The following is a 72089-nucleotide window of genomic DNA, read 5'->3' as shown; positions in this document are numbered from 1 at the left end:
GCCTGTTGTAAGGCAGGTCCTCACCAGACATCACCGGCAACAACGTCACCTATGGGCACAAACCCACCGTCGCTGGACCAGACAGGACTGGGAGAAACTGCTCTTCACTGACTTCACTGAGCGGGATCGATTTGGAGGTGGAGGGTCCTTCATGGTCTGTGGCGGTGTGTCACAGCATCATCGAACTGAGCTTGTTATCATTGCAGGCAATCTCAACGCTGTGCGTTACAGGGAAGACATCCTCCTCCCTCATGTGGTACCCGTCCTGCAGGCTCATCCTGACATGTCCCTCCAGCATGACAATACCACCAGCCATACTGCTCATTCTGTGTGTGATTTACTCGAAGACAGGCATGTCAGTGGTATGCCATGGCTAGCAAAGAGCCTGGATCTCAATCCCATTGTGCACGTCTGGGACCTGTTGGATTGGAGGGTGAGGGCTAGGGCCATTCCCGCCAGAAATGTCCGGGAACTTGCAGGTACCTTGGTGGAAGAGTGGGGTAACATCTCACAGCAAGAACTGGCAAATCTGGTTCAGTCCATGAGGAGGAGATGCACTGCAGTACTTAATGGCTCTGTTGGCCACACCAGATCCTGACTCTTACTTTTGATTTTGACCCCCCCTTTTGTTCAGGGACACACTATTCCATTTTTGTTAGTCACATGTCTGTGGAACTTGTTCAGTTTATGTCTCATTTGTTGAATCTTGTTATGTTCATACAAATATTTACACATGTTAAGTTTGCTGAAAATAAACGCAGTTGACAGTGAGAGGACGTTTCTTTTTTTGCTAGGTTTATATGGCTATAGTAACATTAAGCAAAGGCTGATACAAGCTTGATATAGGCTATGCATGTATGATTAAATGCTTAATTTCTTTCCAATGATTTTGTTTCCAAAACCCTAATGACACAAATCCCTCCACCAGCCAACATTGTTACCTTCCTCATCTTCTGGCGGAGAAACTGCCTGCTGTCCAAGTCCAGCACCTTCTACCTGATGGCCATCTCTGTAGCTGACACTCTGGTCCTCGTCTTCATCGTGGTGCTGGAGATCACGGTCAAATTTTGCCAAGAGGTACTTATTTAGTCAGAAATGTCACTGTTCTTTTCATTTCTAGTTCTGTCAGTAAAAGTTTACATTGGATTTCTATAAAAACGCTGTAATTACTACAGTAACAGCATTGTATTAACCCAGTAGCCTATTTCAGGGTTTCCCAAACTTTGTTCTGGGCCCCCCCTAGTGCATGCTTTAGTTTTTGCCAAAGTAGTACACAGCTGAAACAAATAATCAAAGCTTGATGATGAGTTGGTTATTGAATCAGCTGTGTTCTTCTAGGGCAGGGGTGTCAAACTCATTTCGCATCGTGGGCCACATACGGCCTAGGGAGATGTCAATTGGGCCGGACCATTAAAATTATACCATACTCTGCTATAAATAACCAAAATATCATGTCTTTCCTTTGTTTTGGTGTAAAGAAGCACAAGAACATTAGGAAAATATTGAAATTTAATGAACTATCCTTTTACAAAACATTTCATGAAACACCTCATATTTCCTTAGACAAATGTGCAATTTACTTTTATCATTCACAAATATGCATTGCAACTGATCCCACTGATTGTACAAAGGCACAAAACTTTAATTGGTACTGAAAAATATAGTAATGCACTTTAAGATTAAATGAGACTTTTAAAGAAAGGAATTTTTAAACCACTTACACATACGCATATAAAATCTAAATGTAATCCCTGCGTACACCTTACAAACTAAGGAGAGTGATTTTAAATGTGTAATGAAGAAAGTGTTCGCCTGTCCTGTAAATCTGTAAACTTCATACATGAAACATACATACACATACAATACATACTGAAAATTTATGGAGTTGTATGAACAGTAGAATTCCATCACACAACTTTTGTTTTGAAGCTGCTGACTAACATTAAAGTGCACATTTTTTAAATCACCACAGTAAGGATTCATCTTCACAGAGCTGTATTCTTTCAATGCAAACAGTATCTAAGGCAGCATTTTAAAGGTGTTAGTCTAGTCTGGACTTGTATTTGTTCCTGAAACTTGGCATCTTTTGGCCTGTACAAGTGCATCAACACCAGGTGTCATGTCCTGACTAGCTGTCACTTTCAGAATGTCATTTAAGTGCTTGTTTGTGAGCCTTGAACGCATTTTTGTTTTATTGATATTCATCACTGAGAAAATTTGTTCACAAAGGTAGGTTGTCCCAAACATGCACAAAATTTTAGCAGCCAGTGCTGTTAATTTGGGGTACCCTGGTAGTAGATACTGATAAAATCTGTCCAGACCTACAGAGGCAAATTTGCCCTTCAAATCTGCATCACACTGCAAATCAATTATCTCTAGCTGAATTTCGACCGGCAGATCAGAAGCTTTAACTGTGAAAGGTGAGCGAAAAACTGAAAATTCTGTCTCAAGTTCACCAAATACCTGAAAACGTTTCTCAAACTCCCGCAGTAGTCCTGCAATTTTGTCTTTGTACCGTTTCATGTCCGCATCAGGTCTGGTCACACACACATCTCTCAGACAGGGGAAATGAGCAGGGTTGCCATTTGCCAGTTGCATCTCCCACAAAGTCAGCTTCAACTTAAATGCATGTATGTTGTCAGAAAACTGTGTGACAACTTTTTTGCGGCCTTGCAACATTTTGTTCAGATTGTTCAAGTGTTCAGTAATATCAACCAAGAATGCAATCCTGAGATTGTAATTCCAACACCGGTTTTCCTTTTTTCTCCATGAACTGTCCGATTTCCTCTCGTAGATCAAAGAAATGCCTCAGCACAGCGCCTCGGCTTAACCATCTCACTTCAGTGTGGTATGGCAGGCTGTGGGTAATGTTGCTGTCGCTGAGAAGTTTGTCAAACTGACGATGGTTCAGACCTCTGGACCGGATGAAATTTACAGTGCGAACAACCACCTCCATGACGTGGTCCATTTTCAGCGACTTGCAACACAATGCCTCCTGGTGCAAAATACAGTGAAATGTCCAGAAACGATCTCCTCCATTAAGGGCTTGTACTTTGTCTTTGAACTTTGTCGCGGCACCTGCTTTCTTTCCGACCATGGATGGCGCGCCGTCTGTAGCCAGGCTGACAGCGCGGGACCAGTCCACTCCAACTCTGTCCAATGCAGCAACGACAGAGCCGAAAATGTCCTCGGCTGTTGTGGTGTCCATCATTGGCACCAACTCAAGAAACTCTTCAGTAACAGTCAATGTCTCATCAACTCCTCGAATAAATATGGCCAGTTGGGCCACGTCTGTGATGTCAGTGCTCTCGTCAATTGCCACGGAAAATGCAATAAATGACTTGACTCCCTGTTTCAATTGAATGTCTAAATCTGCCGATAGTTCCGAAATCCTCTCTGCTATAGTAATCCTCGTCAGGCTAATATTGGCAAAAGCTTGTCGCTTCTCGGGACATACAAGTTCAGCCGCCTTCATCATGCATCGTTTAACAAAGTCACCGTCGGAATACGGCTTCGATGCTAATGCTATTTCGCTAGCAATTAGGTAGCTGGCTTTTACCGCTGCTTCACTGACTTCTCGGCTCTGGATGAAAGTTGACTGCTGTTTCCTCAGACCCGCCAGCAATTCGTTAATCTTATCTCTTCTCAGTTGTCCTTGCAAGCCGTCATATTTTTCGCTGTGATGAGTCTCGTAGTGGCGTCGAATATTATATTCCTTCAATACCGAAACTTGTTGCAAACACACCAAGCACGAAGGTTTTCCGTGCATCTCTGTAAATAAATAGGACGTGGTCCATTTTTCTTTGAAAATTCTACACTCCTTATCTACTTTTCTCCGTTTGGATAACAACATTTTGGCTAATGAGGGTGTAGCGGAGAGGTAGAGACCAAGGTATTAACAACGTCGTAACAAGCAGCAGATGGCGCATTGATACCGTCTGCTGTTTTCAGTCTGTCTCAGTGATGCGGCTTGTCTTCTACTCTGATGGAAAGAGTGCGCCCCTTAGCGGATAATCCATGAATTGCAGCGAATTAAAAATATTAATTCCATGTCTTTTATGCATTTTTTCCACTTTCAAATTATCCTGCGGGCCTGATCGAACCTCCTTGGGGGCCGGTTCCGGCCCGCGGGCCGTATGTTTGACACCCCTGTTCTAGGGCAAAAAACAAAATGTACAACCACGGGCATCCCAGTACCGAGTTTGGGAAACCCTGGCCTACTTTACTAATTGTTTTGTCATTTCTTTGTAATGGATTTGAGTGTTTGTTGTTATTACACGGATGGCATTAGGAACTGTTCCCTCCATTGTATATGCACTTTAAATGAGGCTTGATTTGATTTGAGGAGCCATTTTGGAGCCGTGAGCCCTGGTGCCGCCTGAGAGACATTTTCAGCTATGGGGCCTACAACACCTCAACCTGGCTGGTGGTGGTTTTCACCGCAGAGCGCTTCATTGCCATCCACACCTGGACCATCAAGACCAAACTCCGCACCCCGCGCAGTGCCTTAGCAGCCATCACCATCATCTTACTCCTCAGCCACCTCCTGGCAATACCCTACTACTGGTCCAATGTCTCAGTTTACGACCACAACCAGACCAGATGGGCCTGTATATACGAACCTGAGGCCCCGCATGGTTATGTGCATGCCCTGTTGGGGGCCCAGACCTTAGTGGCCTACATCCTACCTTTCCTCATCATCCTCACCCTCAACGGGCTGACTCTGCGACAGATCTCCCTTAGCAACAGGGTCCACGTGGTGACGGCTGCCGACCTACCCATGTCCATGAGTGTCCATGAGCTTTGTGCTGCTATCCGTCGCCCGCGCAATCACCCAGATCATCATACGCACCACCTTCGTCTACGGCCAGGATCGCAACGACTACCCCCTGCAGATCAACGTGGCGGCTGACATTGGTAGCATGCTGAGCCTCAGTAATGCAGCCATCGACACGTACCTTTATGCCTGCACTCAGGCCAAGTTCCGTCAGGTATTCATAACCTGTGTCAGACAGGTTTTGTCCCATTGCAAGACTAACAAAACCCTGCCCAGCAGTAGACCTTTTATTAACCATTTATAACACTTTAGCCTTGTCCAGGTCTGGACCAAGCTGAAGGTACTTGGGGTTAGTGAGACTGTTTAAACCCTAGTTTCTCAGGACAATGGAAAACGGATTAGTTCTCATAACACAAATTCATAAATGGTTACCGTTTCTCCAGAAATCTACAGTTAACTAGGAACTCCATAAAACTCAGTTTAATATTGTCACCCGGGTAGTATGTGTGGGGTGGCAGGTAGCCTAGTGGTTAGAGCGTTGGGTCAGTAACCAAAAGGTTGCTAGATCGAATCCCCGATCTGACAAGGTAAAAATCTGTCGTTCTGCCCCTGAACAAGGCAGTTAAACCACTGTTCCTAGGCCGTCATTGTAAATAAGAATGTTCTTCTTCATTGACTTGCCTAGTTAAATAAAGGTCAAATTAAATGTGTACTTCACACCTTTTTGTTGCTCTGTAAAAGTAGGATGACATCACCCTGTCAATGCTCACAGCAGAATTACACATATGCAATGTTTGCCCCTGCAGTCAGAATTAATTTCCTTGAATAGGTTCCCAGTTACAATGCAAACAAAAGGAGAGATATACAAGAAAGGGAGAGCTCTGTTCCTGGCTGTAGCATTTTTAATTTCCTAAACAGGTGCCTGGGATTAAGAAATGCTATCTTGATTGTTTTGTCAACAAATATTTTGGAGTGGTAGCATTGTCTGCTGTTTGCTTAAGCCTGCTTGAAAGAGTTGTTTTTATATTTAATAACGGCAGCTGTGTTCACACTACCATATTGATCTGAGCCTTGCTGATGGAAAGCCACGACAGTGTCCGACTTTCGCCTATCGCAGATGCACCTCCCCTGACGACTTTGGTCAATAGTCGCCTTCAGTAGCCTTACAACTCGAACATACCCAATGAGTTCGACCTCCCCTGTTCAGACGTTGCATGCCTCAACCAATGGCTGCGTGCCACATCAACGACTGTGCTGTCGGGCAAAATCAATAGGTTGAGCCAGAGCCGGCCTACCTTAAACACACCATTTTGAAGTCAGCACAAACTACTTATAGGATGGTAGGTTCAGGTCGTGTTCCCCCAGAATGTCAGATCCTCACAAGGTAAAGTTCTTATTATTGAGAAGTGATTTTCTAAGAGGAAGGTATTTTTGTGTGCTAATTCCCAGGTTTGAGTAAAACGATGGAAAATATGCTTTTCTGTGTATTGGGCACAAAATGGTTGAATCAAGGGTATTTGTCAACGCATTGTGATGTGGAAAGTACATGGAAAATACATTGACTTTGGAAAAAAAGTAATCAATGTTAACTGTTGTTTAGAGGATGAAATTTCAACCACAGGATTTTCATAACTAACCACATTTCCATTCAGCAGCAATTTAGCATGTTTGCACACCACCCCGTAATTGTTTGATCTAGCATGGATGACAACCTGTAAAAAACAACCTTGAAAACTTTTTCCAGGTTGTCTGGTCTAGTACTGCTCAGCTTTCACATTTTGCTGCATTAAAATGCAAATCTAGAAAGTGACTACATTTTTTTTCTACCAACGTATACAATCTACTCCACATTTAAGTCAAATAAATTATAGAAAAATGTTCTAATAAAAAATGCAATGACTTGTTTTCACACCCCAGAGTTAATTGGTGGAAGCAGTGTTGGCAGCTATTGCAGCTGTGAATAATTTTGAATAAGATTCTCACAACTCTTTTGGAGCATACAGTGCATTTGGAAAGTATCCAGACCCCTTAACTTTTTTCACATTTTGTTACATTAGAGCCTTATTCTAAAATGTATTAAATACATATTTTCCTGATCAATCTACACACAATACCCCATAATGACAAGGCAAAAACAGGTTTAGACATTTTTGCACATTTATATATTTTTTGTTACAGAAATACTTTATTTACATAAGTATTCAGACCCTTTGCTAGAGACTCAAAATCCAGTTCAGGAGCATCCTGTTTCCATTGATCATCCTTGAATTGTTTCTACAACTTCGAGTCCACCTGTGGTAAATTCAATTGATTGGACATGATTTGGAAAGGCACACACCTGTCTATACAAGGTCCCACAGTTGACAGTGCATGTCAGAGCTAAAACCAAGCCATGAGGTTCAAGGAAATTGTCCATAGAGCTCCGAGACAGGATTGTGTTGAGACAGATCAGTGGAAAGGTACCAAACATTTCTGCAGCATTGAAGGTCCCGAAGAACACAGTGGCCTCCACCAGACACATCCTAGAGCTTGCCGCCCGGCCAAACTGAGCACTCAGGGGAGAAGGGCCTTGGTCAGGGAGAAGACCAAGAACCCGATGGTCACTCAGAGAGCTCCAGAGTTCCTCTGTGGAGATGGGAGAACCTTCCAGAAGGACAACTATCGCTGCAGCACTCCACCAATCAGGCCGCTATGGTAGAGTGGCCAGACAGAAGCTACTCCTCAATAAAAGGCACGACAGCTCGCTTGGAATTTGCCAAAAGGCACCTAAAAGGACTGAAAAACAAGATTCTCTTTTCTGATGAAACCAAAATCGAACTTCTTGGCCTGAATGCCAAGAGTCACGTCTGGAGGGAACCTGGCACCATCCCTACAGTGAAGCACGGTGGTGGCAGCATCATGGTGTGGGGATGTTTCTCAGCGGCAGGGACTGGGAGACGAGTCAGGATGGAAGGAAAGATGAGCGGAGCAAAGTACAGAGATCCTTGATGAAAAGTGCTCTGGAGCAGATTAAGACCTCAGACTGGGGCAAAGGTTCACCTTCCAACAGGACAACGACCCTAAGCACACAGCCAAGACAACACAGGAGTGGCTTCGGGACAAGTCTCTGGATGTTCTTGAGTGGCCCAGCCAGAGCCCGGACTTGAACGCGATCAAATAGCTGTGCAGCGACGGTACCCATCCAACCTGAAAGAGCTTGTGAGGATATGCAGAGAAGAATGGGAGAAACTCCCCAAATACAGGTGTGCCAAGCTTGTAGCCAAGAAGAGTAAAGGCTGTAATCGCTGCCAAAGGTGCTTCAACAAAGTACTGAGCAAAGGGTCTGAATTCTTATGTAAATGTGATATTTCAGTTGTATTTTTTATAAATTTGCTAAAATGTCTAAACCTGTTTTGCTCTATTATGGGCTATTATGTGTAGATTGATAATAAAAAAAAAAAAAAGAATTATCAATTTTAGAATAAGGCTGTAAAGTAATAAAATGTGGTAAAAGTCAAGGGGTCTGAAAACTTTCCAAGTGTACTATATATCAATTGTTTGTCAAAATTGCTCAAGCTCAGTATATTTTCTTGGGAATCATTGATGGAAGGCAGTTTTCAAACCTTCCCTGATTTTCAAGCATATTTTCATGTCAGGACCATTCAGGAACCCTCAACACCTCTTGGAAAGTCATACTGGTCTGTCTTCAGCATTAAAATGTGTAATTGTCCTGCTGAAAAATACAACTTTATCACAGGGTTAGGTATTTGAGAAGACTACGACACCTTTCCTTTAACTTTTTACCTTTGCATCTATTATATTTATTTTGATCCTGACAGCGAGCTGGCCATTACTCTGACACTTAAAAAGGCACAACACAACTTGCTCTATAAATACTTTGAAAAAACAGAGTCTAGACAAGTTGAGCCACACGGCTATCTCTCTGACCACCACAGGGCTCATGGCACTAGCCTAGCTAGTTAGCATATTGCTAGCCGGAGAGAAGCGTGGGCTTCCCTTGTCTCTCAACAAACAAAATGTGTCTCTCGACAGTCGAGCTGTGAAGCTAGGGTGATCAGTCTAGTCAACACGATACGGTGAACGTAGGGCTGGGCGATATGGCCCAAATATCATATTACAGTATTTCTCACTTGACATTTCTGAATAATAAAACGTTCTAAGTATGCTTTTAGGGACGTGCATGACCCTAGGATGGCAACTTAATTCTAATTGGTTTTAATGTGGGCTTTATCCATCCTGATTCCTTTATACTGTTCAACCAAACTTCAACCAAAAATAAGTAGGACAATACTTCACTGTCAGTTGTCTTATTTGTAGAACATTGCATAGGAATCAAAATCCTCTTTTGTAGACCAACTATGGTACTCGACCAATGGTTTTCCATTTGCATAGTTATATTTTTACAATGTGTTATCATTTACACAATTTTTTTTGTGTTAGTATGCCTATAATTTTTTGGGGGCCGTGCATTTATCTTCAAATACAGTTCTTACTTTCACCACTAGAGGTAGTAAGACAACTGAGAACTATCTATTTGGCATGGTTGCCCTCCCGAAGGTGACTTGTGCTAGCAAGTACAACAGTTCTCAGTTTTTAGCAGTTTCTTGCTGGCTATAAAAACAGATTTAAATAATTATGGAAACAAATCAAACATGAAAATCCAAACCAGCCCATGAATGAATACAGGTATATATTTTTTTTTTCTTCAATAACCACAAACTCCAAAGCAAATCAGGGGGAGGTAAATAGGTATACTATATTTAGTACTCTAGTTTAAAGTCCTATCATCCTCTGTTGTGTATTTATCTTAAAAATATTCTTATTCCGCCCAGCCCTAGCCTAAATGCGAGTTAGCAAGTTTTCACTTGCGGGTGAAAAAGCTAGTTTGGGGTAGCTAGCCTTCCGGCGAGTTACCCGCGTTAGGTAAGCCTTACGGCAAGAGCTAATCTTTTTAGTGTCATTTCTAGCTAGCTAGGCGAGAGTTAGGAGCTAGCAACACTACCGTTGCTGTGTAGTACTAGTACGGTTAGCTTGCCTTGCGGCGAATGCTAGTCCTTTGTTAGCTAGCCTTGCAGCTGGTTGGCTAAAGCCTTGCGGCGGAGATGACTAAACTAATACCAATAGCAAGCCGTGTGATGCTAGCTAAACGGAGACTGACGAGTAGAAAATTAATTCTATTCTAAGCAAAACCTTTCAAGTTGAAGTCCTACATTTGGCAGTGTTAACCTCACGGTTCTCCTGAGAACGGTTCAGTAAGAAAAACAGAAATCCAGTCGAGTTGAAAAGCGCTTTAGTGTACGCAGTCAACTTCCGCAAGGAAGACAGGCGAGAATGACCAGTTGGGCGGGCGAGTGACTCCCTTTATGGAGGAGAGGGGCTCACCTCACTCACCACTCGACCTGTTTGTCTCCATCAGATGCTGTGTGATTGCTTACTTCGAGCTGGGGAGTTTGTCAGGATCAAAATAAATAACAGAGCAGAGCCCAGGTAAAAACTTAGAGGAAAACCATACTCAGTCTTCTGAAAATCTCTCCCAGGATTAGGTTTTCTGCAGGACAATTACACACATTTGTATGCCAGAGACACACCAGAATGCATTTCCAAGAGGTGTTGAGTGTTCCTGAACGGTCCAGTCTCAGTCTTGACTTTAAGCTACTTAAACAAATCTGAGACAATGTTTGAATATTGCTGTCCAATGATTCCCAACCAAATTTACTGAACTACAGCAATTGACAAAAACTTCAACACAGGTGTGGTTCCTGAATTAAGTAATCAAATAAAATCTCATCATGCTTAGGGCCTGAGAGCATTTTGTGGAAGTATGGCGTCGCATCCCTACAATAGAGATCCAGAGGCGCATTGAAGCTGTTCTGGCAGTTCATGGTGGGCCAACACCCTATTAACATAATTTATGTTGGTATTTATTTTATTTTGGCAATTACCTGTATGTTACCCTAAGAGTTGTGCAAGGTTTGTGGAATCTTATTCAAAATGATTGACAGCTGTTCCATTTAAATATTTTTTGGGAACATTTTCACATTTTCCTTCACTTTGAGAATGTAACGTAGATCGGTAGGAAAAATATAAAATGTAATCCGTTTTAGATTTAATTTTAAAGGCCGCAAAATGTGAACTGTGCAAGGGGTGTAGAACTTCACTACGCACTGTAAATATGAAATATACTGTATAGAATTGGGCCAAAGGCATTTAAAACATGTTAGTTAGTATTGTATTAAATGCGCTTATATTGTGACTCAAATTTTAATACAATTCTTCAATATGAAAATATTTTTCTTTTTCAAATGGGCTATACATGTTTTGCTTTAAACTACCACATTTGGACGGACATTACCAATACATTTTAATGACAAATGTTTTTTTTTTTTTTAAGGAAATCAAAGCCATCTATTTAATCTGATCATGTATAATAATAAGATATCTATTTAATCTGATAACTTTTCACCTCTGTGTAAAGCCTCTGATGGAAATTCACCAGTGACTCAATTACAGAACTATGTGATGGCAGGTTTTGGTGCAACGCTCCATCTCGACCACAGTATTTTACCATGATTAAAATCTTCCAAAAGTGTAAATATGACATTTACTGCTTAGCTACTGATTTTGCAGACATCTGCTTAGACTACATTTTCTACTGAATGACTCGGTGTGGGATGCTACATGTAAGTGTCCACACACACAATTCAATAGTGACAGACAGAATGCAATAACTTCTCTGACAAAGTGTAGGTTGTTAGAAGTACTGGTTCTGTAACTGTTATCACATCAGATACATGTAGGGCAAAATCTCTGCTTCATATCAGCATAATTTCTTTTTTTTTTATGAATAAAGATCCTAAAATAATATCAACCCATTCCTTACCAATTTGTTATATGTACAATAATAAGGCCTATTCAATGAAACGGGTGTCCTCATTTTAAGGCTACAGAGAGCACAATGTTAGCCTGGATGCAAGTCAGAGACTTGCTTCACTTTCTCAGCCTGGTAATTCTGTCAAAGAAATTCGGGGCATTGTGTCGTTAATGAGCGCCGTTTCTACGGAACACAGGGCGGTCATATTTTAATTACTTGGTCATTTTGTCATAAGCAACCATGGTCACAGAAGGCCCAATGTCAGGTATTGTTAACCCCACCCATAGACCCAGAAGGTGATGCTTGGCCAGGTCATATTCTAACTGTGTAGTGTATTCTTACTGAACAGACATCACGTAACATTAATAACACCCAATTTAGCCAAATCCTGGAGTAGCCTTTATTTCATGAATGATAAACAATTTGTTATTGGGCTTTTTTGCACATCTATACATACTTGTCGATGAAATATTGAAGTTCTATTATTTCTTCCTCCCAGGCTTCGGAACTTTGTTGTCTAGTCCCTGGATGTACTTGCCGGGAATTTGATACTTATCTGCAAAATAAAGTGTGAAAAAGCCTTAGAAATTATGTACATAAACACCTGTAAAATCAAGAGCCGGAATCAAGACATTACAAGACTGAGGTTCCCAATAGGACATATTTGCGAACCTAGTAGAAGTTTGCAGACTTGCTGGACCTGGTTTCCCTGTATTTGGACCAGGACTCGGTCCTTGGAGCCGGGGACCGGGTTCAGGGCTGAGCTGGCTTGGACTCTGTGCTGCAGGGCGACTGACACAGCCATGGGGTCCAGACCATACACCTCCAGGTTCTTTATCATTGTCACCTAAAGAGAAGGGAGAAAGGGACGGACGGAAGGATATTTGATTAAAATCACAAAGATTGAGGAGTGTTGCTTTAAAACATGAGTTCGTAAACATGTTGTCATGGGTGTACCTTCTTGTTGGAGCCCCTGGAGGCCACAGAGATGTCTATGGGCTCAATGTGGCCCTTCTTTACTATGGGTGGCTGGCCAGGGAACACCAGCTGGTGGCAGTGCTGCATTTTGTATAGCGTCCTGTGGACACAAGATGGTGGTGTTGAGTCATAATCCAAGGCCAGTGATGCAGCATGACTTCAGGCCAATGTTTCACTACCCACAGCCGTTTACCTGCTGAAGAGGTCATCCCACTTGAGTGCCTCCACCTCCTGGTACTCTGACTTCTCCAGTAGGCAGTCACATAGGATCGGGTTAATGATGACATAACTGGTGGAGAGTTCACACAGACTGTGTTAATATAGGATTGTGGATAGCTATCACCTTGAACAAGATACTCTCTTGGGGCATATTTGCGCTGGCAGTGCATCTCCCAAACAACTGGATATTGAACGTCTCAGATCATAAAATCATGTCTCAAATAACGAATGAAAGTGAACGCTTTGAATCCACGCAATCTCACTTTTTATTATTTTCATCCACCAGCTCATTCCTCTTCACATAATCTGTGATGATTGCTCTCACTTCCGATGGTTGGAGAACTGTTCCTTTCCTTTGAGAGAGAGCACATACATGTCAGTATAACACAAAAAAAAAAATATTTTTTATTTTTTAAAGACTACAAACACACTAACGCTTGCAGGCATGTACCCAGACTCACCTCTTCTTGGCATCTTGAAACAGAGGCTCCAGACGAGAGGACACACTGTAGAGGGTAGTGATCTCAGGGGGATGGTAGGGCTTCTCCCCCTCTGCTCCTCCCACCTCCACTGAGGCCTCCTCTATCCCAGGATCCTTTGGGGTGCGGAAGGAGCGCAGTCTAGATGCAGCAGAAAAGACTCTAGTAAAACACTTCACTATTGCTAATCTCAAGCCCCTTCATAAATGTCGTAGGTGGAAGAGGCTATACTCACTCTGGGTTCTTCCAGTCAACCTCTACAATGCTCTCCACCCCTTTACTCAGCTCCTTCACCCTCACCAGGCTGTGCTGCTGCTGCATGCACTGAAGGAACTTGGATAACTGGGGACAAAACATTTAGGATTTAAAAGGATAATTCAGTGATCATTGATGGATAGTCAAATTAAAAATGTCTGGGTTTTGCCATCCTGTCTCCAAAATTCAAGTTTATTAGAAACATCATAGCATTATGAAATGAGATGTATTTTATAAGTTTAGTCAAGGTCCACTCTTATTCTAAGACAGGGGTTACCTTTTTATAGCTTGATTTCTTGATGTCAAGTTGCTTTCCACTTGGACTGTAAAAACAACAATTCATATGAGTGTTCAATTCAAAGCTACTTCTTTTAAGCAGAATCCTAACTTGAGATAGGCCAGATGCACAGAACTCTTTTGCACTTATGCACTGATGTTAGTGGGAAACTCAATGTCCCCGAGTAGTGTTTACCAGCAGGAGAACATGTGGATGCGCAGGAAGCTACTGGTCAGCAGGGGGAGCTCTGACTTCTTCACTTTGCTCTTGAGCGCCTGGAGGAAACACTGCAGTAGCAGGGCATCCATCTGCTCTGTAAGGAGAGGACTATGTTTGAGATGCAAGTTTGTGATATATACTGTAATTGTCTCTTTTTGTTTGTCAATTCATGACTCATGCAATAAGATAACTGCTTTCAAAGAAAGACACTTAAAATCAAATATGTTTGCCATCAATCTCTGTTTTAAGGATTTTGATTTATGAAGGACAATGTAATTGTGATGGAATTACATATTGACAGAATACTAGAGCAAAGAAAACCAGAACTCTTCTCAATTCCCTTAGACCCAAACACATGGACACATTAAATAAATGCCAAACTCTCCTCTCCCTGGATCTCCAGTTGAGCAGTAATAGCTACCTTGTGGGCTTCTCGGGTCTTCTCCTTCCTCTTTCCCATGCTCCCCCTCCTCCCTGTCAGCCAGGCTGAGCTCCTGGATACCAGGACAGGGGGCATCTGTGGCCTTGTCACCATCAGAGTTGGGACACGGTTCCTCTTCACCCCCCTCTGTTGCCTCATCATCCTCCTCTTCTTCTCCATACATTGCCTCGACACCCTCAGTGTCCACATCAGGAATGGAGGGAGGACCAGACTTGTCTCCAAATGCCCTAAAAAAGAAAGAAAGTGTAACACTAACCAGGTTTCCATCCACAGTTTTTATGCGAGTAAAGTCATACCGTATAAAAATTAAAATCACGGCAGCTGTGATGGAAACAGGAAGTTTCGTTACAATTTTGTAAATGTCGACAGATAATCTGTTCGTTCGACATGGTGAGATCTTTTTGTGTCTAAAATTAATTATGCAATAAATGGTGGTGGAAACGACTTTATGCACAAATATTGATATCATATCGAAGTAGACTTTGGAGTCACGTGATTATATGGTGGTGGTCCTCCGACTATGACTCGGGGAAACCATACAGTTTACTAGGCCACAGACTTCACAGGGTGGTGAAAGTGCACTGTGATCTTGATGACCCTTTCCCAATAAATATCAATGGTCGTATCCTGGTGACCTGCTGAATGATGCTGGAGTACCATTTCACACATAAAAACATTCTTCTCGCCCTTATCCATAATAATATCATCATGTAGACCAGCCTACCCGCACTGTATCTGCTAGAGCACACATGCCAAGGCCAGAGGAGGCTATTCAATGCAACAGTTTGTGACAAAACTATCGGTAGAGTTGAAAATGCGATGGAACTTTAGGTTTTTATTTGTTACATGAAAACTTAAGCAAGAAAGACAGTTTTGTTTGCACTATGTCATCACGTATATATATATATTTTTTTTTGGTTTGCACTACGTCATCACCCAACACGTTCGTTGGGTGGAAACGCACCAAATACACATTTTCTTTATGTGGATTTTAGAATATTCACATGAAAATCTGTCCCCAACTGGATGAAAAACTAGCTATTGACAAACAAATATGTCAGGGTTATAGCAATTGACCGTCTGACCATGCTTTAGTGTGTGTGTTGAGGTTGACCAGGCACTCACCACAGGCTGTCCATGTAGGTGTGGAGGACTGTCACCCCTCTGCCCTTCATGCCCGAGCTCCTCATCTCAGCACTGGACATGGTGGCAGTGCCCACTGCCATGGGAGCCCTGGAAACAAACAAACAACCAGGACGTTGTGAGAAAGAATATGAAGCCTGCCATTGTCAACGTGTTCATTATAGACAGCGGTAACAGCCAATTAGTGACCACAAAAACGGCTTTAGTCGATCAACTTCCTGCTGGATGTATGGCTTAGCCCTACCTGTTGCTAACAACTTTAACAGCACAGCAGTCCCCCTTCTTCACCTCTGGGAGACCACTTAGAGGCACCACCACTCCAGGCAGCATGAGATCTGTGGAGGAGCAGGGAGGATAGAGTTTCAGAATACATGTTAATGACTGATACATTGATTAATATTAGTCCAGGTTTTACATAAGACCTCACCTGCCCCTCCAGCCAGCTTCTGTAGCACTGGAGGCCAAGTTGTGAATGTTGGCAAGACATGGGGATAATGCCAAAGCGTATACACTGAAAAACAACAAGACACACTGTACAGTCAAGAATTCACTTTTTTTCCCGGAATTATATGGTCAGTGCCTCTACCACTTGACTGTAACCCTACCTGTGGGATAGAGGCATTTCTCCAGCTCAAAGAACACTGGGTTCTTATGAAGCACGTAGAGGGTCACTGCATCTCCCTTGTGGGCATAAATCTTCACCACATTCAGCTCCTCCTTGTTTGGGACCAACTCGGATAGTTCCTCCACAGACAGAGAGGGAAAGGCTGTGGATAAGTCAGCTTTCAGCTTCCTCCTAAAGGTGAGAGGTGATATGAAATATTATCTGAAATAGTTTTCAGGAAATGTTATGCTTTCATTTCCACAAGCCTATAATAACTGAATTACAACCACCACCTGCATCTTAGTTGTGGAGTAGGAAATGGAACAGGTCATATATCCAAAACCTAGATGTATGCAATAATCTTCTGTAGCCCAAAGGCTGGCAGATGGTGATATTTTGTCGCTTTGTCGCAATCTGCCGGCCTTCGGGCTACCGGCACAGTAAGTTGGAATTTGATTTAACTTCAGGCTTCCCACCGATAGTTTTTGTGCAACCCAATACAATAGCGAGCAACGCTGCAGTGTAAATACTCCAGCGTTGCTAATAATAGCAGATGGGTACCCATCTACACTAATCGTAGACGCTAACTATCATTAGCGTCTATTGATGAAGGGGGCTCAATACGCATTTCATGGGGGACTTTTGTTAAGAGCCCCGACGCTTTCTCTAAATGTGAACAGGCATCCCTTCCAGTACTGTTTTGGAAACATTAAAGATTGTGTTCCTTATATCAGTGAGAATTTTTTTTATACAAAATGTTTAATTACTACACACCTTCATAGGGTTACCACACGACCATATGTCCACGTTACAGCACTTGTTCACAGAAAAGAGATGGAAGACAGGCATACCAGCGCTAATTAGATTTCTGCATCTCCAAACACCTGTGTGTAAACGGAAGACTGACGCCACAAACGTGTGGTCACTGAAAAACACTGTCGGCTGCAATTGTGTTAAAAACAGTTAAAAAGTGTCCAGTAAGTGTATATTTTGATGTGATATAAAAGTAGAGGTCTTTAGGTTTCAAGAACCGTACGTACTGCAATTGAGAATCAATTTGTCCATTGACTATACATTGCATCCGTGAAGTATTCAGACCCCTTGTCTTTTTCCACATTTAATTACATTACAGCCTTATTCTAAAATGGATGAAATAAGTGTCCTCAATCTACACACAATACCCCATAATGACATTTCATAGACATTTCTGCAAATGCATTGAAAATAAACTGAAAATATCACATTTACATAAGTATTCAGACCTTTTACAAAGTACTTTGTTGAAGCAACGTTGGCAGCGATTACAGCCACGAGTCTTCTTGGGTATGACGCTACAAGCTTGGCATACCTGTATTTGGGGAGTCTCTCTCATGCTTCTCTGCAGATCCTCTGAAGATCTGTCAAGTTGGATGGGGAGCATCGATGCAGAGATATTCGATCGGGTTCAAGTCCGGGCTCTGGCTGGGCCACTCAAGGATATTCGGAAACTTGTCCGAAGCCACTCCTGCGTTGTCTTGGCTGTGTGCTTAGGGTTGTTGTCCTGTTGTAAGGTGAAACTTCCCCCCAGTCTGAGGTTCCGAGCACTCTGGATCACGTTTTCATCAAGGCTCTCTGTACTTTGCTCTATTTATCTTTCCCTTGACCCCGACTAGTCTCCCAGTCCCATGCCCACTGCATGATGCTGCCACCACCATGCTTCACTGTAGGGATGATGCGTGGTTTCCTCCAGGCGTGACGTTAGGCATTCAGGCCAAAGAGTTCAATCACAGTTGTCGGACCAGAGAATCTTGTTTCTTATGGTCTGAGAGTCCTTTAGGTACCTTTTGGCAAACTCCAAGTGGGATGTCGTGTGCCTTTTACTGAGGAGTGGCTTCCATCTGGCCACTCTACCATAAAGGCCTGATTGGTGGAGTGCTGCAGAGATGGTTGTCCTTCGGGAAAGTTCTTCCATCTCCACAGAGGAACTCTGGAGCTCTGTCAGGGTGACCATCGGGTTCGTGGTCACCTCCCTGACCCAAGACCCTTCTCCCCCGATTGTTCAGTTTAGCCCAGCGGCCAGCTCTAGGAAGAGTCTTGGTGGTTCCAAACTTCTTCAATTTAAGAATGATGGAGGTCACTGTGTTCTTGGGGAACTTCAATGTAGCAGAAATGTTTTGGTACCCTTCCCCAGATCTGTGCCTCGACACAATCCTGTCTCGGAGCTCTACAGACAATTCCTTTGACCTCATGTCGTGGTTTTTGCTCTGACATGCACTGTCAACTGTGGGACCTTATATATAGACAGGTGTGCCTTTCCAAGTCATGGCTAAGCAATGGAATTTGCCACAGGTGGACTCCAAGTTGTAGAAACATCTCAAGGATGATCAATGTTAACAGGATGCACCTGAGCTCAATTTCAAGTCTCATCGCAAAGGGTCTGAATACTTACGTAAATAAGGTATGTTTATTTTTAATACATTTGCTGAAATGTCTCAACTGGTTTTCTCTGTCATTGTGGGGGTATTGTGTGTAGATTGAGGAAAATATGTAATTTAATCAATTTTGAAATAAGGCTGTAATGTAACATGTGGAAAAAGTCAAGGGGTCTGAATCAATCTCTGAATGCACTGTAAATACCAGTGAATTCTCGCCTCTGAGAATAGTATTGACGTATACACTGAATGGGTGACTGTTCATCGGGAAGTGAATAGAGGATGTTGTTCCTATTGACAACTGGAACGTATTAAAACCAAAACCAGTAGACAGTTTTGGTGTGTGTGTGTGTGCAGTTAATAAATACAAGTAATACGGTTACTATTTATTCCCATGTATGTGTAGATGGTACATTTTAAGTCTTCAATATCACGAACTGTTTCTGCATATTGGATATTGATTTGGACACGTTACCTGTGCTATTGGGCTATTTATCTGAATGTTGTCTCAACTGGAAGCAGCAAAACAATTTTCAACTTCAGTTTTAGGAATCTGTCAACATTAATTTCCAATGGTATTGTACTTAACTAGGTAGAAACCGCTGACCGAGTACAAATACCTGCTGTGATATACAGAAATAAACCTAAAAAGGTTTTACCCTGCCAGTCTATAACTGGCAAATGGAACAAGGGACTCTCCTCACCTGTCGGATCCTTTGATCACTGTGTTGGACTTGACACGGAACGATTTCGAAAACATCGTATACGTTACCGTTGTTAGTTCAAGCTCTTACTCCTGAGATGTATTCAAATATTTAGTAAGTTCAAACCCACATTTCGCAAGTTCATTCGTAAAAAAATAAAAATACAGCACTAGAAATGGAAAACAGCGTGTCCATTTTGGTGCATCATAAAATACGTCCGACAAGACTCTGCCATTGCTGCTAGTTTGTTCCTAGGATGGGGTTTAACAGCGGTTGGCATCAATGCATTACCGCCACCAGCTGGACGGAGTTTTTAATAAGAAACTAAAAAAAACGACATACAAAATTAAACACTAAAATTAACTAAATCCATTCCACTTCAATCAGTCCACTTAACAAATTGTCACGAGGGGGTGTGGTATATGGCCAATATTCAACGGTTAACGTTTTTTCTTATGTACGACGCAACGCAGAGTGCCTGGATACAGCCCTTAGCCGTGGTATATTGGCCATATACCACAAACCCCCGAGTTGCCGAATTGCTATTATAAACTGGTTACCAACGTAATTAGAGCAATAAAAATAAATGCTTTATCATACCCGTGGTATACGACTGTCAGCCAATCAGCATTCAGGGCTTGAACCACACAGTTAACTATCCAAAATAAATCCCTACACAGCCTCAGGGTCCTGTGAAGGAGTAACATCCACCGACAGGATTACTTGCACAGCCTCGGCTGTGAAATTTGTTGGTACCCTTCCCCAGATCAGTGCCTCGGCACAATCCTGTCTCAGAGCTCTATGGACAAATCCTTCGACCTCGTGGCTTGGTTTTTGCTCTAACATGCTCTGTCAACTGTGGAACCTTACATAGACAGGTGTGTGCCTTTTCAAATCATGTCCAATCTATTGAATTTACCACAGGTGGACTCCAATCAAGTAGTAGAAACATCTCAAGGATGATGAATGGAAACAGGATGCATCTGAGCTCTATTTCGAGTCTCATAGAAAAGGGTCTGAATACTTATGTAAATAAGGAATTTGTTTTTAATTTTTTATAAATTTGCTAAAGAAACTAGAAACATGTTTTTGCTTTGTCATTGTGGGGTATTGTGTGTAGATTGATGAGGAAATCATTAAATTTGATCAATTTTAGAATAAGGCTGGAACGTAACAAAATGGGGTTAAAGGGAAGGGGTCTGAATTCTTTCCGAATGCACTATATATAAAAAAATACAATAAATTAAATTCTTGACGGTAGCCTCTGTGCAGGAATACAAGCACAGCCTGCACAGCCAGCACAGGCCCATATTTATGGATTAAGGAATTAAAATAATTGTTTCTTAATGTGATAGATAAACCAAATCATGCAAAAACCCATTGTGTTTCTCATATAGTTTTAAACAAAAATTCTATGTTTTATGTGAATACATCTGTAGAAGGTGTTCTGGGCAAACAGAGTAAAATCCATGTATTGTCGAATAAAATGGTCACAACCAATACCAGTTTATGGTTCCTGACAAAATGAGAAAAGTTTTTCTGTTGAAATTGTAAATATATTCACAATTCCTGACATTTAATCCAAGTAAACATTTACCTGTCTTAAGTCAGTTAGGATCACCACTTTATTTTAAGAATGTGAAATGTCAGAATAATAGTAGAGAGAGTGATTTATATCAGCTTTTATTTTTTTCATCACATTCCCAGTGGGTCAGAAGTTTACATACACTAAATTAGTATTTGGTAGCATTGCCATTCAATTGTTTAACTTGGGTCAAACATTTTGGGTAGCCTTCCACAACCTTCCCACAATAAATTGGGGGAATTTTGGCCCATTCCTCCTGACAGAGCTGGTGTAACTGAGTCAAGTTTGTAGGCCTCCTTGCTCGCACACGCTTTTTCAGTTCTGCCCACACATTTTCTATAGGATTGAGGTCAGGGATTTGTGATGGCCACTCCAATAACTTGACTTTGTTGTCCTTAAGCTATTTTGCCACAACTTTGAAATATGCTTGGGGTTATTGTTCATTTGGAAGACCCATTTGTGACCAAGCTTTAACTTCCTGACTGATGTCTTGAGATGTTGCTTCAATATATCCACATAATTTTCTTCCCTCATGATGCCATCTATTTTGTGAAGTGTACCTGTCCCTCCTGCAGAAAAGCACCCCCACAACATGATGCTGCCGCCCCCGTGCTTCATGGTTGGGATGGTGTTCTTCGGCTTGCAAGTCTCCCCATTTTTCCTCCAAACATAACGATGGTCATTATGGCCAAACAGTTCTATTTTCGTTTCATCAGACCAGAGGACATTTCTCGAAAGAGTACGATCTTTGTCCTCATGTGCAGTTGCAAACAGTAGTCTGGATTTTTTATGGCAATTTTGGAGCAGTGGCTTCTTCCTTGCTGAGCGGCCTTTCAGGTTATTTCAATATAGGACTCGTTTTGCTGTGGATATAGATACTTTTGTACTTGTTTCCTCCAGCATCTTCACAAAGTCCTTTGCTGTTCTTCTGGGATTGATTTGCACTTTTCGCACCAAAGTACGTTCATCTCTAGGAGACAGAGCGTGTCTCCTTTCTGAGCGGTATTACGGCTGCGTGGTCCCATGGTGTTTATACTTGCGTACTATTGTTTAGCCTACCAGAAGCTTCTGAAGCCATGACTTCATTTTCTGGAATTTTCAAAGCTGTTTAAAGGCACAGTCAACTTAGTGTATGTAAACTTCTCACCCACTGGAATTGTGATACAGTGAATTATCAGTTAAATAATCTGTCTGTAAACAATTGTTTGAAAAATTACTTGTGTCATGCACAAAGTAGATGTGCTCACCGACTTGCCAAAACTATAGTTTGTTAACAAGACATCTGTGTCGTGGTTGATAAACGAGTTTTAATGACTTCAACCTAAGTGTATGTAAACTTCCGACTTCAACTGTGTGTATGTGTACATATATATGAAATTCTTAAAGTGCATCAAATTGTATTTGTCACATGCGCCTAATACAACAGGTGTAGATCTTACAGTGAAATGCTTACTTACAAGCCCTTAACCAACAATTATTTAAGAAAAAATATATGTTAAACTATTTACAAAATAAACTGAAATAAACAATAAATAAGTAAAAAATAAAATAGAAAAATAACAAATAATTCAAAAGCAACAATAAAATAAGAGCAATGAGGCTATACACAAGGGGCACCCACACACAGAGTAAATGCGCGGGGGCACTGGTCAGTCGAGATAATATCTACATGTAGGTAGAGATAAGGTGACCATGTATTGACAATAAACAGAGAGCAGCAGCAGGGGGACCTAGACTTGGCGATCTGATACCGCTTGCAGTGCGGTAGTAGAGAACAGTGAATGACTAGGGTGGCTGGAGTCTTTGGCAATTTTTATGGCCTTCCTCTGACACTGCCTGGTATAGAGGTCCTGGATGGCAGGAAGCTTGGCCCCAGGGATGTACTGGGCCGTACACACTACCCTCTGTAGTACCTTGCAGTCGGAGGTTAGCAGTAGCCATACTAGGCGGTGATGAAACCAGTCAGGATGCTCTCGATGGTGCAGCTGTAGAACGTTTTGAGCGTCTGAGGACCCATGCCAAATCTTTTCAGTCTCCTGAGGGGGAATAGACACCGTCGTGCCCTCTTCACGACTCTCTTGGTGTGTTTGGACCATGACAGTTCATTGGTGATGTGGACACCAAGGAACTTGAAGCTCTCAATATCACCCTTATATGATAATTGACACCAAACGTAAGTTTCCAAGTGTGTTTGGGGAAAACTTTGACACGGTTAGGGAATTGTATTGTGATATTTAAATCAGGAAACCTGGGTCCATTGGGATGTTAGCTGACCAACGAGGATGATAAGGACTTTATTGACTTGCATTAGGGCAATTCCATAGTAACGGAATTACACGGCGACTCCGTTTTTTTCACTTTAAAATGTATTGTTTTCAAAATGTTAAATTTGTCCAAAAACATTTACTGGAAGAACTGTGCAGATGCAAAGTTTGGTAATAGAATTACCGAAAAATCTCCCTCAATTTGTTTTGCGACAAATCTCGGCTCCGAATTTAGTTTAAAATATATCTGCAGAAAGACGGGTGTCAGCTATGACATAACACCTTGACATGACATCTCTTGGTTTTTCAACTACAGTAAGTGAAGTGGATTTACACCTCGTAACATAATTATGGTAACGGGATTACATCATGGGTCCCTGATCTGAATGAACACTAGAATGCTACTTGGCCCTAAACAGAGAGTACACAGTGGCCACTGTGACTGACCCCAAATGAAAAACAATCTGTGACTATGTACAGACTCAGTGAGCATAGTCTTGCTATTGAGAGAGGCCACCGTAGGAAGACTTGGCTCTCAAGAGAAGACAGGCTATGTGCACACTGCCCACAAAATGAGGTTGAAACTGAGCTGCACTTCCTAACCTCCTGCCAAATGTATGACAATAGTAAAGACACATTCCCTGAGATTACACAGATCCACAAAGCATATGAAAACACATCCAAGTTGAGAAACTCTGGGTGAAATACCACAGTGATAAACTCCCATATCTACTGGGTGAAATACCCCAGTGTGCCATCACAGCAGCAAAATGTGTGACCTGTTGCCACAAGAAAAGGGAAACCAGTGAAGAGCAAACACCATTGTAAATACAACCCATATTTATGTTTATTTATTTTCCCTTTTGTACTTTCACTGTTTGCAACACTGTATGTATACATAATATGACATTTGAAATGTCTTTATTCTTTTGGAACTTCTGTGAGTGTAATGTTTACTGCAAATTTGTATTGTTTATTTTCTACTCACTTGCTTTGGCAATGTTAACATATGTTTCCCATGCCAATAAATCCATTGAATTGAGAGAGAGAGAGAGAGAGAGAGAGAGAGAGAGAGAGAGAGAGAGAGAGAGAGAGAGAGAGAGAGAGAGAGAGAGAGTATAAAAAAAGGCCTCTGAGGGACATACTGTACATTGATTGCACTGTACAATCAAGTCAGGTCAAAATGTAATGTCAAACTTTATTCTCCCACTGGGAAATTTACTGTGCAGACAGGAACGGGATTAAACCTATATTGTTTTTTTTTAACAATAAAGATACACTCAACTGTGTGGGTCAGTGGTGATAATACCTCATGTGTTGATCATGCACCATTGATCACTACCATTAGATCTGTTGTCTGGTCTTTGCTCAGCCAAGATCAATCTTCCCATGTTTAAAATATTGGAAGAAGTATTACTTTTATCTCTACCAACATGTGTTTTTGTTATTGGGGAAATTAGATAATTTGCCCACCATGTCCAGAGACCGCACTCTGATTACTGCCAATCCATGATTCGAGCCTCGAGCTACAAGTGTGAGGTCATGGGAAGCGAGGGTCGGGGGAAAATCAACAACTGCGAAGTCGTGACGTCTGGCCCATTCGATACTGAAGTCAGAGGATTTTTTTTGCAGGGGGAGCTACCCTGTAAAGACAGAGAAGCGACAAAGACATGATAAGACATGATAAGACACGATAACATCTTGTCAATGAAAGGAAAGCGTCTGCAAAGATTTCTTATAACTAAAACAAGAGACCACGTTTCCAACTGGAACAGATGAGTCATAGTGGGCAGAACAAACGAGGTGGGCAGAGCCAAGCACGAGCTAGCGAGATCCTATTGGCCTATGCACTACGCGTGTGAAATAACTAAATTCGCCTTTGCACACCTAGACAACGTGATTTTGTAAAACTTTGTCAAAGGGTAAAGTTGACAACACTTAGTCCACTCTGTTCATAACATATTCTAGTTTTGGGAAAATAATATTGGATTGAGATCAAGTGTTTAAACGATGAGAAGATTTGCAGAATCTAGGCCAAACTCCAAACTCCTTTCAAGTTCTCCCACTGCCGGCCGCTGAGCTTCCTCTCACTACCATTCCTCTCACTACCATATGTGGTAGAGAGTGGAAACGCCAAGCGGATGCTTCATATTGATACATCCAGTGAAATGTCTCTCATTGTTCTATCTGTGGTGTCCGCTTCACGAAAAAATAACCCCTCCTCCTTTCTCTGGTGGTGACTTTAATGCAGGTGGCAGTGAACGAGTCAACTTAGCCAGCTAGCTTCGCCGCCAGATAAGTTGATATAACTTTGCTAGATATGAATATCACGCGACGGTTCATAAGCAAGTAGGTTAGCTAGCTAGCTCGTTGGCTATCTATCTAAAGTTATTTTAAGGCTACTGTTGACTGTAGCACTGTGAGATATTGCTAGATCGTTAGCATGCTAGTGCAACCACACATCAGCAGGTAGGTAGCTAGCATTAGCGAACCATTAAGGAAGCCACTGTTTCCATCTTAACTGAGGATTTCACGGCGGAGAAATTAGAATTGTTATCCGTGAACCCGCGCTCTCAAACCAAATCAGAAAAATGTTGTCGAATCCTCAAAACCAGAACCAACCGGCGTTTCCGAACCAGCAACAACAGCAAGTGCCAAATCTGAACTCTGCTCCGTTTTTCGTCAAACCCCACAACCCTCTTCAGATAAAAAAGAATGCCATAACTGACGACTACAAAGTTACAAATCAAGTCCTTGGTATGGGAATCAATGGGAAAGTATTGGAAATATTCCAAAAAGGAAGTGGAGATAAATGCGCTCTGAAGGTAAATGTGTTTTGTGTATCACTCGACTTGAAACAATGTTTTTATTCTTTTTATTTGAGACTACCAAGTGAAACTGTCTAAAGTGGTCAAGAAAGGGGAACCATTTTACATTTTGAGGAATGGTGCTTCTATAGCCTTGCATATTTGTAAACAGAATCGAGTATGAGTATTTTTACCATCCCACTGATGAATGATCAATTATGGTAGTGCACTTCCATGTGCAGTGGGCGAAATTTTATTTTGACAGCAAAAACGCGAATTAATTCCTTAAGACATACCCACACTTTTCAAAGCACATTCCATTTCCAGACTGGAAGTTGAATAAGTTAATAAATCTCACTTGCAACTCTGTTACCATATAATGCTTTCAATGTGATTTGTACTTGTATTTATTATGGATCCGCATTGGCTGCTGTTTTGCTTCGTCCCCGCTGTTCCATAAGTTTTTTTATTATTATTATTATTTTTTTAAATCAGATTTTACTGCTTGCGTCAGTTACTTGACGTGGAATCGAGTTCCATATAGTCATGGCTCTATTTAGTACTGTGTGATATGGATGATTTGAAGCACAATAGGTTTCTGTTTTTTTTTTTAATTGGGGTAAGAAATCTGTTTACTCATAAGAGCGCAGATGAGAGTCCCACCGATACCCAGTTAGTCTCTTGTGGGTGCCACTTTCTCTCTGAGGCCCTGACTCTACACTATAAATCCTATGATTCATATCTAACCATCAGGGTTGTCGATAGAGCAAATCATTGCTTTTTTGATTGCATTACGGTCAGCCTATCCTCTCATTTTAAAATGGGTAAACTTTCTGATCTTGTTTGAATATGTCTGCATTTAGGGATCTTCTGCACCTATTCTGACATTGTTTTTTTAAATACTCAGAAAAATGAAAGCAATGAGTCTTAACAGATCTCTCAGATAAGCCTTAACCAATAACAGCATCCCACCCCCACCCCCTCCTGTCTCCTTTCACCTCACACACTCTTCCTCTGATCTCACAGACACACACTCTTCTTCCTTTCATTACTCCTCAGGGCAGTGTTTCTGCCTGCAAGCCCCAGTGTCATTGAAAATGGATCACTTCCCCTGAGAGTTCCTCAGTCTGCTCCTCTGGGATCTATTAGTCAGCCCTAATGCATGTGTCCTCCTCCTGGACACCTGCTCTATTTGGGGGACCAGGGTTTCAGCTTTGGGATGCTGAGCACAGCTTGACTTTGAAGTGGAGATGAGTGTGAAGATGATGTGTATATGCATTTATACCACAGTAGGGCTGGGCGATATGGCCAAAATATTATATCACGGTATAATTTTTTTTTTTTAAGGACTGTATTTAGTTTTTGAATAATAAAAGTTCTACATTTGCTTTTTGAGTAGTGAGTGATCCTAGGGTGGCAGCACATACATTTTAAGTGATTTCAATGAGTTTTTCTCCATTCTGATTGGTTTATACTGTTCAATTCAACTTCAACCAAAACAATTTCAGCACTTTCATAATTTCTGTGTTTCCTACACTCAGTTGCAGTGGTTGAAAAAGTACCCAGGTGTCATACTTGAGTAAAAGTAAAGATACTTTAATAGAAAATTACTCAAGTAAAAGTGAAAGTCGCCCAGTAAAATACTACTTGAGTAAAAGTATAAAAGTATTTAGCTTTAAATATACTTAAGTGTCAAAAGTAAATGTAATTTATGAAATGTACTTAAGTATCAAAAGTAAAAGTATAAAACATTTTCAAATTCCTTATATTAAGCAAACCAGATGGCACCATTTTCTTAAATTTTTTAAATGTATGGATAGCCAGGGGCACACTCAGACATAATTTACAAACAAACCATTTGTGTTTAGTGAGTCCTCCAGATCAGAGGCAGTAGATTATCAGGGATGTTCTCTTGACAAGTGTGTGAATTTGGCCATTTTCCTGTCCTGCTAAGCATTCAAAATGTAACCGAGTACTTTTAGGTGTCAGAGAAAATGTATAGAGTAAAAAGTACAGTGTTTTCTTTAGGAATGTAGTGAAGTAAAAGTTGTCAATTAAAGTAAAGTACAGATACGAAGAACAAAACGACTTAAGTAGTACTTGAAAGTATTTTTACTTAAGGACTTTACACCACTGCTCAATTTAGGTAATTTCCACACTGCCATGTAGGGCTGCACGATATGGGCAAATAATCTAGGACTTATTTTTAGCCAAATGTTGTATTTGCGATTTTGACTTTCGAATTAGAGCAAAACTGTTTGAATCATGGAAATATAATTACTATTCTAATTCTACAGTTAGAATATAATAGTGGGCACATTGAATACAGTGTTTGAGATGATGACAGATTAAAATGCCAGGGAGGGAGGAGTTATTGTGACAGGGTAGGAACTGAAGTGTTGATAAGTGTTTCCTAGGGGACCCTTTAAGCGTTTGGCTACATTGCATGTTTTCTCTTATCTACTTCATGTAGCTTACATATTCTTTCTTTGCATATTCCTCTTTGATTTAGAATATACTGTTGCACAAACAACATGCTGATTTAGGTCTACACCATCTGGTATTGTCAGGCTGTATTAGCTAGCTACGTTTGCTCTTACTCAGTACATTTATTAGCATTAGCAATTAGCGCTAACAATTAGCGTCTCACAAGATTTAGGGCAACTTTCTAAGAAAAGACAAACTACCTGGTTGCTGATGTAAGAAACACAAACAAATAGTTTCATTATAGATTGCCAGTGGATTTATATTAAGAAGCAAAGTGAAAACAGCATTGTTGTCATGAACATTGTTGCATGTACTGCATTGACCAGGCAGACTGAAAGAATGTGTCTCGTGGTTGAGGCATATCAAATGCGCTCCTTGAGTGACAGGGGGCGTGGCTAGGTCTGTGTGGAAAGTGGCGCGGAGAGAGATGACTCAAGTAGCAAAGTAAACTATAAAAATTGACATTGCACATGGGGTATCACGTTTAACAAACCAAACATTAAAATACCGGTATAGAAGGTAAAGTAAAAACCCAAACCGGTCCCTGCATCAATACCGGTATATCATAAAATACGGTATACCGCCCAGCCCTATACCACAGCATTGTTGATTACTCATTTCTTATGGGCTAGAAGGGCATTCTAGAATGGGCATTAAAACCAGATAATGGACAGTTGGAAAATAAATCAGGATACCTTGCAATCTTGAAACAATATGCACCTACACATGCAGACCGTACTTGTTACAGAAAGCTAAACCAATAACCACACAAACGGAAAATGGATACATTGTAAATGCAGTACCAAAAATGCAAAACTAAGCTAGCTAGCTGATTTTGTTTTTGGAGAGACATTTTGTTTTGGGGGCATCTAATGATGAACATGAATTTCTCCAGTCCCTACTGTTGCAGTCATGACGCAAGTGGCACTAAGCTGTCATCCTCCCACGTTTCTAGTTTTGACCATCGATTCGTTTCAATTTTTTAAAATGTATTATTATTTATTTAAAAAAATCAGCAACAGATTTAAAAACATTCAGTTGTCATATTGATAGGTTTGTTAGTAACAAAGTATTTAGCTAGCTTCTAGCCTAATGTTTGATATGCAATGTGATCTCCTCGTAAGGAACAGTGTTCCGTGTCCTGATGATAAGGCAAACTTTTCTAGTTATGTCATTTTTATTGATGTATCCAAATGAATGTCAATAGAAAATGCAGCTACTATGCTGTTATTCTGGCTGCAGTGGTCGTTACTGTTTTTAGACGTAGTTAGCTATTAAGCAAGGGATAAAAATGTTGCCCGCGAGCATGGCAACGGAACATATAGAACGAACAACTGGGTCGCATCCATAAATCTAGAACTAATCGAACAAACTGGGTCGCGTCTCTAGCAACCAAAACATGAGGAAGTATGATTTTGCTTATAGAATGAAAATATCAATGTACGTTTCTTTCCTACTGTGCTTTAGTATTGTTTTATTTGCCAACTGTGGTATAAGCAGGATAAACGCCTCCGTTCTGTACATTACCTTGGAAAAATGAACTCCGCAAAGGGACGAGGTGCTGTGTCGTCCATATTTTCCAAGGAAATATACAGGACGTCACCGTTTATCCCTTACTCATCGATCACCCTCTAGCAGCTTGTAATGCTATATTGTGTCCGTGGCTTTGGCTCTGTAAGCTTATATACAGTAGATGGGCTTCATTGATCAGTGGTTTGTTGATCCAGTGCATTTTACACATTGCCTTTAGGAGGAATTATACAACAACAGATGTCATACTTCTTTTCCCACAGTCATATGAGGCTAGATATTTAGATCTCTTTCTCAGGTCATCTTCAAATACGGAGTCAACTTTAGAATTTCTTTGTAACCTCACAAATCCTTCCTTTCTACTGCTTCCAAATTCTTTGAAAAGGAGAGCTTTTCTTTTAGGCTTATAGTCTACACCCCATCCTTATCATTTCCTCCTCTGCCTGGGCCAGGCAAATACTATTTGGCCTAACAGGGATGGAGAGAATGGTGTTCACTGTACAGCATTTGCGTACTCTACTGTAAGTCAAGGTAATTTACGATCTGAAGATGACAGGTTTGCCATTAATGACCCCATCCCTGCTGTCTTTTCCTCCACTGCTTGGCCCATGCTAATACTTTTAGCTGGAGGAGAACGATAGGGACATGCCTTTGTCTAAAAGTAGCCTAGCACGAGAGGCCAGAGCGGACTGGGGATTATTTGGTCTGGAGTCCTACAGCACCATGCTCCACTCTGATATTATCAGCATTTATTGGGCAGCGAAGGTATCCAGTGACGGGTACATTTACTCTGCACAAACCAGCAGAGACCTCCCTGGAATGACGGACCATGATCTTAGATGGCCTTTCCCACTCTGGATAGAGGTTTGTCTACGAGCCTGGCCTCATCTGTATGCACTGTAGCCAAGTCCTCTATCAACAAGCTGGGCTGACTGGGCTCTTCAGGGTTGTACTGTATGATTAGTCGGCCGTGTGTGTGTCTGAAATTCTGTTGTACTGGAAATAAGACCAACATTTCCCTTCCCAAAGGTGTCCTTTCAGGGGGTTTTGCGTGAGTAGAGCAGATTCTTCCCTAGCTGCAAATTCTTGTCGGTATACAGAGGGAAGATTTTTCCCCATATATCTGCCAATGGCTAGCCTGTCTGTGAGGAAAATATTCCTTCCTGTTTTTGCCTGAATGAATTAGCAGGAATTTATGATTCATGATGAAATCTTCTGCCATCAGCAAACCGGAATACCAGAATACTACCTAATTGTGATGCGCGTGTTGACTCATAATCCACAGCCCCTGTGGTTTATATAAGCGGAGTGGACTGTTTTAGGGTCATTAAATATCGTGTGGATGAAGGGAGGGTGGGTGGGTTGAATAGAGAACAATACCTTAAATCCATAAATATATTATTGTGCAATTGTACAGTGCATTCGGAAAGTATTCAGACCATTTAACTTTTTCCACATTTTGTTACGTTACAGCCTAATTCTAAAATGTAAGGATTCATTTTGTCATCCATCTACACACACTACCCCATAATGTCAAAGCAAATTTTGGCAAATTTATTAAACATTTAAAAACAGAAATGTCTTACGTACATAAGTATTCAGACCCTTTGATATGAGACTCAATTGAGCTCAGGTGCATCCTGTTTCCATTGATCATCCTTGATGTTTCTACAACTTGGAGTCCACCTGTGGTAAATTCAATCGATTGGATATTATTTGGAACGGCACACACCTGTCTATATAAAGGTCCCACAGTGCATGTCAGAGAAAAACCAAGCCATTATGTCAAAGGATTTGTCAGTAGAGTTCAGAGACAGGATTGTGTCGGTGCGTAGATCTGAGGAAGGGTACGAAAACATTTCTGCAGCATTGAAGAACCCCAAGAACAAAGTGGCCTCCATCATTCTTAAATGGAAGAAGTTTGGAACCACTAAGACTCCAATTGAGAAACTGGGAGAGAAGGGTCTTGGTCAGGGAGGTGACCAAGATCCCGATGGTCACTGAGACAGAGCTCCAGAGTTCCTCTGTGGAGATGGGTAAACCTTCCAGAAGGACAACCATCTCTGCATTACTCCACCAATCAGGCCTTTATGGTAGAGTGGCCAGACGGAAGCCACTTTTCAGTAAAAGGCACATGACAGCCCGCTTGGAGTTGGCCAAAAGGCACCTAAAGACTCTCTGACCATGAGAAACAAAATTGTCTGGTTTGAAGAAACCAGATTGAACTCTTTAGACTGGAATGCCTAGTGTCACGTCTGGAGGAAACCTGGCACCATCCCTATGGTGAAGCATGGTGATGGCAGCATCATGCTGCAGGAACTGGGAGACTAGTCGGGATCAAGGGAAAAGATGAACAGGGAAAAGTACAAAGAGATCCTTGAGCTCCAGAGTGCTCAGGACATCAGACTGGGGCGAAGGTTCACCTTCCATCAGGACAACAACCCCAAGCACACAGCCAAGACAACGCAAAAGTGGCTTCTGGACAAGTCTCTGAATGTCTTAGAGCTGCCCAGCCAAAGCCCGGACTTGAACCCGATCAAACATCTCTGCAGAGACCTGAAAAATAGCTGTGCAGGGATGTTCCCCATCCAAGCTGACAGAGGATCTGCAGAGAAGAATGGGAGAAACTCCAAAAATACAGGTGTGCCAAACTTGTAGGGGAAGGGAAGAAACTTGAGGCTGTAATTTCTGCCAAATGTTATTCAACAAAGTACTGAGTAATGGGTCTGAATACATACAGTTGAAGTCAGAAGTTTACATACACTTAGGTTGGTGTCATTAAAACTCGTTTTTCAACCACTCCACAAATGTCTTGTTAACAAACTATAGTTTTGGCAAGTTGGTTAGGACATCTACTTTGTGCATGCCACAAGTAATTTTTCCAACAATTGTTTACAGACAGATTATTTCACTTATAATTCACTGTATCACAATTCCAGTGGGACAGAAGTTTACATACACTAAGTTGACTGTGCCTTTTAAACAGCTTGGAAAATTCCAGAAAATGAAGTCATGGCTTTAGAAGCTTCTGATAGGCTAATTGACATCATTTGAGTCAATTGGAGGTGTACCTGTGGATGTATTTCAAGGCCTACCTTCAAACGCAGTGCCTCTTTGCTTGACATCATGGGAAAATCAAAAGAAATCATCCAAGACCTCAGAATTTTTTTTTGTAGACCTCCACAATTCTGTTTCATCCTTGGGAGCAATTTCCAAACACCTGAAGGTACCGCGTTCATCTGTACAAACAATAGTACGCAAGTATAAACACCATGGGACCACGCAGCCATCATACCGCTCAGGAAGGAGACGCATTCTGAGATTTACTGATGAACAAACTTTGGATTTGAAAAGTGCAAATCAGTCCCAGAACCATGCAAAAGACTTTGTGAAGATGCTGGAGGAAACGGGTACATAAGTATCTATATCCACAGTAAAATGAGTCCTATATCGACAAAACATGAAAGGCCTTTCAGCAAGGAAGAAGCCACCGTTCGAAAACCGCCATTAAAAAAGCAAGACTACGGTTCGCAACTGCACATGGGGACAAAGATCATACTTTTTGGAGAAATGTCCTCTGGTCTGATGAAACAAAAATATAACTGTTTGGCCATAATGACCATCGTTATGTTTGGAGGAAAAAGGGGGAGGTTTGCAATCCGAAGGACAGCATCCCAACCGTGAAGCATGGGAGTGTCAGCATCATGTTGTGGGGTGCTTTGCTGCAGGAGGGACTGGTACACTTCACAAAATAGATGGCATCATGAGGGAGGAAAATTATGTGGATATATTGAAGCAACATCTCAAGACATCATTCAGAAAGTTAAAGCTTGGGTCTTCCAAATGGCCAATGACCCTAAGCATACTTCCAAAGTTGTGGCAAAATGGCTTAAGGACAACAGTCAAGGTATTGGAGTGGCCATCACAAAGCCCTGACCTCAATCCTATAGAAAATGTGTGGGCAGAACTGAAAAAGCGTGAAAATTCCAATATTCTGTGTGTATGTAAACTTCTGACCCACTGGGAATGTGATGAAAGAAAGAAAAGCTGAAATAAATTATTCTCTCTTCTATTATTCTGACATTTTTACATTCTTAAAATAAAGTGATGATCCTGACCTAAGACAGGGAACTTTTACTAGGATTAAATGTCAGGAATTGTGAAAAACTGAGTTTAAATGTATTTGTCTAAGGTGTATGTAAACTTCCAACTTCAACTGTATTTAAATATGACATTTCAGTATTCTTTTTTATATATATATATACATTTGCAAAAATGTCAACCTCTTTGCTCTTTCATTATGGGGTGTTTGTGTATTGAAGAGTTTTTGTAAATATATTTTTTTACCCATTTAAGAATAAGGCAAATGTAACGTAGTAGAATGTGGAAAATGTCAAGTGGTCTGAATAATGTACTTTCTTGAATACATTTTTCAACCATTTCCCATTCCAAAAATGATGAATATGCAAAGTATTTGTTTTCTCGACTAAATCAGGAATTCTTAAGAGTTATATAAAATATGACAAAACACAATGTTGATGTAAAGACCCCTACAAACTAATATCAACACTTTTTTACAAATTTTTCGATTTTTATTTGCCTTCTATAAGTTGAAGTCTTGTAATTCCTCTACCAAAAATAGAAAAAACTATTTTCTCTCCATGAAGAGGGAGGATAATGAAAGTTATCAGATGTGACAAGTAAAGGTAGACTGCCAATATCAAGGAGGAGGGGTACACGTGCGTCAGGGCTGATAATAGATCCCAGAGGAGCAGACGGAGGAACTATCAGGGGAAGTTTTCAATGATCTTTGCCTGCCGGCTAACACTGGGGCTCGCAGGCAGAAACACTGCCCTATGGGGTAATAAAAGAAGGTGTAGTCTATTTGTTGTTTTTGTTTTTATGAATTCTTAAGTGATTTAAACTCGTAATTCTGTTACCAAATCAGAATTGGCTACAATGGGGAAATCATAGTAGTCACAATCCACAGTTGGGTCACCTGCTACTGTCCTCCCTTCCACTGGCATACTGTTATGTTCAGCTAATAACTGTCTGTCATCTGTTTGTTTTCACAGTCTTGCTTTGACCGTCTGGACAACCCCTTACTCTCCTCTCTCTGCCGCTCTCGCTCTGTCTCCCCTCTCTCTCTCTCTCCAGTTAATGTCAACTCTCCCGGCTCTTACTGACGCCTACCACGATGCCTACAACCTACCCTCTTTCAATTTACTGTAACAAGTATCCTCACCTGTTGAGCACCGACTGACACCATACGTCCATGGGCATTGAAAGTAGTTAATTGTCAGACCGCCTTGGCCTGACCAAATCTGAACCAATCGTAGACTTCTGATTCACACATTTGGACAACACAGTACAGTTAGTGTTTCCCCTATGATTTCCCCCCCCCCCCCCCCAGCAGCGGTGGCAAAGGTCGCGTGGGGGGAGGAGGGTAGTGGGCGTGTCCAATGGCACGGATGTCGAGGCCGCAGAGACAATGTTCCGGTATTAAATGGTAAATCTTAACCCTAATTTCAGCCAACCACTTCAAATTTAAAAAAAAAAGTGTTTAGGTCAGAAGTGTTGGGTGTTGGGGAATTGCTCATAAGTATTCATTTTGGGGGTGGGTAACGTAGTTGTACCTGATCACAACACTTTCTCTAAAGTATTTTTTACCAGAAGTACACTGGCACTCTGATAATTCAATTATGTGCATCGTGAGCAAATACGGCTCTGGGCCCGGTTTCCCAATAGCGATGAAATTTAGGCTTACAAGTGTTTTTTAATGATGTATCTTTCTTACAACGGCCAAAGATGCTTTTGCTAAGTGTGTCGTTGAGGCACGTGTCGATACTGATAGGATCAAAAGAGCAGCGGTGCTCTCTGGTCAGCTTTCTCCTTTCAAATATTACCATAACATTAAGAATTATTCCGAAATACTGACGACAGATCAGCTCCTGGCGAGGCAGATATCACTGTTATTCTTCTATGTTTAGCAGAGATCTTCTCTTTATAAAGTGATGCGGGAGGGCAAAATGCTTCCAGCAACTTCTAGCAACGTGGCTGTTCTAGGAGTGCTCTGAGGCTGGTGTTAGAATATGAGCGTTTTAAGTGCAGCGTTAATAACATTGGTTTTAGTAAACAGCTCGCATATTTTAACGAGGCTCCTACGAAGGTTCTAACGATATTTGTATTTTTGATTTAACTAGGCAAGTCAGTTAAGAACAAATTTTTTTATTTACAATGACGGCCTAACAATGAACTTGGCCTTAAAATGCTTTTGGGAAACCGGGCCGAGGACAGTCGGCTCACAGGGGTAAGGCACCAAGTTCCTGACATCTATTTCCACTTGCGCTGTAAGTTTGAATACCCCCCATTGCACGCAAAACAATTTTTTGAAACGTGGACCAGTGGTGTAAAAATACTTTCAAGTACTACTGAAGTAGTTTTTTGGGGTATCTGTACTTTACTATTTCGATTTTTGGCAACTTTTACTTTGCTACATTTCTAAAGAAAATAATGTACTTTTTACTCCATACATTATCCCTGACACCCAAATGTGCTCGTTACATTTTGACAGGAAAATGGTCCAATTCACACACTTATCAAGAGAACATCCCTGGTCATCCCTACTGCCTCTGATCTGGCGGACTCACTAAACACAAATGCTTCATTTGTGCACCTGGCTATCCGCCTAATTAAAAACATATTTTTTTTTTTACACAAAAGTACGGAAATGTGCCTTACTGCTTTTTGAAATTTGTGTAACGGCAGTTGTCTTGTCAAGGAAACATCATGCAAAATATATTGGCACACTCCATTTACCAGGACCATTGCCAAATAAGGCGTGCTGTCACCTGCTTTTATAGTAAGCCTTGAGGTGGTACCACCCAGCACATCTAGAAGGGAGTGTATTTCATACCGAACCTCTCCCTTGAGATTACTTTTAAGGCATTTCATTTAGATAAATGAATGTAATACTTCTAAGGACCCGTGGACACCCTAACAGTTGTAGAGAAGAGTTCAATACAGGACGTTATACTGTACTCTACAGTACTTTCTGCATACTTTATATCTGGTTTTAGTCATTTAAGTTTACACTGAAAATGTTTTCCCACCCCACAATACAGTAAAGAAAGTAGAGTACAGGACAGTAAAGAAAGGTAGAGTATAGAACAGTACTGTATAATGTATTGTACTGTACTGAACTCTACTCAACTACTGTCAGTGTCCGCGGGTCCTTTGAAGTATTACATTCATTTATATAAATGGTCTTTTTCAGTTTTCAAAGGTCTTAAAAAATATGACCGAGAGCCTCCCAAGTTGCGCAGCGGTCTAAGGCACTACATTGCAGTGCTCGAGGCATCATTACAGATCCGGGCTCGATCCCGGGCTGTGTGGCTGCCGGCCACAGATATTTAAGAGTTTTTGGAAAACGTGGTCGCATAAAACCTGAAGGAGATTTTACTGTAATTCTGTTATCAAACTTTCCATTTGGACAGTTCATCCAGTAGATGTGTTTTTGTGAACTTGTCTGTCTAAATTGTACAAAGAAGTCATTGTGCATAGAGTTTGTGTGGTTTGTTAAACTTTTTGAAATCAATCTTTTTTTGTTTGGCATACATTTTTTTTATAGGGTAAAATCTGAATCAAATTGTAATTCCGAATCATTTTGTCATTAAAACTGACTGGGCTAGTAGCGTTCTCCCTGATAAAAGTTGTGACGATCACATCCTGCTCTCGTGACAATGCTTCGGTGGTCCATAGACACGTGTGTGTCATGCTGAGGCAATGGTAGTGGCAGCTGTTTGTTGACGTGGAAGTGGGTAGGCTACACGCAGTAAGCCGGGTCAGGAGGACGCAACATCGCTGACACCTTGCGCCTTAAACCTCCGACATGGATTACGTGCTTTTTATTCACACCAGTTCCGTTCCCCTGTTCAAATTCAGTTGGCCTACTTTTTACTTGCTCTGGATTTCTGCATGTTTGGTTTAGTGCATATAGGACTATTTACATTGAGGTGATATCAGGAGTCAACTGTACTGGCTATTTCCAAATGTATGCAATACTTTAACGAGGAGAATCTCTTATCTGTCTCTGTGTGTGTTGGGTATTTCCATGTAAAGTACCGATGAGCACCAACGTGACGTTCATGGGAGCATGTCAAATTGGGTGTCAAATGAAAGCGAAGAGTCTATATATTTTTAGTTGTTGAAATGAAAGCATATATACATTTTATTACCATTTGCCCTCCTAACAATTAGGAATAAGCAAAGAGTTTGATTTCTGGTCAGATGGAAAAGGGATTTTGGACATCTACCAGAAAGTCTCTTTTAAAAGCTAAATATCTAAAAACACAATATTGAAGTTCAGACCCTAAAATCAGCACTTTTATATTTAGTTTGGTAGAAATTATTTGCCTTCTCTAAGTTTAAGAAACATTGCCTTGTGCCTTGTAATTCCGTTACCAAAAACCCACATACAGTGCATTCATTAAGTATTCAAACCCCTTGACTTTTTTCAAATGTTGTTATGTTACAGCCTTATTCCAAATGTATTAAATCTTCACACAATACCCCATATTGACAAGGCAAAAGTAGGTTTTTAGAAATATTACATTTACATAAGTATTCAGACCCTTTACTCAGTACTTTGTTGAAGCACCTTTGGCAGCGATTATATCCTTGTTTTTTCTTGAGTTTGACGCTACAAGCTTGGCACACCTGTATTTGGGGAGTTTCTCCCATTCTTCTCTGCAGATCCTCTCAAGCTCTGTCAGGTTGGATTGGGAGTGTCGCTGCACAGCTATTTTCAGGTTGTATTCCTGTTGGAAGGTAAACCATCGCCCCAGTCTGAGGTCCTGAGCACTCTGGAGCAGGTTTTCATCAAGGATCTTTCTGTACTCGGCTTCATTCTTCCAGACGTGACTCTTGGTATTCAGGCCAGAGTTCAGTCTTGGTTTCCTCAGACCAGAGAATCTTGTTTCTCATGGTCTGATAGTCCTTTAGCTGCCTTTTGGCAATCTCCAAGCGACTGTCATGTGCCTTTTACTGAGGAGTGGCTTCAGTCTGGCACTCTACCATAAAGGCCTGATTGGTGGAGTGCTGCAGAGAAGGTTCTCCCATCTACACAGAGGACGATCGGGTACTTGGTAGAGGTCGACCGATTTATCGGAATGGCCGATTAATTAGGGCCGATTTCAAGTTTTCATATCAGAAATCGGTATTTTTGGACACCGATTTGTCCGATACATTAAAAAAAAAATATATATATATTTTGTATTTTTTTTTACACCTTTATTTAACTAGTCAAGTCAGTTAAGAACACATTCTTATTTTCAATGACGGCCTAGGAACGGTGGGTTAACTGCCTTGTTCAGGGGCAGAACGACAGATTTTTACCTTGTCAGCTCGGGGATTCAATCTTGCAACCTTACAGTTAACTAGTCCAACGCTCTAACCACCTGCCTCTCATTGCACTCCACGAGGAGCCTGCCTGTTACGCGAATGCAGTAAGAAGCCAAGGTAAGTTGCTAGCTAGCATTAAACTTATCTTTATAAAAAACAATCAATCAATCATAATCACAAGTTAACTACACATGGTTGATGATATTACTAGCGTGTCCTGCGTTGCATATAATCGATGTGGTGCGCATTCACGGGAAAAGGACTGTCGTTGCTCCAATGTGTACCTAACCATAAACATCAATACCTTTCTTAAAATCAATACACAGAAGTATATATTTTTAAACCTGCATATTTAGCTAAAGGTTATCCAGGTTAGCAGGCACAATTTCACCTGGTTAATATTGTCACTTCTCTTGCGTTCATTGCACGCAGAGATTTTATAGAGCAGTCTGACTGAGCGATGGTAGGCTCGTAAGCATTCATTCAAACAGCACTTTCGTGCGTTTTGCCAGCAGCTCTTCACTGTGCTTCAAGCATTGCGCTGTTTATGACTTCAAGCCTATCAACTCCCGAGATTAGGCAATCTAAAACTTCTTAGCTGGGAATATTGAAGTCTCATGTTAAAAGGAACCAACAGCTTTCATATGTTCTCATGTTCTGAGCAAGGAACTTAAATGTTAGCTTTTTTACATGGAGCATATTACACTTTTACTTTCTTCTCCAACACTTTGTTTTTGCATTATTTAAACCAAATTGAACATGTTTCATTAATTATTTGAGGCTAAATTGATTTTTATTGATGTATTATATTAAGTTAAAATAAGTGTTCATTCAGTATTGTTGTAATTGTCATTATTATAAATCATTTTTTTTTTTAAATCGTCCGATTAATCGGTATCTGCTTTTTTTGGTCTCCAATAATCAGTATCGGTATGGTCGACATCTAGTACTTGGTCACCTCCCTGCCGAAGACCCTTCTCCCCCGATTGCTCAGTTTGACCGGGAGGACAGCTCTAAATCATTTTTTATAAATTAGCAAACAGTTCTAGAAACCTGTTCGTTTTATCATTATGGAGTATTGTGTGTAGATTGAGGACTTTTTATTTTATTTAATCCATTTTAGAATAAGACTATAAATGTGGAAACGGGAAAGTGGTCTGAATACTTTCCGAATGCACTGTATCTTTAAGATATTGAGGAGGGACAATAATGGAAATTCGTAAAAGTAAACGTACCAATTAGTTGTCGTGTTTTTACTGAAATTAAGTTTGTTTATGAATTATTAAGTGTTACCAGAATTGCTACAATTTTAATCGACTGCAATGGGAAATCATAGTAGTCTCAAACCACTTTTGGGTCATCTGCTACTGTCGTTTCATGATCAACAACTCATGGTGTGGCGGTAGGAATGTACAAACCCTTAAGCGTTTCTGTTCCCCTGACCTGGAATGCTTCACAAGCAAATGCTGACCCCATTATCTCCTGAGACAATTCACAGCTGTTTGTATCACGTCTGTGTACAGTGCCCCACAATCCATCACCACGCTGGCACTCAAGGAATTACACGGGACTTTGAACAAATTGAAAACAGCATATCCCGAGGCTGTATTCGTTGTACTTTAACAAAGGACGTTTTAGGAAAATTCTCCCTAAATTCCACCAACACATCTCTTGCTTCACCCGCGTGAAAAAATAGGTTGGACCATTGTTATTCTCTATACCGAGACAGGTACAAACCCCTCCTTTGCTTCATGAGTAGTGCGTGACCCTATGGAGGCAACACATACATTCTAAGGGATTTCAATGGGTCTTTCTCCATTCTGTTTTATACTGTTCAATTCAAATTCAACCAAAAATAATTTCCTGCAATTTCTGCATTCATTTGAGATAATTGACACACTGCCACGTAGGGCTGCATGATATGGGCAAATAATCAAGGCCTTATTTTTATCCAAATGTTCCAATTGTGGTTTGACTTGCGATTTAGATCAGACTGTTTCCCATGCTTGTTCAATGAACCATAAACAATTAATGAACAAGCACCTGTGGAACGGTTGTTAAGACACTAACCGCTTACAGACGGTAGGCAATTAAGGTCACAGTTATGAAAACTTAGGACACTAAAGAGGCCTTTCTACTCAGTCTGAAAAACACCAAAAGAAAGATACCCATGGTCCCTGCTCATCTGCGTGAACGTGCCTTAGGCATGCTGCAAGGAGGCATGAGGACTGCACATGTGGCCAGGGCAATAAATTGCAATGTCCGTACTGTGAGACACCTAAGACACTGCTACAGGGAGACAGGACGGACAGCTGATCGTCCTCACAGTGGCAGACTACATGTAACAACAGCTGCACAGTATCAGTACACCCGAACATCACACCTGCGGGACAGGTACTGGATGGCAACAACAACTGCCCGAGTTACACCAGGAACGCACAATCCCTCCATCAGTGCTCAGACTGTCTGCAATAGGCTGAGAGAGGCTGGACTGAGGGCTTGTGGCCTGTTGGAAGGCAGGTCCTCACCAGACATCACCGCAACAATGTCGCCTATGGGCACAAACCTACCGTCGCTGGACCAGACAGGACTGGCAAAAAGTGCTTTTGTCAAGCGAGTCGCGGTTTTGTCTCACCAGTGATGGTCTTATTCGCGGTTATCGTCGAAGGAATGAGCATTACACCGAGGCCTGTACTCTGGAGCGGGATCGATTTGGAGGTGTAGGGTCCGTCATGTTCTGGGGCGGTGTCACAGCATCATCAGACTGAGCTTGTTGTCATTGCAGGCAAGCTCAACACTGTGCGTTACAGGGAAGACATCCTCATCCCTCGTGGTACCCTTCCTGCAGGCTCATCCTGACATGACCCTCCAGCATGATAATGCCACCAGCCATACTGCTCGTTCTCTGTGTGATTTCCTGCAAGACAGGAATGTCAGTGTTCTGCCATGGCCAGCGAAGAGCCCAGATCTCAATCCCATTGTGCACTTAGGGGACCGTTGGATCGGAGGGTGAGGACTTGGGCCATTCCCCCCGGAAATGTCCAGGACCTTGCAGGTGCCTTGGTGGAAGGGTGGGGTAACATCTCACAGCAAGAACTGGCAAATGTGGTGCAGTCCATGAGGAGGAAATGCACTGCAGTACTTAATGCATCTGGTGGCCACACGAGATACTGTTACTTTTGATTTGGACTCCCCCTTTGTTCTGTTTCTGTTAGTCACATGTATGTGGAACTTGTTCAGTTTGTCTGTTGAATCTTATTTTCATATAAATATTTACAGATGATTAGTTTGCTGAAAATAAACGCAGTTGACAGTGAGACGATGGTTCTTTTTTTGGCGATTTTATTATTTGTACGTTTTCCTGAGTCTCACCTTTCCATAGAGTGGTCATATTAGTGTGTAGCCTAAACTGTTCGGATGCTACAGACAGAAGTGGGCAGATTGGCGGTACCGACTTCAGACGAATCCCCTGACACTTGTGGGTGTCGTAGAGTTAAACTGAGAACACCATCACATTCACGAGTCTCATCTTTCCAGAGTGGATCTTGGGCAAAACCGTTCGAACACTACAGATTGTCGGGATGTCTCATGGTCTCACAAACACCGCTGTAGCTCGGCCACCTTCCATTCCGGAAGGCCACCATTTGGCGGATGCGGTGGATTGATTGTCAATATGTGTTTGCTTACTAGGCACACGCCAGGCAGGCCAAGTGTTAAGCCTTTATTTTTTCAACCAGCTTGGTCTTTTGTGTGGTATTGTTCTTGAACTCCCAAATTGGTGAGTAATTTCATTAGGTCCCATTAGGCTTGTTCCATCTGGGAAGGAGGGAAATTGTATTATGATGTGTCTGAGGCTGCCGTAATCAGATCTGAATGTCAAAATCAGGGAAGTGACTGCCTCTGGATGGCTTTTGCTCTGTCGTGGTTTGAGGCCTCTGAACTTGGAGTGAACTGAGGATGGAAAATCTTCTGCATTGTTTTTCTAATTCAGAAACAATGACAAGTTAGACACTGCATATGTTTGAGACCCCTGGCCTGATGTACTATCAATAGCGGAGAAAGTAGGCTGCACTAGACACCGTAACCTTTTGAAAGACATGTTAGTCAGCAGCTTGCTCTGTGTGGTTTACCTCATTGGCCTAAAAATCCCTCATGCAGGTAATTGTCTCTCAGTCTTCCATCATATTTCCTTCACTTTTATTTAAACCTGTTCTCTTTGATATCAGTGGTAATCTTCTTGAACTGTATTCGGTGCATGTGATAAATAAAGTTTGATTTGATTTTAATGGTGGTAAGGAGAGGAGGAAAGGAAGCCATGAAGATCCGATTTAGCCTCTGATTCCCTCCTTACTCTTCTCTCTTCTCATCTACTCCGCCCCCTCTCTTCAGATGCTGCAGGATTGTGCGAAAGCTCGTCGGGAGGTAGAGCTCCACTGGAGGGCGTCGCCATGTTCTCACATCGTACGCATCATGGACGTCTACGAAAACCTCTACCAAAGCAGGAAGTGCCTGCTCATCGTCATGGAGTGGTGGGTGACACACACACACACACACACACACACACACACACACACACACACACACATTTACCCTATGTTATTCAATGTTTTCTCTCTCCATTTTAGTATGGATGGAGGTGAGCTATTCAGCCATATTCAAGACCGAGGGAACCAGGCATTCACAGAAAGAGGTAATGAGTAGGGCTGTTACGGGGACCGTATTACCGCCACATCGGCGGTAACGAGTCATGGCAGTCAAATTCCATGTGACCGTTTAGTCACGGTAGTTAGGCTTCTCCAAGCTCTGATGCTGCTGATGGTCATTAGTAGCCAACCAATCTTGTTAACTGCCTGGTACTCAGCACTCTATTGAGCATTTAATCACTCTGACATCAATACAAATGTAATCGAAAATCTAATCAAATACTTCACGAGAGCCCATGAGCTCATGTGGCGCAACATTTCGATAGGCTATGCAATTGCGATAGAAAACAATGATGACCTCTATTAAAACGAGGATCCCATCAGCTTTCTATAGACTATACCTACTATATTTATTTCTTAACTTTCCAAATATTAAGCACATTGCTTCTCTTTACAGCAGGAGTATAGCCTACCTGGCTGGCATGAAAATGAACCACGGGTAAAGCGTACTCCATTCGCTATTTAAGCACATAGGTGACATCAGAGTTGGGAAGTAAGGGTTTGCGAAAGCCGGTAACTAATCCTTTACCAGCTAAAATATTGTTATCAGATTACAGATACTTTTGAAAAACTAGAGAATTACATCGAGGATTACTTTTAAATTCAGAAAGGATGTTTGGGTAACAAAATGTTTGACATTTCTCTAATAGGCATTGAAAAAAGGCGCAAGTTTTTAAGTTTGTTCCACCTGAGTGAGTCTGACCACAAGTCAGAGACCACTGCCAAATGTGTAGGCTACAGTCCAAGCTATGTCTTTCAATGGTGCGACTGCTGTCGGCATCCAAAGATTATCCAACTTGAATAATACCTTAGGTAGGTAAGGATGACCGCAGTGGTGTAGTCTATGGCGATACGGATATCACTTATTATTCATATCTACATAGCGCATTGATGTGAATCCTGCTGCTGCTGTCATTTAGCTATTTGAGCCTCACGGATTGTGGTTGTTGTGGATGGCTGTTCACATATTTCAATGTGTATTTGAACTCAATAATGGTTGAATTCAAGAAGTTTGAGCTGCCAATCAAACATTGTTTGTGAAACCAGTGGAAAATGTGCTCTTGCAACAGCAGATCGCTGCCTGTGGAATAGAAGTGGGGCTTTTATTGCTCAATCTAATTCATGCCGATAAGGGAAAAAATGATCAATAGGCCTAATTTGCAGACTTTTGATAGACTTAAAGGGACAATCTGTAGTTGCTACATCCATTTTTGGACTTAATTCAATTATATCTTTACCTAAATTATATATATTAATGTTATTATATGTAGTAGAAAGCGATGGGTTAGAAGAAGCCTTCATAACCAACCCATAAAGTAAAATGTAACATCCATATATGACCAAGTATGTAAACTTTAACAGTGATTTATCCTGCAATAGATGTTATTCAATTGGTAACATACATTTTTGTCTTCTAATGCCTCTTAACTTCTCTAGGATATGTGGGACGGTAGCGTCCCACTTGGCCAAATGGCAGAAAAAATGTAGCGCGCCAAATTCAAATATTTTAATATAAAAATCAAATCTTTCATGAAATCACACATGAAAGACACCAAATTAAAGCTACACATGTTGTGAATCCAGCCAACATGTCTGATTTCAAAAAGGATTTACGGTGAAAGCACACCAAACGATTATGTTAGCTCAGTACATAGCCACAGAAAAACACAGCCATTTTCCCAGCAAAAGATAGTAGTCACAAAAAGCAGAAATAGAGATAAAATGAATCACTAACCTTTGATGATCTTCATCAGCTGACACTCATAGGACATCATGTTACACAATACATTTATGTTTTGTTCGATAATGTGCATATTTATATCCGCAAATCTCGGTTTACATTGGCGCCATGTTCAGAAATGCCTCCAAAATATCCGGAGAAATTGCAGAGAGCCACGTCAAATAAGAGAAAGACTCATCATAAACTTTGAAAGATACATGTTTTACATACACTGCTCCAAAAAATAAAGGGAACACTTAAACAACACAATGTAACTCCAAGTCAATCACACTTCTGTGAAATCAAACTGTCCACTTAGGAAGCAACACTGATTGACAATAAATTTCACATGCTGTTGTGCAAATGGAATAGACAAAAGGTGGAAATTATAGGCAATTAGCAAGACACCCCCAATAAAGGAGTGGTTCTGCAGGTGGTGACCACAGACCACTTCTCAGTTCCTATGCTTCCTGGCTGATGTTTTGGTCACTTTTGAATGCTGGCGGTGCTTTCACTCCAGTGGTAGCATGAGACGGAGTCTACAACCCACACAAGTGGCTCAGGTAGTGCAGCTCATCCAGGATGGCACATCAATGCGAGCTGTGGCAAGAAGGTTTGCTGTGTCTGTCAGCGTAGTGTCCAGAGCATGGAGGCGCTACCAGGAGACAGGCCAGTACATCAGGAGACGTGGAGGAGGCCGTAGGAGGGCAACAACCCAGCAGCAGGACCGCTACCTCCGCCTTTGTGCAAGGAGGAGCACTGCCAGAGCCCTGCAAAATGACCTCCAGCAGGCCACAAATGTGCATGTGTCAGATATGATCATATGATCCCACAAGGGGTCTGAGGATCTCATCTCCATACCTAATGGCAATCAGGCTACCTCTGGCGAGCACATGTAGGGCTGTGCGGCACCCCAAAGAAATGCCACCCCACACCATGACTGACCCACCGCCAAACCGGTCATGCTGGAGGATGTTGCAGGCAGCAGAATGTTCTCCACGGCGTCTCCAGACTCTGTCACGTCTGTCACATGTGCTCATGTGCTCAGTGTGAACCTGCTTTCACCTGTGAAGAGCACAGGGCGCCAGTGGCGAATTTGCCAATCTTGGTGTGCTCTGGCAAATGCCAAACGTCCTGCACGGTGTTGGGCTGTAAGCACAACCCCCACCTGTGGACGTCGGGCCCTCATACCACCCTCATGGAGTCTGTTTCTGACCGTTTGAGCAGACACATGCACAATTACATTGACTTCAGATGAGCGATGGAACGGAGCTGCCTCTCATGTGAACGCGCGTGGTCAAAGAATGTTCACCTCATGGCAATGGTGACTAATTCTCCTCTCATTCGGCTCCCCTTCACAGTAGAGTCATCAGACAAAGTTCTACAGACTGTTGACATCTAGTGGAAGCCGTAGGAAGTGAATACTCATTCATATCTCGCTGTGATTTCAATGGGATCTTGGTTGAAACTCGACCAGCCTCAGAATTTCCACTCCCTGTTTGGATTTTTTTTCTCAGGTTTTTGCCTGCCATATGAGTTCCGTTATACTCATAGACATAATTCAATCAGTTTTAGAAACTTTAGAGTGTTTCCTATCCAATACTAATAATACTATGCATATATTAGTAACTGGGACTGAGGAGCAGGCCATTTACTCTGGGCACCTTTCGTCCAAGCTACTCAATACTGCCCCTGCAGCCATAAGAAGTTAAACTTAACTATATTAAAACACAATCAATCTTCACATAATCACTAGTTTAACTACACATGGTTGATGTTATTACTAGGTTAACTAGCTTGTCCTGCGTTGCGTATAATCACTGTGGTGCCTGTTAGTTTATCATCGAATCACAGCCTACTTCAACTTTGCCAAATGGGTGCTGATTTCACAAAAGAGCATCCGTGGAAAAAACACAATCGTTGCACTAATGTACCTAACCATCAACATCAATACCTTTTCTTAAAATCAATACACATAAATATATTATTTTAAACCTGCATATTTAGTTAAAAGATTCATGTTAGCAGGCAATATTAACTAGGGAAATTGTGTCACTTCTCTTGCGTTCAGTGCCAGCAGAGTCAGGGTATATGCAGCAGTTTGGGCCGCCTGGCTCGTTGTGAACTGTGTGAAGACCATTTCTTCCTAACGAAGACCGTAATTAATTTGCTAGAACTTTACATACTTATGACATAACATTGAAGGTTGTGCAATGTAACAGCAATATTTAGATTTAGGGTTGCCACCCGTTCGATAACATACAGAACGCTTCCGTAATACACTGAAAGAATTAACGTTTTGTTTTCTAAATGGTAGTTTCCGGATTTGACCATAGTAATGACCTAAGGCTCGTATTTCTGTGTGTTTAGTATATTATAATTAAGTCTATGATTTGATAGAGCAGTCTGATTGAGCGGTGGTAGGCAGCAGCAGGCTCGTAAGCATTCATTCAAACAGCACTTTAGTGCGTTTGCCAGCAGCTCTTAGCAATGCTTGAAGCACAGCGCTGTTTATGACTTCAAGCCTATCAACTCCCGAGATTAGGCTGGCAATACTAAAGTGCCTATAAGCACATCCAATAGTCAAAGGTACATGAAATACAAATGGTAGAGAGAAATAGTTGACACGTCATAATTCCTATAATAACTTGCAGCTGAACTTGAAAGGGGTTCCTTCGTTATTTTACCGTTTATCTCTTCTGTAGGGAATGTCTTGATCTACTTCAAATAAGGTCTGTTTCGTGCAGGCTTAAACCACCTCAGCGTGTTGATGACCGTGTAAATCTCACAAATATAAGGTAACATATTTTCATAAATCCACTCTACAAAAAAGAATATATCTTCTCTTATATTTAGCCAATATTGATCAGAGTTACCTTGTCCTATGGATATCTACACAGTTATCAAATTGGCAAGGTGGTGTAAGCCTACACGAAACACAGACCTTATTTGAAGTGAATCTAAAAAATATCCTATGGAATAAATGAATGAAGGAACCGCTTTTCAGATTTTGCTGGAAGGTGTCGTGGGAATTATGAGTTGCACTGGTAGTCAATTCTTACCATGCCCATTATTAAAATAGGATTTTGTGCATATAGAAATTCGTTTTTGTTTTCAACATTCATCACAGGTAACTTAAACTATAGTTTTATTATTCAAACAGTTGAGAGTATTTGTGTCTCCTAAGCAGACTCTTCAGTTTCCTTGTCACTTCAGAGAGGTGTGTGTAAACTTAATATAATCATACAGACGGCAGAGAAAAGCAGAGCACCAGTGTTGGGACTATTACATTGAATTGGCACCAGGGGAAAGCAAGGTGTCTTATTTGTGAGAAAGATGTAGGTCAAAAAATACCACCAACCTGTTGAATCACCTTAAGAACACCCATCCAAAAGCTCATGAGGAAGCAGTGATGAAAAAAGCAAACACAAATTCTTCACAAGGAAAAGGTGATAGACACGTCACAGACATCGCAGGCTACAATATTACAACTTTTGAATAAACAAACAAAATGGCAAGACAAAAGACCCAAGGGCCAAGAAGATGGATGAAGCAATTGTTGAGATGATTGCCACTGACAACCAGCCATTCACAGTAGTGTTTGATGTTGGTTTTCAGTGGCTGATTACTCTTGCTGAACCCCGGTACAGGATCAAAGATGAAGAATTCTACCTCCACAGAAATGCTAGATAAAACACATGAAAGAGTTGTGAAGAATCTGGTGGCACCAGTGGATGCTCCACACATGGCATTCACAACTGACTGCTGGTCAGGCACTACAGAATCCCTGATGAGTCTTACTGGACATTTTCATTGACAATGTCTGGACAAGAAAGCAGGTTGTCCTGAATGTCAAGACTATGACTGGATCACACACAGGAAACTACATCAGAAAGATGTTTTTGACCAAGTTGGAATACTGGGAAATCCACACAGAACGTGTAGTGCTGATCCTCAGGGACAGTGGAGCAAACATGGTAAAAGGTATGAGACTGGCAGAGCTTCCAGACTTCAGCTGCAGTGCACACACCCTACAGCTTGTAATCAATGATGGCCTATCCAGTCAGAGAGCTGTGCTAGACATTATTGCCATGTTGAAGAGCTGTGACCACTCTGTACTGGCCAAACAGAGTCTGAGGGTCATTCAGGAAGAGCTTGGCCTTCCGAAACACAGCATCATCCAAGCAGTTCAAACTCGCTGGAACTCAACACTACACATGTTGCAGAGGATGTTTGAACAGTGGCGTGCACTGAATGTGTATGCAGGTGAATACGGACACATCAGCAGTTTGTCTGCTGCACAGTGGGACATTGTCTCTAACCTAATTGAGACTGGCTCCTATGGAGGAGGTGAGACTGGAGATGTGCCACTCCAACTCTACAGCCGCGTGCATCATCCCCAGTGTGTTGGTGCTGATGCTGCAGCAGGAGGTTTTTTCTACTCAAGGCATCTCAACTTTACGGAAGACCATGTTGGACAGTCTGACAAGGTGGTTCTCCAAGGCTGCGGAGACCAAGTGCCTGGTGCTGGCAACTGTCCTGGATCCACGTTACAAGAGCTAATGCCTTCACCTCAGGAACAGCACGAGAGAAAGCAAAAGAGTGGCTGAAGGAGAAATCTGACCTACTAAGAAACCAAATCCCAGAGCCACAGCAGAAGGGACTAGTGAAGAGAAGGAGCCAGATCCAGATGCTAAGAGTCCTGGTAGATCAGCCACCCAGTCTGGTGGACAGCCTCTACACTAGAATCCTTGGAAGTCAAGAGGGCAGTCCAGTGAAGTTTTGAAATTGAGTTGGTGCGTTACCTCACAGAGCCTGTCATTGACAGAAAGAGCTTGCCTTTGGAGTGGTGGAAGCAGAATGAGGAGAGACTTCAATCACTCGCTCCACTGGTAAAGAAGTTTCTCTGTTCCCCACCTTCTTCGGTCCCAAGCTAGAGAGGTGGGGATCATTTTATGATAAGCAGAGGAGCAGACTGACAGGGGAACATGCAGACGAGCTCTGCTTTCTGCACTACAACCTAAAACTTAACTGGGAATATTGAAGTCTCATGTTAAAAGGAACCACTAGTTTTCATATGTTCTCATGTTCTGAGCAAGGAACTTAAACGTTAGCTTTTTTACATGGCGCATATTGCACTTTTACTTTCTTCTCCAACACAGTGTTTTTGCATTATTTAAACCAAATTGAACATGTTTCATTATTTATTTGAGACTAAATTGATTTTATTTATGTATTATATTAAGTTAAAATAAAAGTGTTCATTGTTCGTTCAGTATTTTTGTAATTGTCATTATTACAAATAAATATATATATATATATATATATATATCGGTTTCGGCTTATTTTGGTCCTCCAATCTGTATCGGTGTTTAAAAATAGTCGGTCGACCTCTAATCCCTTCACTCCACTGGTATTCAACTCTGTTCACTCGCTCAGTTATGCTTCTAACTCGGTCTTTCTCTTCTCTCCCACCCCGTCTAGAGGCCTCTGACATCATGAAGAGTATAGGAGAAGCCATCCAGTACCTGCATGCCATTGACATCGCTCACAGAGACATTAAGGTAAAGTCTGTCTGGTGATTCAATGAACAGAATTATACTAAACATCTCTTATTTTACATACATGTTCAGTCCAATAAATAATTATGCTATTTTCTCGCCCGTCAGCCAGAAAATCTGTTGTACACCTCCAAAAAACCAGATGCACTCCTCAAACTAACCGATTTTGGTTTTGCCAAAGAAATCACCACACTCAACTCCCTGGCAACGCCATGCTACACCCCCTATTATGTTGGTAAGGTTACGCAACTCAGTCTTACTGACTGGTTTAATAGTACGGCCTACCCTGTCAGTATAATTATTCATGAATATTTCAGTGGCATTGATTATTAAGTTCATAAAATATAAGGCCTCAATGTATTTTGAGTCTGTATTTCCTCTCCTTGATCCCAGCCCCTGAGGTTCTTGGTCCAGAGAAGTATGACAAATCCTGTGATATGTGGTCTCTGGGCGTTATCATGTATATCCTGTAAGTGATAAAAAATAGCTTGACAGCATGAATCGATTCCCAATAACTGCAGTGTACAAGGCATAGCACCTTAAGTGGTTCTTATCTATTCTCCTCTCCTCCTAGGCTGTGTGGATATCCTCCCTTCTACTCTAACCACGGCCTGGCCATCTCCCCTGGGATGAAAAAGCGCATCAGGAACGGACAGTACGAGTTCCCCAACCCAGAGTGGTCTGACGTGTCAGAGGACGGTAAGAGAGAGAAGACAGATATTTACAGTTGAAGTCGGATGTTTACATGCACCTTAGCCAAATACATTTAAACTCAGTTTCACAATTCCTGACATTTAATCCTAGTAAAAAATCCCTGTCTTAGGTCAGTTAGGATCACCACTTTATTTTAAGAATGTGAAATGTCAGAATAATAGTAGACAGAATGATTTATTTCAGCTTTTATTTCTTTCATCACATTCCCAGTGGGTCAGAAGTTTACATACACTCAATTAGTCTTAGGTAGCGTTGCCTTTAAATTGTTTAACTTGGGTCAAACGTTTCGACTAGCCTTCCACAAGCTTCCCACAATAAGTTGGATGAATTTTGACCCATTCCTCCTGATAGAGCTGGTGTAACTGAGTCAGGTTTGTAGGCCTCCTTTCACACGCTTTTTCAGTTCTACCCATACATTTACTATAGCATTGAGGTCAGGGCTTTGTGATGGCCACTCCAATACCTTGACTTTGTTGTTCTTAAGCCATTTTGCATCAACTTTGGAAATATGCTTGGGGTCATTGTCCATTTGGAAGACCCATTTGCGACCAAGCTTTAACTTCCTGACTGATGTCTTGAGATGTTGCTTCAATATATCCACATAATTTTCCTACCTCATTATGCCATCTATTTTGTAAAGTGCACCAGTCCCTCCTGCAGCAAAGCACCCCCACAACATGATGCTGCCACCCCCGTGCTTCACGGTTGGGATGGTGTTCTTCGGCTTGCAAGCCTCCCCCTTTTCCCTCCAAACATAACAATAGTCATTATGGCCAAACAGTTATATTTTTGTTTCATCAGACCAGAGGACATTTCTCCATAATGTACGATCTTTGTCCCCATGTGCAGTTGCAAACCGTAGTCTGGCTTTTTTTATGGCGGTTTTCGAGCAGTGGCTTTTTCCTTGCTGAGCGGCCTTTCAGGTTATTTCGATATAGGACTCATTTTACTGTGGATATAGATACTTTTGCACCTGCTTCCTCCAACATCTTCTCAAGGACCCTTGCTGCTGTTCTAGGATTGATTTGCACTTTTCGCACCAAAGTACGTTCATCTCTAGGAGACAGAACGTGTCTCCTTCCTGAGCGGTATGTCGGCTGCGTGGTCCCATGGTGTTTATACTTGCATACTATTGTTTGTACAGATGAACGTGGTACCTTCAGTCATTTGGAAATTTGGCTGATTTCTTTTGATTTCTTGGCTGACTTCTTGGCTGATTTCTTTTGATTTTCCCATGATTTCAAGCAAAGAGTTTGAAGGTAGGCCTTGAAATACATCCACAGGTACACCTCCAATTGACTCAAATGATGTCAATTAGCCTATCAGACACTTCTAAAGCCATGACATAATTTCCTGGATTTTCCACACTGTTTAAAGGCACAGTCAACTTAGTGTATGTGAACTTCTGAACCACTGCAATTGTAATACGGTGAATTATAAGTGATATAATCTGTCTGTAAACAATTGCTGGAAAAATTGCTTTTGTCATGCACAAAGTAGATGTCCTAACCGACTTGCCAAAACTATAGTTTGTTAACAAGAAATGTGTGGAGTGGTTGAAAAACGAGTTTTAATGACTCCAACCTAAGTGTATTAAAACTGGGTTCAAAATGAATATCATAACTTTGATGGTAATTATGTGAATTGCTTAAAACGTTGTTTTCCTGTGTTTTTTCTCTCTCCCAGCTAAACAGTTGATCCGCCACTTACTGAAGACTGAGCCCACCCAGAGGATGAGCATCACAGAGTTCATGAACCACCCCTGGATCAATGTAAGCACAGCACCCTTCTGTTACCCCCCCCTAGTCCAGGCAGTATGACCATGAAGCAATTGTTGTCGATTGTTATGAAGATACATACTGATTATTCACTAGCGACTTTCAATGCCACTAGACCACAAGAAGACAACAGAAGAGCGCAATAAATGGTTGTTTTTTCTGAATGGAATTTCACGTTACATTTTTATTTAACCTTAATTTATCTAGGTTAGTCTCATTGAGATACACATATATTTTTCAAGAGAGACCTGGTCCAACCAAGACAGCAGCAGAAAGAAACAATGATTTAGTCAAATCAAATCAAACATAACACATACAGTGGGTATAGAAAGTCACCATCCCCTTTCAAAATCTCACAATATCCAATTTTGGAAAAAAAATCTAGAAAATCTATTGACATTAAAACAGTAAAATACCTTATTTGGATAAGTCAACACCCCCCGGAGTTAATACTTGGAACCACCTTTTGCTTGAATTACAGCCACGAGTCTCTATGAATACGTCTCTACTTACTTTGTACACATAGACTGTGCAATATTTGCCCATTCTTTCTTGCAGAGTTGTTCAAACTCAGACAAATTGCATGGTGACCGTTCACGGACTACACTCTTAGTCATTCCACAGATTTTCAATGGGATTTAGGTCGGGGCTCTGTCTAGGCCACTCAAGGACATTCACCTTCTTGTCCTTCAACCACTGTACTGTTACTTTGGCAGTGTGCTTTGGGTCATTGTCATGTTGAAACGTGAACCATCTTCCTATTTTCAACTTCTTGGCGGAGGGCTGCAGGTCTTCCTCAGGAATCTGTCGGTATTTTGCACTGTCCATTTTCCCTTCTATTCTGACAAGTGCTCCAGTCTTTGCTGAAGAGAAACACCCCCGCAACAGGATGCTGCCACCGTCAAGCTTTACTGTAGGCATGGGGTTCTTTGGGTGGAAAGATCTAATGGGTTTTGACCACAGCACCTTTTGCCACTTGGCCTTAGAACCTACAATGTGCTTTTTGGCAAAGCTCAAACAAGACTTTATGTGTTTTACTTTTTTTAGAAAGTTTTTTTTCTTGCCACCCTCCCATAGAGGCCAGATTTGTGGAGCGCTTGTGATATTGTGGTCATATGCACACTTGACCAGTCTTTTCCATAAAGGCCTGAATCTCATTCAAAGTCGCCATTGGCTTCTTGTTAGCCTCTCTGCTCAGTCTCCTCCTTGCCCGATCATCCAGTTTGGAGGGACGGCCTGATCTATGTAGGGTCTGGGTGGTGCCATACGCCTTCCACTTCTTAATAATGGTCTTAACTGTGCGCTGAGGGATAGACAAAGCCTTTGACTTTTTTTTTATATCCATCCCCTGACTTGTGCCTTTCCACAACTTTATCTCGTAGATGTTTTGAAAGTACCTTTCTACCTATAGTGGATTCTTTGCTTTGAATTGCTCTACTAAGCAGTGGAGTCCTCTATGAACAACTGCTTTTATTCTGAACTAATCAAAGTCACTACAATTGACCACAGAAGCCAATTAGCTTGATTTGTGGTCTGGGGGATGGTTGGTTATACTTCAAATGTTGTGTTTCTACATTTCAGGCTGTAAGGCAACAAAAGGTGAACATTTTGAAAGGGGGTGGTGACTTTCTATACCCACTGTTAGCAGTTGATGTTATTCTTCAATAACACAGCCCCCAAAGCAAATCAGGGGGACAAAAATAGGTTTATTCAAAGAGAAGAAATCACATATGTTATGCTGGGAAGTAGATGGTCGATGTTCATTCTTCCCTGTCCTCAATGATTCTCCACAGAACAAAGACACAGGAGGTAATTTATAACCCCTAACCCTAGCCTTTGATTGACCAATTAGAATTCCTTGCAGTAAAATTGGGCCAATGGCCAAAAAACAAGTATCCTGTTTCAGGCTCAATGTATAGACGATTCAGACCAATGAGATCTTGCCACATGAATCCAGGACTGAAACCCTCACACAGATTCTAACCAGATGTTGAATTGAAAATCAACTATTTCCATTGATCGTTCATTTCCTATTGACCTCTAGTCCTCTCAGTTGTGTATTCTCTTAAAATATTCCTACACCACTGTACATTACAATTACAGAAACATACAAGCGTCACGGATGAAAATAATCATATGTACCACCGCATGAAGTCCTAATGACAATCACATTCCTCGGTCAACCAAACTAAACTGTCCGTGTGATGTCAACGGGACACATTTGCTGTCGTAGCGTATTATGTTGTTGCACTCGCATCCTTTTCTTGCCTGGTGGTCCAGTCTGTTTGTGCTTAAGCTAACTCCTCTCTGTTTCGCTTCTTTGTCATACCAAAGAAACTGGCCTCACAGTAATGTTAACTTGGCAACCATAAAACCACATATGGTATGAGACCGGGCTCATCTTTTGCAACAATGTTTTTTTTTGTAATAATTGACCTCCTTAGAGTTGCTGAATATTTTTCACATTTCCAATTTGATCCTATATTCATGTTCCTTGATTGGACACAATGTTTTTTTCCAAAGCAATGCGCTAACCTAAGCTGGTCTCCCTACAGCAGTCTATGGAGGTCCCTCAGACCCCTCTCCACACCAGTCGTGTGCTGCAAGAGGAAAAGGACGTCTGGGAGGAGGTCAAGGTGAGCACTGGCACTGCAGTGGTGTGAATACATTCTTTCTGCATCTAACTTGGATCCACACACCTCTAGCACGCAGATTGAGCACAAAAACAACAATATCCCTCTATAGACTGTACAAAGTACAGGTCTGCTTCTATCTACACAATTGCGCATTTGCTCCTTTGGATTTTCTCGGGTCCTTTACACATTATTTATAATTGTTTCTGTGATATGCTAATGGTGTGATTTTTGTTACTAGGAGGAAATGACAAGTGCCCTGGCAACCATGAGAGTGGACTACGAGCAAATCAAAATCAAGACCATCGAGGATTCGACCAATCCGCTGCTGATTAAGAGAAGGAAGAAAGCAAACAATGCAGCCGCTGAACCACCGGGCCTGTGAAACAAAATAACTTACACCACACACACGCCCTTCCATGCTGATAGAGCTGATAGGGCAAACGGGGATTATTAAGGGGTGAAAGTCTGAATCTCCAGAAATATTACATTTCCAGTGTTTTTAACTTCCTTTGTAGGTGTTTTATTCTCATGGTTTTAACCCATTTTAATGTTTTTTTTCCCCACCTTGCTATTCAAGGTAAAGAACCATTTTGTTAATTTGCTTTTTTTGTCCACATAGAGATCTGATGTTTATCGTCACGTCTCGGTGATGTACTGGGTATTTCTGTCGTTGTTGCCGATCACTATGCACGCTGACTGACTGCACTGTAACTAATCCAGTATCTGACCCAGCTCTGTTCTGTGTTTTATCGTTGTTGATTCCCCTCAGTATTGGCCACGTGTTTTTCTATCTTTTATCTGTGGGTCTTCAGACGATACCGCCATGGGTAGCTGAGAGACCATGAAAACATTGAATGCTCTTCCAGTTATACTGTGGATCCATAATCTTTTTCTGCTATGCACTGCTTAACTCTACACAATGGAGGAAGCATCATTTTTCTTTATGTATAATTGAATGTCCTTTAGTTTCTTCTTCCTTTAGTTGTCATTCAGTGTATATACTTATTCACACCTCACACCAACGATATCCATTTTCTATTTGTTGTGTGGGGGTTTTGTTGCCCTGAACTCTTTGCTTTTGATTTGATTGGACTTCTGAAATTGTATGACTGCAGTTGAATGTGTTTGCATGGTTGGTTGGGTTTGATTTCTTAGCCAACGCACCTGTAGCCAAAGTTATAGTCACCATCTTTTTAGAGTGGACTGACTGTTTAGGAAGACTGTGTGCCTTGAGGACATTAGGAAAAATCCGTACTTGATATTTGTGCACATAGCCTAACTTTTCATCTCCCATTGAGGTTATGCACGATCGACACAAGTTCAAGTTCTGTGCACTAATCTCAAATTCTGATTTTTCCCAATGTGATGACAGTGGGGGAATATTCAAGCCACTTCGGCAGTAGCAAATGTACATTGTGTTATCAAATCATGATCACAAAATCCCCACAGATGTTGTAGCCCACTTTACAATTATCCTGATGAAAGTAACAGTTCAATGATGATTGCACTTGTTTAAATATATTTTCAGTGAATTCCCACTAATGAACTATACAACACAAGTGTCACTATTGGTTTCCACGCAGCAGCAATAATGTTAAGGGTTTCTGCTGTGTTTGGTGATGGGCAACACTGAGCGTAAGGGCACCATTGTAAAGCATGGGGGTATGGCAGTACACATATTACATGTAGCACTGGCTGTCTTTTGGATTAAAACTTGTATAAAATCCCTTATCCGCTCAAATGTGTTGACTGGTGGTGTTGTGCCAGAATCCTAAAGTAGCCTTGATGTCAAACTGTGGCAATGCGGGACATTATCCTATTTGTGCAGCGCTGTACCACCCTCTGCTGTCATGGAGATGGAAAGACAACCTCTGATACAGTGCCTTCAGAAAGCATTCACAACCCTAGCATTTTTCCACATTTGTTGTGTTACAAAGTGGTAGTAAAAATATAATTGCATGAAATTTGCTTTAAAACTGCAAAAAAAATCTTCACACCCTATGGCAAACTGTGTAGAATTGCAGGAAATTAAAATCTACAAATTAATTATTTTCTCAAAGCTGTCGAGTGGCACAGCTAAAATGTTTTGCTTGTTGGCTCCCCAACAAAACTTCACTTAGGGCCCCCAAAAGGCTAGGGCCAGCTCTCGCTGACTGAGTCTGTAATACCAACATGTTTCAAGCAGACCAACACAGTCCCTGTGCACAAGAAAGCGAAGGCAACCTGCCTAAATGACTCCTTCCCCAGTAGCACTCACATCAGTAGCAATGAACTACTTTGAAATTCTGGTCATGGCTCATATCAACACCATCATCCTGGAAACCCTCGACCCACTCCAATTCGCATACCGCCCCAACAGATCCACAGATGAGGCAATCTCAATCACACTCCATACTGCCAATTTCCAAATTAACAAAAATAACACGGGAGAATGCTGTTCATTGACTACAGCTCAGTGTTCAACACCATAGTGCCTACAAAGCTCATCACTTAGCTAAGGACCCTGGGACTAAACACCTCTCTCTGCAACTTGATCCTGGACCTCCTGACGGGCCTCCCCCAGGTAGTTAGGGTAGTTAACATCACATCTGCCATGCTAATCCTCAATACAGGGTCCCCTCCTGTACTCCCTGTTCACCCATGACTGCGTGGCCAAGCACGGCTCCAAAACCATCACTAAGTTTGCTGACTACACAACAGCCTATAGGGGGGAGTTCAGAGACGCCAGGACAACAACCTCTCAACGTGAGCAAGACAAAGGAGATGATCGTGGACTACAGAAAAGGAGGGCCGAACACGCCACCATTTACATCGACCGGCTGTGGTGGAGCGGGTCCAGAGTTTCAAGTTCCTTGCTGTCCACATCACCAACAGACAATCATAGTCCAAACACACCAAGAAAGTATTGAAGAGAGCGCGTCAATGCCTTTCCCCCTCAGGAGACTGAAAAGATTTGGCGTGGGTCCCCAGATCCTCAAAAGTTATACAGCTGCACCATCGAGAGCATCCTGACTGGTTGCATCACCACCTGGTATGGCAACTGCTCGGCATCTGACCTGCCATCCAGGACCTAGAGTGCCAGTCAAAAGTTTGGACACACCTACTCATTCAAGTGTCTCTCTTTATTTTTACTACTTTCTACATTGTGGAATAATAGTGAAGTTGCGCCGCAATTAACTGCACCTCAGCCTAAATAAATGCTTCACAGAGTTCAAGTAACAGACACATCTCAACATCAACTGTTCAGAGGAGACTGCGTGAATCAGGCCTTCATGTTCAAATTGCTAAAAAGAAACCACTGCTAAAGGACATCAATAAGAAGAAGAGACTTGCTTGGGCAAAGAAACATGAGCAATGGACATTCAATCGGTGGAAACCTGTCCTTTGGTCTGTTGAGTCCAAATGTAAGATTTTTGATTCCAACCGCCGTGCCTTTGTGAGACGCAGAGTAGGTGAACGGATGATCTCCGCATGTGTGGTTCCCACCGTGAAGCGTGGGGGTGCTTTGCTGGTGACGCTGTCTTAGATTAATTTAGAATTCAAGGCATACTTAACCAGCATGGCTACCACAGCATTCTGCAGCGGTTCGCCCTCCCATCTGGTTCACAATTAGTGGAACTATCATTTGTTTTTCAACAGGACAATGACCCAAAACACACCTCCAGGCTGTGTAAGGGCTATTTGACCAAGGAGAATGATGGAGCGCTGCATCAGATGACCTGGCTTCCACAATCACCCGACCTCAACCCAATTGAGATGGTTTGGTATGAGTTGGACTGCGGAGTGAAGGAAAAGCACTTCATCCAACAATATTTTTTTTCCTTTGTTATTGATTGAAATTAACACCCTTCTTTTCCATCAAATACTTAGCAATTGTGTTGAAACCAATCGTTTTGAAATGTAGTCTGGAAGGTATCTTTTGGTACTTAATACATAGTGGTATTCACTTGTAAATAACGAATTACCTGAGACAGGACTGTAAAATCAAGATTTGATCACGCTTGAAGGTTGCCCATTACTCACATTCTGAAAGCCTTTCATTGGCTCAATGAAAATTCAAACTCTCCAAGTATGTTTATTCACAAACAATCACTTTCATTGAAATACATCATTTCATGAATGGAAATAAACATGCATTCAAATACAGTAACCTACCAGCCTGTTATTTAGAGGCAGTCCCTCCTCCCCAGTCTCTTTTGCAGTGTCTCTTTCAGACTGAACTGAACTGTTTCAGAGTTTTTTTTAGCATGGTGTAAATAGCTCTCTTACCTCTCTCCCTCCCCAGCTGCAGCCCAGCCACTCTCTCATTACAACAAAAAAACGTTTCACAACCATGTAATACATCATATCACACCCAGGCATGTCAATATAAATCCCATCTGTGTGTTGGCGGCGATGCCATCTAGTCTTTAACATTTATGGAATCGGTGTGCGTGTCTGTCTGTCTGTCCCCTGCGTGATGGTTGAGCTAACGTGTGCTAATGTGATTAGCCCGACATTGTAAGTAACAAGAACATTTCCCAGGACATAGACATGTCTTATATGGGCAGAAATATTAACAAGAATTTAAGCTAACTGCACTGTGCAATTTACAGTAGCTATTACAGTCACAAAATACCATGCTATTGTCTGAGGAGAGTGCACAACAACAAAAAACGTATCACGGCAACTAGTTTGATACATTTACCTCTGAAGGTAAATAATGTACTTCCATTCAGTAATCTTTCTCTGATTTGTCATCCTGAGGGCCCCAGAGATAAAATGTAGCATAGTTTTGTTTGATCAAATTTTTATTTTCAAATGTAGGAACTCAGATCACTGCACTTGTACATAGCCCATCTGTAAATAGCCCATCCAACTACCTCATCCCCTTACTGTATTTATTTATTTATCTTGCTCCTTTGCTCCCCAGTATCTACTTGCGCATTCATCTTCTGCACATCAATCACTCCAGTGTTTAATTGGTATATTGTAATTACTTCGCCACCATGGCCTATTTATTGCCTTACCTCCCTTATCTTACCTCATTTGCACACACTGTATATAGACTTTTTCTACTGTATTATTGACTGTATATTTGTTTATTCCATGTGTAACTGTGTTGTGGTATGTGTCGAACTGCTTTGCTTTATCTTGGCCAGGTCGCAGTTGTAAATGAGAACTTGCTCTCAACTAGCCTACCTGGTTAAGTAATTGTTTTATTTAAAAAATGGGTTCTACAGTTTGAACCCCTGCTATGTCTGGCCAGCCCACCCCCATCTAGATGTGTGAAGGTTAATATTTTATGTAGGGAAGCTAATTATCCATAATTTATAACATTCCTGGGAGTGTGTAAACTTAAATGTTGTATTACTTTGTCATTTTTGTATGTTCTCTATAGTTATGTACTTGAAAATGTATCAATTGACCAATTTGGTACATTTTGGCAGACTTGATACAATATTTTGAACAGTAATGCAATGGTTCATTGGATCAGTCTAAAACTTTGCACATATGCTGCCATCTAGTGGCCATCATATAAATTGTGCTTGGACTCCTAAGTGATATAATGGCCTTTCTCTTGCATTTCAAATATGTTTTTTTTTTTATAGAGAAAATGTTTTTCTTTGTATTATTTTTTACCAAATCGAATGTGTTATATTCTCCTACATTCATTTCACATTTACACACACTTCCAAAGTGTTTCCGTTCAAATGGTATCAAGAATATGCATATCCTTGTTTTAGGTCCTGAGCTACAGGCAGTTAGATTTGGGTATGTCGTGTTAGGCAAAAGTTGAAGGGGAAAAAAGGGTCCGATCCTTCCTTGTCTCCCCCTCTCTGTTGTGCCATATCATTTGCTTTAGATCAGCAGTGGGCTATGCCATGATGTTTCTACCTGAAGGCTTTCAGGAAAGGGGTGCAGGCAAAGGGTGTATGGTACGATTTTTGTGACTCACCACCTGGATTCGGTCTTATGTAACACATTGTCGTAAGAAATTAAGCCCCCGAAATTCTTAAAAACAAACTGAGGTACAATTTTCCAAAAACTTTGTTTTAAACGGAGGTCCCTTTAACCCGGTTGACTTTTGATTTCTGATAAAAGAGAGTGAAGTCTAAGACATTTAGGGAGGGGGCTTAAAGCCCCTTCCCTAACCATGAGGATTTTTTTTTTAATCAATTCAGTTACAGGATTGAAATTAAGATCATTCATAGTCTTTGAGATTTTTTGTGATTTTTACACTGATGTAGGTAACAGTATATGTCTCAGAGATGTTACAATCAGCTGGATTATTGTCTAATAAAAAGCATGAGCTGGCGCACACCCAGAGAAACTTATTTAGTGTAGAGGTGCTGACAAATGACGAATAAACTGTGAGATATGAAAACATAAGGTCACACACTCTGTATGCATATAAACTCAGCAAAAGAAGGAACGTCCTCTCACTGTCAACTGCGTTTATTTTCATCGAACTTAACGTGTAAATATTTGTATGAACATAACAAGATTCATCAACTGAGACAAACACTGAACAAGTTCCACAGACATGTGACTAACAAAAATTGAATAATGTGTCGCTGACCAAAGGGGGGGATCAAAATCAAGTGCATCTCCTCATGGACTGCTCCAGATTTGCCAGTTCTGTGAGATGTTACCCCACTCTTACACCAAAGCACCTGCAAGTTCACAGACATTTCTTGGGGGAATGGCCCTAGCCCTCACCCTCCGATCCAACAGGTCCCAAACGTGCTCAATTGGATTGAGATCCGGGCTCTTCGCTGGCCATGGCAGAACGCTGACATTCCTGTCTTGCAGTAAGTCTTCCCTGTAACGCACAGCATTGAGATTGCCTGCAATGACAACAAGCTTAGTCCGATGATGCTGTGAGACACCGCCCCTGACCATGACAGACCATCCACCTCCAAATCGATCCAAGCAAAATGGCTGGTGGCATTGTAATGCTGGAGGGTCATGTCAGGATGAGCCTGCAGGAAGGGTACCACATGAGGGAGGAGGATGTCTTCCCTGTAACGCACAAATCAAATTTATTTATATAGCCCTTCTTACATCAGCTGATATCTCAAAGTGCTGTACAGAAACCCAGCCTAAAACCCCAAACAGCAAGCAATGCAGGTGTAGAAGCACGGTGGCTAGGAAAAACTCCCTAGAAAGGCCAAAACCTAGGGAGAAACCTAGAGAGGAACCAGGCTATGAGGGGTGGCCAGTCCTCTTCTGGCTGTGCCGGGTGGAGATTGCCTGCAATGACAACAAGCTCATTCCGATGATGCTGTGACACACCGCCCCAGACCATGACGGACCCTCAACCTCCAAATCGATCGCGCTTCAGAGTACAGGCCTCGGTGTAACGCTCATTCCTTTGAAGATAAACGCGAATCCGACCATCACCCCTGGTGAGACAAAACCACAACTCATCAGTGAAGAGCACTTTTTGCCAGTCCTGTCTGGTCCAGAGACGGTGGGTTTGTGCCCATAGGCGACATTGTTGCGGTGATGTCTGGTGAGGACCTGCCTCACAACAGGCCTACAAGGCCTCAGTCCAGCCTCTCTCAGCCTAGTGCAGACAGTCTGAGCACTAATGGAGGGATTGTGTGTTCCTGGTGTAACTCGGGCAGTTGTTGTTGCCATCCTGTACCTGTCCCACAGGTGCGATGTTCGGATGTACCGATCCTGTGCAGGTGTTGTTACACGTGGTCTGCCTCTGCGAGGACGATCAGCTGTCCATCCTGTCTCCCTGTATCGCTGTCTTAGGCGTCTCACGGTACGGACATTGCAATTTATTGCCCTGGCCACATCTGTAGTCCTCATGCCTACTTGCAGCATTCCTAAGGCACGTTCACACAGATGAGCAGGGACCATGGGCATCTTTATTTTGGTGTTTTTCAGAGTGAGTAGAAAGGCCTCTTTAGTGTCCTAAGTTTTCATAACTGTGACCTTAATTGCCAACCGTCTGTAAGCTGTTAGTGTCTTAACGACCGTTCAACAGGTGCATGTTCAGTAATTGTTTACGGTTCATTGAACAAGCATGGGAAACAGTGTTTAAAAACCCTTTTCAATGAAGATCTGTGAAGTTATTTGGATTTTTATTAATTATCTTTGAAAGACAGGGTCCTGAAAAAGGGACGTTTCTTTTTTTGTTGAGTTTAGATCTGTACCAGTACAGAGGGAGTGTTAGCTGTGTCGTGTTAGATGCTACATTAGTGTATTTATTTTATCTTTTTTTCCAGCACCAGTCTAATAGGTGGCGGTAATGCAAAATGTATTGGATGCCAACTGCCATTAAACCTCATAGAAGAAGAGGAAGAGTGTTAATTCTTACCATGCTTCAGTTATAAAGCTAAAAGTAATAGTACTTCAGTCTCCATTGTTAATTCTACCATGCCATCTAGAGCACGACAGCTCGATCCTCATCCAGTTCCTTTTCCGCACAACAAGAGATGCAGTTTAGAAAAAAGCAAAGGAAATCGCCTTTCTAAAATGAGATTTGGTGAAGACCTGACTACAGCAGACAAGGCTGCAAATGCAAAGTTGGGGCCCCTCATCCAATGGGCCCAAAATCAAGTAAAGGGTGGATTCTACAGGGGAATCAGAGGCTTTTTCGCCTATGGAAAAAATAATTTAAACCGGGGTGATTTCCTCCGCCGGTAGGCTTACAAGGTAGCCCCTTCACCCACAACAAACTGAGCATTATAGTTCTGAATTGTGGTGTTATGGTTGACAAGTTAAGACTTCTGTTTCTACATTTATGAAGCACCTTTAGGATTTTCCTCTCTATTTTGTATATATGAACTTGAAGTTTATGTCAATCAATGCCAGGGGGATAAGAAACCTGTTGAAGAGGAAAGCTTTTTTTTGGTTTTGTAAGGACTGCAATGCAGATCTTGTATTCGTTCAAGAAACACATCCATGCAAAGACAACTATAATTTTTGTAAAAATCAGTGGGGCAGTGACATTTTCTTTGTCCACTGGACAAATCATTCAGCTGGGGGGTTAACATTTTAGCACACATTTTCAAAGGGAAATGTTTGTTTACTCAAATGAACACCAATGAACATTGGCTAGTAGCAGTCATCAACCACGTGTAATGTATATGGAGACTGTTCTAGTCCTGGTCAGTCACTGGATAGGAGACCAGATGCTGCTGGAAGTGGTGTTGGAGGGCCAGTAGGAGGCACTCTTTCCTCTGGCCTAAAAAAATATCCCAATGCCCCAGGGCAGTGATTGGGGACATTGCCCTGTGTAGGGTGCTGTCTTTTGGATGGGATGTTAAATGGGTGTCCTGACTCTCTGTGGTCACTAAAGATCCCATGGCACTTATTGTAAGAGAATGCTGCACACTCCCTTGTCTCATGCCCTTCTGCATACTTCTCACACCTAGCAACCTCCCTCCTACACACTGCTGCCACATTCCCATAAGCTTGACACCTGTAACAACGTAATGTATTCGGCACAAAAGCTCATACAGGATAACTTATATATCCTAACATCACTTTGTCGGGCAAAGACTCAACATCAAAACTCAAAAGAAAAGGCAATGACTCTTCTGTTTGACCAATTACGCCACCCTCTCTGGGTCACACCAAATGACGAGCATCACAAACACTGGGAATCTTCCCCTTCAGTTGGTCAACTTTTACATTTACTGCTACCCCAGTAATCACTCCTTTCAATGGCACCCTTTTCTTGAGAGCAAGACAATTTACATGTCTTGCCCCCATTCGATTAACGCGGAGTACCTTGACCAGCAGAAACAAAAACAGTTATCACAGGACCACTTCTGGTTACCCTCACCGATTCCACAGCACCTAACTCTGTTTCACTCTCCCTGAAACCACAAATGGATCAGCCAAAAGGCAAGGTTTGGGTCCACTTTTTCCAAAACTTCACTCCTACTGTCACAGACTCAACTTCATGAATTAACACTGTGCACACTGGCACACTTCAAACTCACAGACCGCTCGTTTACATATCCCTTGACCCTCAACCTCGAGTGATACTGATTGACTGCTAAACTCCATATGTTACATCCCCCTCGTAACTAGAGCTTACAAGAACATAGTCTTTTTAATACTGCTGTAGAGTCAAAGGTAGGTGATGGTCTAGTTTCACTTACAATACCAGGCTTTACCTCTGACTCACTCTAGCACATAGACCTGTAGCCTCGCTGGTAGTTTAGTACATCTACCTACTCTGGTGCATTGACTGGTGAGAGTCTCTATGACAGAGGGTTCTGGTGCTCTGTCATTTGTCATGATCTGTCTGTGTTCATTTGTGTCTCTTTGTGTCGCCTCTTCAACCTCCTGTTCTGAATCAGTCCGTGATTGTGACTTCTCCCTGTACCTCGCTGTTTTGCCAGGTCTGAGATGCTGTCTGTTTCTTCTGTAGCGTGCTCCTGCGGGTGTGATGATATCGTACCATCTCAGTTCATCTCTGACTCTCACCACTGTTGCTGGCTGCCATCCTTTTGTCGTCTCCATGCACACTCTCTCTTCCTCCCGAAACTAAGGAAGCGGTGACGCCGGTTTCTCATAGCTCGTCTTCTGCTGCAGCTGTCTGCGTTTCAAGCCAGGCTAGACATTTTTGGGAGTCACTGGCTGAAGGGCTGCTTTACTTGTAGCTAGGTTGGAGCGCAGGACACGTCCCATGAGTAGCTGAGCAGGGGAGTACTGCAGATTCGTTATAGGTCTGTTTCTCAGGTTCAGGAGAGCTGCGTGAAGGTCAACACCTGTCTGTGCTGTCAACTTGAGCATGTTTTTTCACTGACTGAATGGTCCTCTCAGCCTTTCTGTTTGACTTGGGAAACCCTGGGCTAGAAGTAATGATTTTGAAACCCCTCTTTTGCAAACTGAGCCGTCTCAGCACTTGAAAAGGGTACATGATCTGCAATCGGTTCAACTGCAATACAATGTCGAGCAAACGCAGCTTTAAACCTCGCTATGACAGTACCGGATGTCTTGTCTGACAGCATCTCTGGATATTTGGAGTAGTAGTCCACTATCAGAAGGAATGATAGTGGAATGAAAGATATCAGCAGCAATTTTTGTTGTGCCATAAAGTGTCATGCACTTTGTGTGGTAGGCGTGGTTCCTTTTGGTTGCTGGACAGTTTTTCTTGACAGGAAGTGCGAGATTCGACCATCATTCGTACATCATCAGTGAGGCCTGGCCAATACATGAGAGCTCTGCCATGCGCTAAAGAGCATTGAATGCCTTGATGTGCAATGTGGAGCCTCTTTAAGTACCTCAGCTCTAGTCCCGTGGTTCCGTGTGGCTCAGTTGGTAGAGCATGGCGCTTGCAACGCCAGGGTTGTGGGTTCAATTCCCACAGGGGGACCAGGGTTCAATTCCCACGGGGGGACCAGGATGAATATGTATGAACTTTCCAATTTGTAAGTTGCTCTGGATAAGAGCGTCTGCTAAATGACTTAAATGTAAATGTAATACGTTTGTTTCCCATGAGTAGTCCATCTTCAATGTAAAGAGAGTCTCTGATGTGCCAGTAGGGTTGTGTTTTCAGTGGTGCAATGTTCGTCTTGTCTGGCCATCCATCTCCGAGCAGGTTCCTCAGCAGCTGCATCTCACTGTCTGTCAGTGACTGCTCTCAGCTGTTGCATAACAGTACCCTCCAGTGGCTGATGTGTGGACACTGCATAAATGACTTTCTCGTCACTGAGGTCACACTTCATGTGTGGCAATCTGGGGTACAGCCCTTGATAGCATGTCTGCTATTAATGTCTTTACCTGGGGTGTAGATGATGTGAATGTCATATTTCTGTATTTGAAGCTGCATCCTTTGAAAACGGGCAGGCGCCCTTGGTAAATAAAGCCTCAAGTGGTTTGTGGTCAGATTGAACTCTGACCTGGACACCATAGACATACTGGTGAAACCTCCTCAGTGCGAACACGATTGCCAAAAGTTATTTTTCTATCTGGGCATAATTTTGTTCTGCCTCAGACAGAGCTCTGGATGTAAAGGTTATAGGCTGTTTATGCATCAGAACAGCTCAAAGTCCCTCTCTGGATGCATCAGCTTGTATTTCAATCTCTTCCTTTGGATTGAAGAATTCTAGCAGCGGCGCAGTGGAGACAGCTTTTTCCAGTCTCTCCAGTGCTGCCTGTTGTTCTGGGTGCCACTGCCATATCATGTCCTTCCTGACGAGTATTCTGAGTGGTGCAGTGAGTGTGGCTTCATCTTGTATATACTGGGATAGGAAACGTGTCATACCCAGTAACCTCTGTAGACCTTTTCTGTCTTCTGGTGGGGGCCTCTGTGTGACTGCTGTCACCTTGGAGTTGTCTTCTTTAACCCCGTCGGCGCTGATGATGTGCCCCATGTACTTCACTTCACTCACCATGTACTGTATCTTGTCAGCATTGAACTTCACATTCAGATGCATAGCTCTGTCCATCACCTGTCGTTGAATGCGGTCATGCTCTTCTTTGGTGGCTGCTGCAACTATCATGTAATTTTTAATTACATAGACACCATTAATGTCACCAAATCTCACGGAGTTAATCTGCTGAGGGCACTTTTTATGCCAAAAGGTAAACGATTAAACCAATACCTCCCCCATGGGGTATTGAATGTGCAGAGATCAGCTGATTCCTCATCCAGCTTGATTTGCCAATACCCCTCCTCATCTAGGATAGTGAAACTTTTCTTGCCTGCTAGTTTGCATTGCACATCCTCTGAGGTGGGAATGGACAAGTGCTGGTGCTGTATAGCCTTGATTAGGCCCTAAATATCCGAACACACCCTACGAGATACGTTTTCCCCCGTTATGGCTAGGCTGCTCACCCACGCTGTTGGTTTTTTTCTTTGCTGACCACACCCCTTTGCTCTTGATTGTCCAATATCTCTTTCAGCCTGTCAAGCATAGCCTATGGGATTTTCCTACATCCATGAACAACAGGAGGGACTTTTGGATCAATGTACAGTACCAGTCAAAAGTTTGGACACACCTACTCATTCAAGGGTTGCAGAATAATAGTGAAGACATCAAAACTATTAAATAACACATAGGAAATCATGTAGTAACCAAAAAAAGTGTTAAACAAATCAAAATATATTTCATATTTGTGATACTTCAAAGTTGCCTTGGTGACAGCTTTGTACACTCTTGGCATTCTCTCAACTAGCTTCATGAATGCATTTCAATGAACAGGTGTGCCTTGTTAAGTTAATTTGTGGAATTTCTTTCCTTCTTAATGCAATTGAGCCAATCAGTTATGTTGTGACAAGGTAGGGGTGTTATACAGAAGATAGCTCTATTTGGTAAAAGACCAAGTCCATATTATGGCAAGAACAGCTTATAAGCAAAGAGAAACAGCAGTCCATCATTACTTTAAGACATTAAGGTCAGTCAAAGTGGAAAATTTGAAGAATTTTGAAAGTTTCTTCAAGTGCGATGATGAAACTCACTTTCAGGAAAGATCACAGGAAAATAACACCTAGAGTTCCCTCTGCTGCAGAGGATAAGTTCATTAGACTTACCAGCCTCAGAAATTGCAGCTCAAATAAATGGTTTACAGAGTTCAAGTAACAGACACATCTCAACATCAACTGTTCAAAGGAGACTGCGTTAATCAGGCCTTCATGGTTGAATTGCTTCAAAGAAACCACTACAAAAGGACACCAATAATAAGAATAGACTTGCTAGTGTCAAGAAACACGAGCAATGGACATTAGACCGGTGGAAATCTGTCCTTGGGGCTGTTGAGATTTTAGATTTTTAGTTCCAACCACCGTGTCTTTGTGAGACGCAGAGTAGGTGAACAGATGATCTCCCAATGTGTGGTTCCCACCGTGAAGCATGGAGGAGGAGGTGTGGGGGTGCTTTGCTGGTGATACTGTCGATGATTTATTTAGAATTCAAGACACGCTTAACCAGCATTGTTACAACAGCATTCTGCAGCTATATGCAATCCCATCTGGTTTGCGCTTAGTGGGACTATCATTTGAATTTCAACAGGACAATGACCCAAAACACACAGGCTGTGTAAGGGCTATTTGACCAAGAAGGAGAGGTGATGGAGTGCTGCATCAGATGATCTGGCCTCCACAATCACCCGACCTCAACCCAATTGAGATGGTTTGGGATGAGTTGGAATGCATTGTGAAGGAAAAGCAGCCAACAAGGGCTCAGCAAATGTGAAAACTCCTTCAAGACTGTTGGAAAAGCATTCCTCGTGAATCTGATTGAGAGAATGCTAAGAGTGTGCAAAGTTCTAATCAAGGCAATGGGTGGCTACTTTGAAGAATCTCAAATATAAAATATATTTTGATTTGTTTAACACTTTTTTTTTACTAGATTATTCCATATGTGTTATTTCATAGTTTTGATGTCTTCACTATTATTCTACAATGTCGAAAAACATAAAAATTAAGAAAAACCCTTGAATGAATAGGTTTGTCCAGACTATATATACAGTTGAAGTCGGACGTTTACATACACTTAGATTGGAGTCATTAAAACTCATTTTTCAACCACTCCACAAATTATTTGTTAGAGTCCAAACTTTTGACTGGTACTGTAGATGTGGTACTGGCCTGGAAACTCACTGTGTCCTTCATACACAGATGCATAGCACTTGGGTAGCTCTTCCTTGAAGCATGGTGAAGCATGGCATGCAACTGTTGCAACTTTTCTGATGAGGTCAAGTTGCACACAGGCCTTTCTGCCTAGAAGTGGTGTGTCAGTTGCATCTGTAACATAGAACTAAAGACGGGCTTGTTTGTGCCACATTTTCACTTTCAATGTCATGATGCCCTTTGGTTTAATTCGGGTGCCTCCATAGGCTATGAGTACGGTCTCAGTCTCTTTCACTTTGAATTGCTTGGGCAATTTGTCTGCTATTGCTTGTTGGGAACACATTAGCTTCAGTTCCTGTGTCTAACTTAAAGTTGACCGTCTGCATCCCTTATACACAAGTTTTTTGTGCCAGCCAGCATCTTATTTGCGTGCTTGTGTTACTGCACTTATGAACAACGTGTCTACTTCCTTGACATCTTTCAACGGGAGTAACCTCTGTCCCTGACCTACAACACAGCTGCAAAATGATCTCACTTGCCACATTTTTTACACTCAACATTGAATGCAGGACTCAAGTCTTTGTCTGCTGCTCGCTGGTTGAGCCTGTGTCTGCCGCCCGGCCTGCTTTTCTGAACTTCTTTTCCATAGCATGCCCAAACTGCTCCGTGTTATTGATAGCTGACATGGCCTTAGCCTGAGCTGATGTAACTTATTTTGCACAGCAAACATCTATGGCCTTAGCCAGGGTTAAATCTGAAATGGAGAGTAGTTCCTCTCTTAGTCCACTCTCTGCGATGCTAAACACAATTTTGCCCATTAGCATTAGATCCTCAGTGTCTTTGAACTCAAAGTTGCATGCTCAGTCTCAGTTCGGTTACAAACTTGTCAATACCTGCCTGTTCATTGAACTTGTACGCCCAAAACTGATGTCTCTCGAACACAATATTCCTGCCTGGTGCACAGTAGTTTTCAAACGTTTTCATCACCTCGGC

At 41.9% G+C, this 72089-nt stretch overlaps 3 protein-coding genes across 3 annotated transcripts in view; 2 read left to right on the top strand and 1 right to left on the bottom strand.

Moving 5' to 3' along the window:
• The window catches only part of LOC129829332 (probable G-protein coupled receptor 139), a 6157-nt gene extending 919 nt beyond the window's left edge, over positions 1 to 5238 (top strand). The window contains exons 2-5 of the mRNA XM_055891003.1: positions 929 to 1077; positions 4349 to 4792; positions 4839 to 4991; positions 5221 to 5238. Coding sequence (XP_055746978.1) covers positions 929 to 1077; positions 4349 to 4792; positions 4839 to 4991; positions 5221 to 5238 — 764 coding nt within the window. The remainder of the gene's footprint in view (positions 1 to 928; positions 1078 to 4348; positions 4793 to 4838; positions 4992 to 5220) is intronic.
• Positions 5239 to 12034: 6796 nt separating this feature from the next.
• On the bottom strand, positions 12035 to 19635 carry eif2d (eukaryotic translation initiation factor 2D). The gene is made up of 15 exons (XM_055893021.1): positions 19380 to 19635; positions 16266 to 16456; positions 16088 to 16171; positions 15905 to 15995; positions 15643 to 15750; positions 14497 to 14744; positions 14052 to 14169; positions 13857 to 13902; positions 13560 to 13666; positions 13307 to 13465; positions 13109 to 13198; positions 12820 to 12915; positions 12606 to 12726; positions 12321 to 12495; positions 12035 to 12204 (listed from the first exon to the last, which is right to left on the bottom strand). Exons 1-15 carry the CDS (start codon positions 19433 to 19435, stop codon positions 12131 to 12133), a joined length of 1764 nt encoding a protein of 587 aa, XP_055748996.1. The 5' UTR covers positions 19436 to 19635; the 3' UTR covers positions 12035 to 12130.
• Positions 19636 to 25215: 5580 nt separating this feature from the next.
• Positions 25216 to 58297, top strand: LOC129830443 (MAP kinase-activated protein kinase 2-like). The gene is made up of 10 exons (XM_055893020.1): positions 25216 to 26053; positions 43844 to 43983; positions 44080 to 44144; positions 51362 to 51441; positions 51547 to 51673; positions 51832 to 51907; positions 52013 to 52137; positions 53839 to 53924; positions 56486 to 56566; positions 56805 to 58297. The coding sequence occupies exons 1-10, from the start codon at positions 25820 to 25822 to the stop codon at positions 56946 to 56948; spliced, it is 1158 nt and encodes a 385-aa protein (XP_055748995.1). The 5' UTR covers positions 25216 to 25819; the 3' UTR covers positions 56949 to 58297.
• The last annotated feature ends 13792 nt before the right edge of the window (positions 58298 to 72089 follow it).

Source organism: Salvelinus fontinalis, chromosome 31 (genome assembly GCF_029448725.1).
Source record: "Salvelinus fontinalis isolate EN_2023a chromosome 31, ASM2944872v1, whole genome shotgun sequence".
Taxonomy (NCBI): Eukaryota; Metazoa; Chordata; class Actinopteri; order Salmoniformes; family Salmonidae; genus Salvelinus; species Salvelinus fontinalis.
Note: the sequence above shows the minus strand (reverse complement) of the source record. Positions and strands in the feature narration are given on the sequence as shown.

Coding starts and splice junctions, on each gene's coding strand:
- eif2d (XM_055893021.1), bottom strand. CDS start 19,435: ATGTTTTCGAAATCGTTCCGTGTCAAGTCCAACACAGTGATCAAAGGA. Junction 16,172..16,265: donor GAAATGCCTCTATCCCACAG/GTAGGGTTACAG, acceptor GTTGTTTTTCAG/TGTATACGCTTTGGCATTAT. Junction 12,727..12,819: donor TGGGATGACCTCTTCAGCAG/GTAAACGGCTGT, acceptor TTGTGTCCACAG/GACGCTATACAAAATGCAGC.
- LOC129830443 (XM_055893020.1), top strand. CDS start 25,820: ATGTTGTCGAATCCTCAAAACCAGAACCAACCGGCGTTTCCGAACCAG. Junction 51,908..52,012: donor GGCGTTATCATGTATATCCT/GTAAGTGATAAA, acceptor CTCTCCTCCTAG/GCTGTGTGGATATCCTCCCT. Junction 56,567..56,804: donor ACGTCTGGGAGGAGGTCAAG/GTGAGCACTGGC, acceptor TTTTGTTACTAG/GAGGAAATGACAAGTGCCCT.